Genomic DNA, 72,089 nt, shown 5'->3' on the forward strand with positions numbered 1-72,089 from the left:
TTATATTATGTTGTTACAAATTCGCAGCTACTCCATTCTTTCTGATAGGGAACTACATTTCCCAAGATGCCTCAGGTCCTCAAAGCGCTGAACGCAGTTTTGCAATTGACTCCAGCGAGGCCCGGTAGCCGCCGGCTGGGGTGGTTGTCAGGGCGCTGCGGAGCGGACGCGCTGTTTGTTACTGCTTCCAGCAATCAAGACGGACAAGGGAAGCGACTGAAACGGACGCTGGCCGCAGGAGAGCGAGGCTGCTGCCAGCCGTTTCACCTCGCGCAGCGAATTTGCACTGGGTCCCGGGGCTTCTGCCGGGCGGCAGAAGCCCGGGAAGCGAATGGAAGTTTTCTTCCCTACTGAAACAGAAGCCGCAGCAGGAGAGCGAGGCTGCTGCCGGCCGTTTCACCTCGCGCAGCAAATTTGCACTGGGTCCCGGGGCTTCTGCCGGGCGGCAGAAGCCCGGGAAGCGAATGGAAGTTTTCTTCCCTACTGAAACAGAAGCCGCAGCAGGAGAGCGAGGCTGCTGCCGGCCGTTTCACCTCGCACAGCGAATTTGTACTGGGTCCCGGGGCTTCTGCCGGGCGGCAGAAGCCCGGGAAGCGAATGGAAGTTTTCTTCCCTACTGAAACAGAAGCCGCAGCAGGAGAGCGAGGCTGCTGCCGGCCGTTTCACCTCGCGCAGCAAATTTGCACTGGGTCCCGGGGCTTCTGCCGGGCGGCAGAAGCCCGGGAAGCGAATGGAAGTTTTCTGCGCGACTGAAACAGAAGCCGCGGCAGGAGAGCGAGGCTGCTGCCGGCTGTTTCACCTTGCGCAGCGAATTTGCACTGGGTCCCGGGGCTTCTGCCGTGCGGCAGAAGCCCGGGAAGCGAATGGAAGTTTTCTTCCCTACTGAAACAGAAGCCGCAGCAGGAGAGCGAGGCTGCTGCCGGCCGTTTCACCTCGCGCAGCGAATTTGTACTGGGTCCCGGGGCTTCTGCCGGGCGGCAGAAGCCCGGGAAGCGAATGGAAGTTTTCTTCCCTACTGAAACAGAAGCCGCAGCAGGAGAGCGAGGCTGCTGCCGGCCGTTTCACCTCGCGCAGCGAATTTGCACTGGGTCCCGGGGCTTCTGCCGTGCGGCAGAAGCCCGGGAAGCGAATGGAAGTTTTCTTCCCTACTGAAACAGAAGCCGCAGCAGGAGAGCGAGGCTGCTGCCGGCCGTTTCACCTCGCGCAGCGAATTTGCACTGGGTCCCGGGGCTTCTGCCGTGCGGCAGAAGCCCGGGAAGCGAATGGAAGTTTTCTTCCCTACTGAAACAGAAGCCGCAGCAGGAGAGCGAGGCTGCTGCCGGCCGTTTCACCTCGCGCAGCGAATTTGCACTGGGTCCCGGGGCTTCTGCCGGGCGGCACAAGCCCAGGAAGCGAGTAGAAGTTATCTTGACGACTGTAACGGACTCCAAACGGACTCCACGGCAGGAGAGCGAGGGAGCAGCCGCCTGAGAACTTCCACTCGGTTCCAGAGCTTTGCTGCCCATGCCAGCGCAGCACAGGGACTGGCTATGAACTCCGCAAATGGGGAGAAGGAGGAGACGAGGGCTGTCTCCTCCCCCCAGCGCCTCCCGATTCCCACCGGTACCAAATCATAACATGAACATGATTTACTCACCAGTGAGTAAGCGCAGCTGCAACCCCAAAACAAAGACGAAATGAAATGGGAGACTCGCGCAGGCGTGCTCAGCTAAGGAGTCCAGCCAATCAGTGAGCTGGTTGGGATGGAAAATTTTCAGCACGTGGCGTGCTGAAAATTTTCCATCCCAGCCAGCTCACTGATTGGCTGGAGTCCAGGCCAATCCAATCAGTGAGCGGCAGGCTGGGCTGGCTTAAATTTGTAGTAGGTAAAAGGCTAAAAGCACGCTTTTTTTGGCGCTCGCCGCTCCCGCCCATCAGCTGCTAGCTTGCTGGGCTGGCTCATCTGGTAGGATAGAGAACAGAACGATGAGCCAGCCCAGCAAGCTAGCAGCTGATGGGCGGGAGCTGCGAGCGCCAAAAAAAGCGTGCTTTTTAAAAAAAGCGGGCGGGACGCGGGAAAATGCATTGGAAAGCGGGGGTGTCCCGCCAAAAGCGGGACGTCTGGTCACCTTAATCTTGGCTAATGTTGCAATCTATATACATTTAGCTAGGATTAAACACTTAATAGGTATTCCTTTTGAGCAAGCATGTACAATATAAACTTGATCTTTTTCACTACAACAATAAAATGAACAATTGATTATAATAGCATAGAATATTCTGTCCTTCCAATACAATAAAGTGGAAAAAACAGTCAGTCCACTAAACAGAAATGGCAAGGAAGTAAAAGGCAACAGAGAGAAAGCAAAGCTAATTATTTGCGTCAGTCTTCACGCAAGAAGAAACTATAATCCAGTGTACCAAAAAATATTGTAAAAAATAAACTAGAAATAAAAATAAAAATAAAAAATGGTAAGAGATCACCTGTCTAATCTTGATTAATATAAATCACTGAGACCTGATGAATTACATCCCAGAGTTCTAAAGGAACTGGCAGATGTCATCTCAGAACTACTGTACCATTCTTTCAAAAAGCACCAGGGAACTACCAGAGGACTGCATAAGATCTATATGAAGACTGTTTTATTTCATTTTCATTTTGTACAATCACTTATATACTGTGCAATTAAGAAAACAATAAACACAACTCATCTTCTATTCCACCATAGAAAACCAACATAACACTTCAATCCTCCATACACCCTTTCTTCTCCCCCTCCAACTTTCATTTCTCCCCTCCAGCATTCCCCTCTTCTAGCAATAGCAATAGCAGTAGACTTATATACCGCTTCATAGGCCTTTCAGGCCTCTCTAAGTGGTTTACAGAGAGTCAGCATATTGCCCCCAACAATCTGGGTCCTCATTTTACCCACCTCGGAAGGATGGAAGGCTGAGTCAACCCTGAGCCGGTGAGATTTGAACCGCTGACCTGCTGATCTAGCAGTAGCCTGCAGTGCTGCATTTAACCACTGCGCCACCTTGGCTACTTCCCCTCCCCCTCAGACATTCCTTTCTCCCCTTCCCTCCATCTCACCCTCCTTACATTCCCCTCTCACTCCCTCTCTACTCCTCCCTCTTCTTTCCCTCTGCTCCTCGCTTCGGTGTATTTCTACTATTCATTAATCTATTCGATTTGTATTTTATACTAAAATTGAAAGAAAAGAAAAGAAAAAGGAAAATAAAAGGAAAAGAGAAAAAAAGAAAAAAGAGCAGCAGTATACAAGTGCGTTCTTATTGTTTTGGAAATTGAAACTATATTTCCCCCCTCCCCCCTCCCCCCAGTAAACCCCCCTCCCTAGCCCCCTTCCGACTTCCCAGATCCCATACCCGGCATAGCTTTTTATCAAACACAGTCTAGAGTATATTAAAACCAAATAGATTAAAAATTAAAAGATAAAAGATAAAGGAAAAAAGAAAGAAATAAAAAAACAAAAAAAGGGAAAAATCAATAAACTCTCTACATTGAGCTCAGCTTCCCATCATTATTAAAACTTAAACAATGTACATCATTCCTAATCTCATTTAATTTATTACTTGCAGGATTTCAAACTATATTGAAACCAAATAAGTTAATCAAATAGAATTCTACTCTAGCTAGGGGCCTTATCTCTTTATCTAAATATCTGTCTATTTCCAAACCTTTAATTTGTCCCTTTTATACCTCCTTCTCTATAAACACATCTCAAATACTTCTCTCGGTTTCCTTTTCCAACTCTTCTCATCCTGCCTCTACCCGTGTCCATATATATATTTTATTTTCATCCGTACTCCTCTCATATTTGCTCCGCCTTCCTGCAAACTCCCTGGGTATATCCTTCCAAACATTATATTCAAATAACAGTTTATATAAAAATCAACTTACTTTCTGGCTCAAAATAAGCTCTAATTGAACCTTCACTACCCTCCCATCTACACCACACTTCCCAACTCCATTCAACCTAAACCACAATCCAGGAACATCACGATCTCCGCCCTCCTCACCCTAGAAAATAAATCATAAACAATTTATATAAAAGTTCAGAGTTATCCATCAAGTCTTTTTTAAGTCCCATACAATATATTTTCCGAGGAAATCAGCATCACTTCTTTCAGCCTTAATGTCTCTTCATCGGTATACAACTATACCATTTTATACAAGACAGAAGTCACAAAGTATTATTCAAGTTAAGAGTTAAGCAAATGTTTTGGGAGCATAACTAAATCCTTGTTCTCTGCTCTTCTGCCCTTCCAGAGGGGGAAAGCGATACCTCCCGCCTTGTAGTTGTGTGTTTTGTTGTTTCTCTTCTACTTCTCCTTGTCTTTCTCCAAGTCCAGGTAATTCAGAATGTCCCGCCTTTAGGATCTTATAATAAAAATCTCGGGCTTCCCAAACAGAGTTGAGGCGATGTTTTTGGTCATCAAATGTAACTATAATACCAAATGGCACATCCCATCTGTACTGTATCTGACGATTTCTGAGTTCTTTAGTTAGAAAAGCATAGTCTCTCCTGGCTCTTAACATTTGGGGTGGTATTTCTTTGAAAACGATCAAGTCCTGTCCATCAATTCGCAGCCTGTTATTATAAAGCTCTTGTAATATCGCATTTCTGGATTCTCTTGTAGCAAAATATATAATTATATCTCTCGGAAGCTGTCTCTGTTTTGCTGCCCACGAATTATGGCGGTAAATTTTTTGGATCTGCCAATCAAAGTTGAGTCCCGGACTTCCCACCCAACGACTGAAAGCCTCAGAAAAAGTCTGTTTCAAATTCTCCTGTTCATTTTCACGCAATCCCCTAACTCTTATTGCAAACGCGGTCTTTTTATAATTTGTCATAACAAGTTGTTTTTCTGCGTTTTTCAACTTCCTGTTGCAACACTTCAATTTTAGATGTCAGGTTAGAATTAGCTTCCTCCAAGAGCTCTAGTTTATCTTCCATTCCAGCAATATAATCTGTCATTACAGTTATGACCCCGATCATATCCTCCTTTGTTTGAGCAATCTTGGCATCAAGCTTGTCACATAAGTCCGAAATAAGTTGCTTCATTTCCTCTCTAAATTCTTTAAGAGTTTCAAAAAGAAATTCTTTCGTTAACAAATCTCCAGTAGAGGGCGTAGAAGGCAAGAGCTGCGGCTTTATAGCAATTGCTTGGGATGTATTGTTAAAAAAACGTCTAGACTGCTTTGATTTCGGAGCCATTATAAAAAGGAAACAAACAAAGTCTCTGCTCACCTTGATTTAAGATAAGATACTTTCAATAAACTTTTGGCAATTAATAAAAAGAAGTCTTCAAGGAAACAGGGCTAATTAATTTGTGAGAAGTTATTCCCTTGATTCTATGCCAGGAAGGTGGAAATATATCATATATCAAATGTGGAAGCTATAAAATCGCCATTTTGAAAAGCAATTAAACAAAGGAGTTTTTTATAAAATTGAAGCTGGTATTTTGAATAATAATAAAAAAAAGGGTTCTCAGGAATGGTCGCTGCTCGGATTGATTTTAAATAACTTAGTTTCAAAAATTTGTCCTGGGGGGGGGGTGACCTGCCTTGAGCTGAAAAAAAAACAGCTGAGAAGATCTGGTCGGAGTGAATGACTCAGCTTTTTGTTGAACCTCTTCTCCGTTCACAGCCAAAAAAAAAGCTGTGAACTACAAAGAGGATTCTAACGACTGAGTTCCTCCCTGCTTCTTTCTTGCCTGAAAGAAGAGATATCTATAGATCTTGTAGATATACGAACCAGAACTCTGAGGGCAGCTCCGTTGAGCCACCGGCGACGGCAGGCTCCTCCCCCCGGAAGTCCAGGACTGCATAAGATCTGATGAAGTTCCCATCTTCAAAAAACAAAAACAAAAACCAGACTCAGGAAACTACACACCAATGAGCCTAACATCAATACCCAGGAAGATATTGGAAAAGATAATAAAAACGCAGATTTCCAAACATCTGGAATCATATAAAGTAATAATTAGAAGTCAGAACAGATTTGTTAAAAACAGATAATGCCAAACCAATCTTATTTCATTCTTTGACAAAATGATTAAATTAGTAGACCAGCGAAGTGCTGTGGACATAGTATACTTAGACTATAGCAAAGCATTCAACAAAGTAGACCATAATCTACATTTTGGAAAGATAGAAAAAAGAGGGATAGATGAACCCCAGATGGTTTTCTAACTGGCTAACAAACCTTACTCAATGACTAGCCCTTAATGTTACTACATCTACATGGAGGAAATAGGCAGTGAGGTTCCACAAGGTTCTGTCTTAGGCCCAGTACTCTTCAATATCTTGATAAATGACTTAGATGAGGAAATAGAAAGGGAACTAATCAAATTTGCAGATGATACTAAGCTGGTGGGAATAGCCAACACCCTACATGACAGGCTTAAAATCCAGATGGATTTTGACAGACTTGAACACTGGACCTTATCTATGAAAATGAAATTCATCATAGAGAAAAGTAAAGTCATACACTTAGGCAAGAAAAACCAAAAGTACTACTGCTATTAAGCCTTGAGTGAAACAAGGCTTAATAGCAGTAACTGTGAGACGGATCTTGGAGTCTTAGTGGACAACCAGTTAAATATGAGCCAGCAGTGTGTGTGTGTGGGGGGGGGGGAACACAGCCAAAAAAGCCAATGCAATCCTAAATGCAATCAGAGTGATTCAATCAAGATCATGTGTGGTACTAATACCACTATAAAGCCTTAGTAAGACCACATCTAGAATACTACATTCAGTTTTGGATACCACACTATAAAAAAGATGTTGAGACTCTAGAAAGAGTGCAGAGAACAGCAACCAAGATTATTAGGGGTTATTGTTGTTGTTAGTTGGAAAGTCAAGTCCAACCCATCACGACCTCATTGACAATGTTCCTCCAGGCCTTCCTGTTCTCTATCATCCTCTGTAGCATATTAATGCTCATGCTTACTGCTTCAGGGACTCCATCCAGCCACCTCATTCTCTGTCATCCCCTTCTTCTTTTGCCCTCAATTTTTCCCAGCATTAGAATCTTCTCCAGTGAGTCCTTTCTTCTCATTAGGTGGCCAACGTACTTGAGTTTCATCTTCAGGATTTGGCCTTCTAAAGAGCAGTCAGGGTTGATCTCCTCTAGGACTGACCAGTTTGATTGCCTTGCAGTCCATGGGACTCGCAGGAGTCTCCTCCAGCACCATAGTTCAAAGCCTCAATTCTTTGGCTCTTAGCCTTTCTTATGGCCCAACTCATTTTTTTATTTTTTAAATACAAAGAATACAAACAGTAGATACAAAAAAAAAGAAAGAAAGAGGAAAAAGGAAAAAAAATATAGTATGGTGGAGACCTTTTTTAAAAACATTTAAGCCTTTATCTATAACAACTAAAAAATTTAGAATGTATTCCAATTGTGCCCTTATCCCCTCCAAAACAACATAGATTCTTGAGTAGGTTTATTCCCTTTGCCTTCCACTAACACTGATTTTATAAAATTCCCTCATATTTCATTATAATTATTTATCATTTATTGCCATTATACTACTCATTTCTTTGAATATCCAAATTTTGTCCCCAATATTTAGCCATAACTAACCTATTCAAGTTAAAGAAAATAAATTATGAAAATATTATAAATTATTGGGTAGCTAATCAATTAAAGGTGGTCCCAGATATTATAGTAATAACTAGAGATTTAATATGGAGGGATATAGAGTTGAAAGAGTTAAGGGAAATAGGTGATCCGATAGAAACATATTTGTTTAAAAAGGATATTAAAAATTGGGACTTCCAGTGGCACCGTAGGCATTGAAAGACGCTCCTGTTGGAACGCCAGCCCCGTGATCCCGTATAAGCTGCTAGAACAGCGTAAATCAGCTGTCTAGCAGCTTGAAAACTTTCCCCTTGGGAAAAGAGGGGGAGGTGAGCAGCCGGGCAAGGGTAGAGCTCCCCTAGACCCCCAGGAGCAATTCTGGGGCTCGAAGGATGAGAGCTCCCCAGCAGCCCGACAGAGCTCCGCATCTGGGACGTTTCTGCTGTAGCAGAACAAAACGCCGTGACCATCCCTGCAAACAATGCTTTAATCTACATCTGAATAAGAAGCAGGCAGAGCAAAGACAGGAGTGATTATAATTGCAAGTACAAACTTTAACTCTGATGCAGTATTACTCCCTTCTGTGAAGATTGAGGGGAACAAAAGGGAAATGAAGATGGTGCCTGAAAGTTAAAGAGTGTGGTGAAAGTGAAACTTATAAGGATAGTACTTGTTAAGTGCTTGTTAACGTTGTTAACCTTGTTCTAATTAATGGACTCGATTTTAAAAGAACAAAGAGCTCAAGATTAAAGAAAACAACATTGGTTTACTAACAAACTATAAGATTTAACAAATTTGGGGATAAAGTGGACTTTTTGGACTCAATAATTTGGCTGCTGGGAAGTGAGATTTGAATATTTGGAAATAGCTTCAAAGCAAATAAAAATAGGTGCTCCTAAGAGCGCTGGAAGTTCCCCAGCTCAACCATCTAAACTGCAGTCTTTCTTACCCCCAGCAGATACACAAACACTGACACTTGAAGCCTTAAAGGCACAAACCTCTGTTTTGCAAGAAAAAATTACAACTGCTTTTAAAGATGTGTCTGACGAAATGTCTGAAATTAAGGATTTAATCCAAACCCGCAATCAACAAATAAGAGAGGATATTATGGATGCATTTAAGGGCTTGCTTGGTTATGTAACATCGCTGGAGGATAGGGTGGAAGAAATTAATCAGTCTAATGTGAACCTGGAGAACAAAGTTGATGAGGCTCAAATCAAGATCGAAAAGACAGAGGCAGAAGTTACAATGACACAATACAGAGCGATGGAATTCGCTCTGAGAATAAGAAGCTTTAAAGAAAATAACCAAGAAAATTTGAAAGAGATTTTTGCAGGTGCTTTTGCTCAATTAATTGGTGAACCATGGCAGAATATGATTGGCAGATTGACAAAATCTATTGTGTTAATTCATGGATTGCTAGACAGAGACAACTACCAAGAGATATTGTAACCTATTTTGTCACCAGGAAAACAAGGAATGGAATATTACAAGCGACTTATAAAAACAAGCTACAGGTGGTAGGACAGGAGATGGCAGTACTGAAGGAAATTCCCCCTAAAATGTTGAGATCCAGAAAGGACTATGCATTCCTAGTTGATGAACTTAGAAATTGCCAGATACAGTATAGATGGGAGGTTCCAGCCGGATTGGTGGTGAATTATTTAGGAGAAAGGTATCATCTTAATTCAGTTTGGAAGGCAAGAGATTTTTACAGTAATGTATAAAGGCTGGATACCCACCATCTCCAGGAGCCAGAAGAAGGAAAGAAGCAGGGGAGGCTAGAAAGGGAACTACCCAGGTACAAGCCCAAAGAGGTACCTTGAGTAGACAAGAAGATTCAATGCAACTTTCTGGTGCTGTTCAAGCCTTGGAATTATTTGAGGAGATAAAAGGAGTTATGGAACAAAGACAAACTCAAGCGATAACTAAACGTAAAGAACAAGAATTAGAGACTTCCTGGGAGGAGCTTGCTGGTGGAGGCAGCAAAAAATCAGCTGCCTCCGAATTCCTGGCTATGTACCTGTTTAGAGGATCTTCCATCTGACGTCTTATCAGGTTTTCTTATCCTTCAGGCAAGAAGGAAAGAAGAAACTGTTTTGCTGGCAAATGCTCTTCGATTTTTGCAGCTTTTGTGCTTGCAAGGAAAGGGGGGCTAGCCCAAGGCAGAACGGCTGTCCGTGCTGGGAACTTCAAACTGCCTTGTGCAGGGACAAAGTAAGTCTCCCCCACTCTGCTCAAAGTTTTGTTTGATTTAATCTTATCACGAGCTGAATCCGTTTACTGCGTGGACAATAATTGTTTATCAACATTTTAGCTTCTTTTCTTTTTCTCCTCCGAAAAATTATTTACTTAGAGGCTTTTAAAATGGCGCCGAGCAGGCTGGTTTCTCCGGTAATAACGAACACTTTTTGCTAATCCTCACAAGAATTCAAAACAAAAGAGATTGCTTATCATAGGTTTTGGTTTCACAATAGAAGAATTTTACTCCTTCATTAACTTTGCTTATTTGGAAGTTAAATGGTGATGAATCTGCTGAACGGTTTTGATACAATGTTTACTCACTGAAAGTTTTGCCAAGCCTTAAACTTCAAAATAAAAGCCTCTTTACTTAAAGCTGCATATTCAGGCAATAGAGTTCTACTAACTGCAGGCAGATAAATTTTGAAATGGCCTCAAAACCAAATATTAACTTGAAGTCGTCACCCTCTACTTCCAGGGGCACATCTTCAGTGCCTGGCACAAAGCTGCAGCCTCCGCTTCCTACGCCCCCTGCTGGGGATGTGTTAACGAAAGAATTTTTCCTGAGTAATCTAAGCGAGGCTCTTAATGCACAGACAATTAAAATGGAAGACAATTCTGCACAGACAATTAAAATGAGATAATAGAGAGGAGAGAAAAGAGGAAATAAAAGAAATGAAAGAAGAAATTAAAAGTGAAATAAAAGGACTTAAACAGGAGCTGTATGAGAAATTTGACGCTAAGGTTGATAAAATTAGAGACGACATGCTGAGTCTTGTAACTGTATTAACAGAACATATTTCTGGAATGGAAGATACTCTAGAGGTTCTTAATGATGCCAATGCTAACTTGACATTGAAAACAGAGGTGGTGGAACAAAAAGTGGAAAATGCTGAAAAAGAAATTATTATGATACAGTACCGACAAATGGAGTTCGCATTAAGAGTAAGGGGGCTGTGTGAGGAGAAACAGGAGAACCTGAAACAGATCCTATCGGAAGCTTTTGATTGCCTGATGGGAAGACCAGGGACCAACCAAGACTGGCAAATTGACAAAGCTTACCGCGTTAACTCCTGGCTGGCAAAGCAGAAGCAGCTTCCTCGAGACATCGTTATATATTTTACTACAAGAGAGCTTAGAAATATGGTACTGCAAGCGTCTTATAACACTAAGCTTCAAATTGGCGGTCAAGACCTGGCTGTTTTGAAAGAGATACCACCTCAAATGTTAAGAGCCAGGAGAGACTACGCTTTTTTGGTCGAAGAACTCAGAAATCGTCAGATACAGTATAGATGGGATGCGCCATTTGGCATCATATTTACATTTGATAAGCAAAGGTACCGCCTCAACTCTGTATGGAAAGCCCGAGATTTTTATTATAATATATTGAAGGCCGGACACCCTGCACCATCTGGACCCAGAGAAAGACCACAAGAAGGACAGGATAGACAGCAAACTACACAACCACCAGACAAGATGGAGCATCTCTCTTCTCTAGAAGTGCAAGGTGCTATGGAACTAAGACCTAGCCGCATGACTACTAGACGTATGGAGAAACAAGCTAAAAAGCAACAGCATCAACAATCATCGGCCATCGATCAAGGAACTACAATAACAAATCTGGAAGCAGTGGGAGGAGCTAGACCTAAGGTTAAACAGGCCGTGCAGGAAGCTCTAAAAATGCTTCAACCAACCAAAGATGACAACTAAGATTTTAACATGGAATGTCAACGGACTGAATTCTCCACAGAAGAGGAAGAAAATATTTCATTATCTCAAACAGTTTAAGAACGATGTAATTTGTTTGCAAGAAACTCATATCAAGTCAACTGATCAAAAATATTTGATCAACTCAAAACTTGGTCAACATTTTGCAGCTTCTGCTATGGAAAAGAAGAATGGTATAGTTGTATACTTAAGAAAAGATATGAAAGCTGAATTAATAGAAGCAGATCCCTTCGGAAGATATATTGCTTTAGACTTAATCTTAGAAGGGAAAAAGACATTACTTTTGGGAATTTATGCTCCCAATCAACAGCAAGATAGATTCTATAGAAATCTTCATGCTAAATTAGTACAGTGGGACTATAGTTCCTGTATACTATTGGGTGACTGGAATGGAGTGATAGATACTAAGAGAGATAAGAAGATTTCCCGCCTAAATACCAAGATGCGAGCAAAGTTACCCAAATCTTTCTTTGACATTATGGATGATTTTGAATTGAGAGATATTTGGCGAGAAAGAAATGCAGAGGAATATGACTTTACTTTCTTCTCGGACAGGCATCAATCCCTTTCAAGGATTGATTTTATCCTAACCACTAATGATTTGCTTTCTAGGGTCAAGAAAACAAAGATTGCAGCTAGGGTCCTTTCGGACCACAACCCAGTTTGGATGGAGTTGGGAAGGGTAGTGCAGGCAAGAAGGTCTTGGAGATTGAATGAAAACTTATTTAGATATGAAAAGTATATTAATGATTGTAAAAAATTACTATCTGAATATTTTGTTTTGAATATGAATAAGGGTACATCTATGGAATTTGTATGGGACGCAAGCAAAGCGTATATGAGAGGAGTTTTGATGAATATAAATAAAACACATAGAAATAAGCAAGGGTTAAAACGAACAGAACTGGAAGAGGAAATTAAGAGAAAAGAGCTGGAGTTAACAATGAACCCAGACGATACAAAGGTTAAGGAAGCTATTAACATATTAAAATCTCAATTTGACATGTTGATCCCTGACCAGGTAGCTACTAATTTATTATATGCAAAACACAATACTTTTTGTAATGCAAACAAACCTGGCAGATGGTTAGCTTATCAGATTAGGAAAAAAAGGAAAACTCGAAATATATCTAAACTGATTTACAGAGGGAAGGAGGTGTTTCAACAGGAAGAGATTCAAAAGGCTTTCTGGGAATTTTTTACAGAACTGTATAAAGGGGATAAAATTAATGGTTTAGACATAGACAAATATTTAGACAAAGAGAAAATACCTTCAGTTAGAGAAGAACACAGGCAAAAATTGAATCAACCAATAACCTCGGGGGAAATCCTGCAGGTAATTAAGCAATTAAAGTCAGGGAAAGCACCAGGTACAGATGGCTTGACAGCGGTTTACTATAAAAACTTACAGTTAGAAATGGTAGAACCTCTTAGAGAATTATTTAATATGATTCAAACGGAAGGTAAAGTCCCTCCATCTTGGAAGACAGCGTTTATATCTTTGATACCCAAAGAAGATCAAGATACTACTCAACCCAAAAATTATAGACCTATTTCATTACTGAATGTAGATTATAAAATTTTTACTAAAATATTAGCAAATAGGTTAATGTTGGTCATTCAACAATTGATACATATGGACCAAACAGGTTTTATACAAGGGAGACAGATGAAAAGTAATGTTAGATTAATTATTAATGCATTAGAATATTTGGGAAAGAACAACCAGATCCCTGCTGCATTTATATTTTTGGATGCTGAGAAGGCCTTTGATCGAGTTAACTGGCAATTTCTGCTGAAGATACTGCAAAAAATGCAGATAGGAGATAATTTTTTACAGTCAATTAAAGCAATATACCAACAGCAAACAGCACAAATTATAGTCAATGGAAATTTAACAGACTCTTTTCAAATTGGAAAAGGTACAAGACAGGGCTGTCCTTTGTCCCCATTATTGTTTATTATAACTTTGGAAGTATTGTTGAATAAAATACGGGGCTTGGATGGTTTAAAAGGGATCAAGATTAGGCAGCAAGAATATAGAGTCCGCGCTTTTGCGGATGATTTGGTCATAATATTGGAACAACCGCAGGAATCCAGTATGGTTTTAATGAATACGATTAATCAATATGGTCAAGTGTCGGGTTTTAAAATAAACTTAGGAAAAACCAAAATATTAGCTATAAATATGAATATTAAACAAAAGGAAGAATTAGGAGTGATGCTAGGATGTGAGGTAGTTAAAAAAGTCAAATATCTTGGAGTTAACATTTTAACTTCAAATGGGAAATTATATAAGCATAATTATGAACCACTTTGGCATAGCATACAGACAGAGATGAAAAAATGGGAGAAATTGCACTTATCTTTGCTGGGTAGGATAGCGGCAGTGAAAATGAACATTTTACCAAAATTTTTATTTCTTTTCCAAATGTTACCTATACTTAAAAAAGATGCGAACCTTTTAGAATGGCAGAAGGGTATCAACAAATTTGTGTGGGCAGGAAAGAAGCCGAGGGTAAAGATGAAAATAATGCAAGATGTACGTGAGAGAGGAGGATTGAAACTACCTAATTTAAAACTATATTATGATGCAGTGGCATTATCTGTAATTAGTGATTGGACTCATTTAACCAATGATAGAATATTGAATATTGAGGGACACGATCTGGTATTTGGTTGGCATGCTTACCTGTTATTCAACAAAAAATTGGATAAGAATTTTAAAAGTCATATTTTAAGAAATGCTTTATTGCGGGTTTGGAAGAAATACCAATATAAATTAAATGACAAGATACCCATGTGGGCAATTCCTAGACACGCAATTGAAAATATGAATACAGCACAAAAACAGGACAGAATTACTTACAGACAGCTTCTTACCTCGGAAAGGGGGGTATTACAATTAAAATCTTTAGAGGTATTAAAAGAGGAGAAGGTAGTTCAAACATGGTTTCAGTATGGGCAATTACAGGCTAGGTGGAAAATAGATCAAAAAATTGGTTTTATCCAAGTTGAGGATAATCTGTTTAAACAAATAAGAGATCAAAGCTTAATGCATATAAAGAGGATATATAATGTATTAATACAGATGGATTCGGAAACAGAATTAGTTAAAGATTGTATGATAAAATGGGCTCAAAATATTGAGGAACCAATAATGTTGGATACATGGGAAAGAATCTGGGTAAGAAATGTGAAATTTACACAAGCTCAAAATCTGAGAGAAAATTTTTACAAGATGTTCTATAGATGGCATTTAGATCCTAAAAAGTTGGCTTCTATGTATCCGAATGTACAGCCTAAATGTTGGAGGTGTGGTTCTCTCGATGCTACATATTATCATATATGGTGGACCTGCCAAAAGGTTAAGGCATTTTGGATAAAAATATGGTGGGTCATGCAAAATGTTTTTAAAAGAAGGATAAAGTTTATTCCTCAGTTATTTTTACTAGGTATATGTACTGACTTTACAGTGGTAGAGACCAATTTGATTCTGCACCTGATAACTGCAGCAAGACTGTTGGTGGCGCAATATTGGAAGAAGGAAGACTTGCCTACAATCCAAGAATGGACATTGAAAGTAACAAACTTAGCCGAGATGGCTAAAATATCGGCATATCTCAAAGATCATTCAAATGAGATATATAAACGAGACTGGAAAAAATGGATTGACTATATACAAAATAAATACGGGACCAAGAAATTCCAGTTAGCCTATGCTTAAGATCAGAAATGATTTAAACTGTTAAAAGTCAGTTCAGTAAGAAGAAGCTAAGGTCAATCTAGAATGTCATTAATTTCTTTATTTCTTTTTTCTCAATAGATTTTAGACTGTGTTAGTTAAAAATCCATACCGTGTACGGGTTCTGGGAAGTCGGGGGGGGAAGGAGGAGGGGGGGTGGGGGGTGGAGGGAGGGAGGGGCACACACAACAAAAAAAAATTGTACTTCAATGTCTTAATGATTGACAAATGATGACATATTTGTGTTTTTTTTTAAAGAAAAATAAAAAAGTTCTGTTTTAAAAACAAAGAACAAGAATTAGAGATGCAACAAGCTCAGACAACAACCCAAGAAACTATAAATAGAAATACAGAAGCTGTGGGGGGAGCCAGACCAAAGAAGAAATTCCAGCAGGATTTCCAGGCGGCTCTTAAAAACCTTCAGGGGGCTAAAGATGACAATTAAATTTTTAACTTGGAACGTTAATGGCTTAAATTCACCACAAAAAAGGAAAAAATATTTCACTATTTGAAACAATTCAAAAATGATGTAATTTGTTTGCAAGCAACACATATTAGAACAAATGTATTAACTGTATCTTTCTGCCCCATGCCAGCTCAGTGTAGCAGCGGACGTGATGTGATGATGCCTGGAGGCTGTTAGGATCTGGATGGGGGTGAACAAACTTGTGCTCAATCCCGATAAGACTGAGTGGCTTTGGATGCTGCCCCCGAAGGACAGCTTAGACAGTCCATCCTTAACCCTGGGGGGTGAAAATTTATGCCCCTCAGAGAGGGCCCACAATTTGGGTTGTCGGCTGTGATTGGCTGTGACCAGGGGGGCCTTTGCCCAGGTTAGTCTGGTGCACCAATTGCGGCCCTTCAAATGGTTACTCACACCCTTGTCACCTCAAGGCTGGATTATTGCAATGCACTCTACATGGGGCTACCCTTGAAAAGTGTTCGGAGACTGCAGCAGAATGCGGCTGCGTGAGCGATATTGGGTGCACCGAGGTACAGCCATGTTACACCTGTCCTCCGCAAGCTGCATTGGCTACCAATTGGTCTCTGGACACAATTCAAGGTGTTGGTTATTACATTTAAAGCCCTACATGGCTTAGGGCCAGCGTACCTTTGAGACCGCCTACTGCCACATACAGTGGCCAGTAAAATCCCACAGATTGGGCCTCCTTCAGATGCCGTTAGCCAGATAGTGTCAGCTGGCGGGCCCCCGGAGGAGAGCCTTCTCTGTGGCTGCTCTGACTCTTTGGAATCAGAGATCCGGACCATATCCACTCTCATGGCCTTCAGGAAAGCTGTAAAACCCTGGATGTTCCAGCAGGCCTGGGGCTGTTGACCTCATTGTTGAGGTCCAACCTTGATTAGAATGAATGTATGTGGTTTTGTGATGTTAAACTGTCTTTTCTCTCTTTTTTTCCTCTTTTTTTTGTAAGCCGCCCAGAGTCCTTCAGGATTGGGCGGCATATAAATTTTAATAATAATAATAATAATAACAACAACAACAACAACAACAACTCCGCCGTTGCCGGTCCCAAGCCCGGATGAGAAAGGAGGAGGGTTGGGGTCAGGTTGGCATCTGGTCCTGTAAAAAAAAAACCTGCCAACCCATACAATATGGTGAAAAAAACAAATAAGAATTCCATACCGCATCGGTTGTCACGCGGGTTAAAAAGGCCGCGGCCGATGTTTTGGGTCCCTGGACATCCGTCGACAAGTGGGCTACAAGTGGACCAGCCAACAAAACGACAAAAATATAGTGCAGATGAAAACCGTGCCATAGTGGCCTGTTACTACAACTCAGAGTCAGAAAAAAGAGGCTATTTAAAGCGAATGTATGAATTATGGAAACAACAATATCCAGATTCAAATGTTAGTGAACAACGACTAGCAGATCAAAGGCAATTAATTATACGGAATAAAGTGTTTAGTGAAGTTGAACATGAGGAAATTCAGGCAAATTGCAAAACCCCAAAAACAATATCACAAGCGGAAATAACTGATATTCAAGACACAACTAAAGACATTATAGTAGAAATCCCAGAAGAAGCTCTCGGGGAGGAAATAACATCACGACCACTAGAACCAGTTATCACTGAACCAACTGATGAACTAACTCAAAAAGAAAAAGAATTGAAGGATAAGATCATGGAGCATTTTCTCCTTAATGAGGAAAGGCAACATTTACCAACACTAAAAACTGTGCCTAAGAAAATTTTGGCCCCTATCATGAAAATGATTAATGCAGTGTTTTCAACAATTGAACCGGGATCCATCTTGGAAACAAACCAGTTAATGTACAGCGCAGCTGTAATAGTCACTAATGAACTAGGCATTAAAATTAAAGTACCTAGTCACACAACAGAAAAAGCATCAAAGCCAAAGTGGAAAATCCGTTTAGAACAAAAAATCAAAAAATTAAGGGCAGATGCTAGTAACTTAAAGAACATGCATGAGCAACGGCTAAAAAACAACAAAATCATAGATCAGCTAATCAGAAAATATAGATTGGATACAAGAAACATCAATGAAGCTGTAGAGATTGTAAAACAGCAGATAACAGCAACAGCTAGAAAAATTGAAAGATATGAGGCACAAATCATCCAATATAAACAAAATCAGCAATTTCGATCAGACCAACGGCATTTTTATCAAAGTCTTAATGTGAATGGTGACATCAAAAGTGAAAAACCAGAAAAACAGGCCACAGTTGAATTCTGGAAAGAATTGTGGGAAAATGCAAAGGACTACAACAAGGAAGCAAAGTGGATACATGACTTTGAGAAAAGCATTGGCAACAAACAAATGCAAGTATTAGAAATAACAACTGAGATGGTCAAAAATCGAGTTAAAAAGTAAAGAATTGGACATCACCTGGAAAGGACCAATTACATGGTTTCTGGCTCAAATATCTGACCAGTTTACATGCAATATTGGCCAGGCAACTGAATGAAATTTTACAAAAGGGGCCAAATTGATGAATGGTTGACAACTGGAAAAACATACTTGATTCAGAAAGATGCAACTAAAGGAACAACACCTGAAAACTACAGACCAAGAACATGCTTGCCAACAACCTTCAAATTACTCACAGGCATTATTGCAGATAACTTGATGGATTATTTGGAAACAAACAACATCTTGCCAGTAGAGCAAAAAGGCAACAAAAGAAGGAGCAGGGGCACAAAAGATCAGCTCCTAATTGATAAAATGATATTAGAAAACTGTAAGAACAGAAAAACGAACTTGAATATGGTCAGGATTGATTACAAAAAGGCATTTGACTCACTGCCACATAGTTGGATCATAAAATGCTTAGAAACAACTGGCATTAGCAAAAATATTACATCCTTTACTGAAAAGGTGATGAAACAATGGAGAACTGAGTTAGCAGTAGGGAATGAGATCTACGGAATGGTTAATATCAAGCGAGGAATTTTCCAGGGTGATTCACTTTCACCTTTTCTCTTCATCATCGCAATGATCCCACTATCGGTAATCTTAAAAAAAATGAAATTAGGCTACCAAACAGCCAAAGAAGCTGAAAAAATTTCGCATTTACTATATATGGATGATTTGAAACTCTATGGAAAGCCAGAAATAGAAATCCAATCATTGACAAACACAGTCCGAGTATTCAGCACCGATATTTCAATGCAGTTTGGCATGGAAAAATGCACCACTATATCCATAAAAAGGGGCAAAATCACTGCATGTGAGGGAATTGAAATGCCCAATGGCCAATTAATTAAATGCAAAGAAAATGAAGCCTACAAATACTTAGGCATTCTGCAGTTGGATAACATCAAGCATGGAGAAGTAAAAACTATTGTCAGGCGAGAGTACACCAACAGAGTTAGGAAAATTTTGAAATCTAAATTGAATGGTGGAAATACAATCAAGGCCATAAATACCTGGGCAATACCAGTTATAAGATACACAGCTGGTATAGTTAACTGGACACAAGCTGATTTGGACCTTTTGGACCGAAAAACCAGGAAACTAATGACAATGCATTACAGTTTACATCCACGTGGTGATACTGATAGACTATATCTGCCTCGAAAATCAGGTGGCAGAGGATTATTACAAGTGAAGCAAACAGTTGAAGAAGAAAAACATGTACTGGCTGATTATTTAAAAGAAAGTCAAGAACATCTATTAATTGAAGTAAAGAACAAAAATCTACTGAAGGCCCAACAGACGAAACAAGAATACAGAAAAGATGTGATAAAATCAAGAATGGAGAGTTGGCAGAACAAAGCACTGCATGGCCAATTTCTGGAAAAAATAAAAGATAAAGTGGACAGTGAACAAACTTGGTTATGGTTAACAACAGGTACATTAAAGAAAGAAACAGAGTCACTAATCCTGGCTGCGCAAGAACAAGCTATCCGTACAAATGCCATTAAGGCCAAAATCGAAAAATCCTCTGGTGATGCCAAATGCAGACTTTGCAAAGAAGCTGATGAAACTGTTGATCACATACTCAGCTCCTGTAAAAAAATCCCGCAGACTGATTATAAATTGCGGCACAATTCAGTAGCACAAATGATCCATTGGAATTTGTGCAAAAATTATAATATTAAAACAGCAACAAACTGGTGGGAACATCAGCCTGAAAAAGTCACCGAAAATCAGATGGTCAAGATCTTGTGGGATTTCCGTATACAAACTGACAAAATACTGGCGCATAATACACCAGACATCACACTGGTTGAGAAAAATAAGGTCACAATCATAGACATCGCAATACCAGATGATAGCAGGGTCGCCGAGAAGGAACATGAAAAAATCGCAAGATACCAGGACTTAAAAATTGAAATTCAATGACTATGGCACAAACCAGCAGTGGTAATTCCAGTGGTAATTGGCACACTGGGTGCTATTCCAAAAGCACTGGAATTACATTTAAAACAGTTAAAAATTGACAAAATCACCATCAGTCAAATGCAAAAAGCTGCACTGCTTGGATTTGCACGCATATTACGAAAGTACGTTACGACGTCCTAGGCCAGTGATGGCGAACCTATGACACGCGTGTCAGTGCTGACACGCGTAGCCATTTCGGGTGACACGCACATGCTCCCCAAACTTGTTTCAGCGGCAGCTCTCAGCCTGGGCGGCAGCGTCACGCAGGCTGTGGAAGGAGGAGGAGGAGGAGGAGGAGGGAACCAACCAAAGAGAGGCTTTTACCGGGTCTGCGCCCCACAGCCAGGATCGTCCTTGCGCCTCAAGCCGCGTTTCTTCCTGCAAAGCCCTTCGGGCAACCCGAGAGTTCCGCTTGACGCCAGAAGGGCTTTGCAGGAAGAAACGCGGCTTGAGGCGCCAGGACGGTCCTGGCTGTGGGGTGCAGACTCGGTAAAAGCCTCTCTTTGGTTGGTTCCCTCCTCCTCCTCCTCCTCCCCCTCCTTCCACAGCCTGCGTGACGCTGCCGCCCAGGCTGAGAGCTGCCGCTGCCGCTGCTGCACAACTGAGGGAGGGAGAGGGAAAGCAGAGGTAGCCTCAAATTCCACCGTTGGGACAGGGGAAAGGGCTTGTCCCTCAAGAGTGGGGGGGGATAGAGGTGGGAAGAAGGGGCCCGGCCTGTCCCCAGCGCCCCCCACAGACGGATTACGGATCGAACGCTTCTCTCTCTGCAGCCTTTTTCTGCAAGTCCCAGCTACTCAGCGGGGCGTCATCATTTCCGGGGGGTTGCAGTTTTCCAGCTCAGATATCAGGATCCGCCGGGATTAAGTGGGAGAAAACGCCGCTGGCCGAGCGGAACAAACACATCCAAAGGTTAATCTTATTTTACGAAAACACAACTTCCAAAAGTCTATCGTGGCCTCCGTCAAGAAGCTCTTCCCCCACCCCCCACCCATTCTGGGGTCTTGGTGTCCCTCGGCTAAGATCCACCCCGGAAAGCAGAACGGGGGCAGCCCTCCTGTAATTCTGGCTGGGTTAAAGAGCAGGGATGGAGGAGCCCTATCACACCTTCATTCAAAGGGTGGGGAGGGGGAGGCCCGATAAAGTCCCTCCCTTGGGGTGTCTGAAGTCCCAGCTGAAGCAGCCGAAGGAAAAAGGATAAGCATCCGTCGCTGCCCAATGGCGCTTGGGGTAACCCCGCTGGGCAGAGCCAGTCGAGGCTCATCCTGCAAATGAGGGTTTCCTTTGGGGAGGGCCAGGTGGTTTCAAGCACCCCAAACAGCCAATCTCTCTCTCTCCGTCCCCCTTCCTTTGCTCCTGGGGCTGCAGAACTTTCCATGGGCTCAACAGTAATTGAGTAAAATTCTAAGCCACTGCAGTAGCTGCTTTTTGGTTTTATTTTTTTTAATATTTATCAGTCTCTCTTTTAGTTGAAGAGTTGAAGTCCACAAGGCTTAAAGCTGTCAGGTTTGAAGACCCCTGGGGTTTTTTTCCTAAAGGGTTAGGGGTGCAAGGTTCTTGTAACTTGACAGCTTTAAGACTTGCACGCTTCAATGCCAGAGTTTCTGAGCCAACATTTTGGTTGCTAAGCAGGACCGTTGGTAAGTGATACTGATAATAATATCAAGGGCAACATACGAAATCGACTGATGAACAAAGAAGTTACTAAGCAGCTATGTTAAATAATTTGTTTTTGGTTTATTAAATACAATTATATTGCAATTATATATTTTTGTAGTTTAAACTATAAATTGCGCAAAATTATGTTTTTGTCGAAGTGACACACAACGCGAGTTATGCTCGATTTTTTGCCGATTTTTGACACACCACGCCAAAAAGGTTGCCCATCACTGTCCTAGGCCCTTGGGTGGGGCCCGACTAGTAACCAATGCCAAATCCGGCGAAACAACTGGCCGCTGTGATGCAATTGTATTATTATTATTATTATTATTATTATTATTATTATTATTATTATTATTATTATTGACCAGAAATATTTGATAAATGCAAGATTGGGAGTATACTTTGTGGCATCTGCTCCGGAGAAGAAAAATGGCATAGTTAGATATTTAAGGAAAGACTTAAAGGTTAAAATAATTGAAGCAGATCCTCAAGGAAGATATATTGCAATTGAATTATTAATAGAAGGAAAGAAAATACTCTTACCTGGAGTATATGCTCCCAATCAACAACAAGAAAAATTTTACAAGTTGCTGCATACTAAATTAATACAATGGGATTATAGATCGTGTATATTATTGGGTGACTGGAATGGAGTATTGGATACTATGAAAGACAAGAAGGGACTTTTGCAAAATACTCAAACACGAGCAAGATTGCCTAATGTTTTTTTACATGATGGATGATATGGAACTGAGAGACATTTGGTGTGAACGGAATGTTAAAGAACAAGACTTTGCATTTTTTTTTCCGATAGGCACCAATTCTTTTCTAGAATTGATTTTATGTTAATTACGAATGATTTTCTTTCTAGGGTGAAGAAGACGAAGATATGCCCAAGAACTCTAAGAGATCATAATCCGGTGTGGATGGAACTGGAATATGGAGAGGGATCTAGGAGGTCTTGGAGGTTAAATGAAAATTTATTTAGATGGAGAAGAAGGCGGGGCTTAGCAGTGAGAAGATGGAGTTTCAGGCTATTCCTGAAATTCCTCTATTCCGAAGGATTTTTGGACGGGTCGTTTGACTCTAGCTGTCCCGTAGAAGACAGTGAAAGGTGAGGGGAGATCCAGTGACCTCAGAGACGAATGCAAAGTCTCTGGGGGGCGTGGAATTAACCCCTCCTGCCAATTCCTTTTTGGATTAGCTGCATGCTAACCGAAACTGCAGGTTGCCCCTAAGAACGGTCTGAGTGGATTCACCTGGTAAGCTGATTTTATTACCTAAAGAGAGATGGTCCGCACTAAAATCTAAGCTAATTGAAACCAAAGAACAGAAGAATCCAGCGGTGAATTGGCTTTTTTTTAATGGATTTATGACTGGTGGTTACCCTATTTCTTAAATGTTTTGAATGCTGTTTATGTGGATAAAGAAAAGTCTACTTTATTTAACACCCCCTCGGCTTCCCTTAAGTGGGCTGTAAACCAATTTACTATAATTTGGCTTCTTTGACACTTTTATTGCTTGGCTGTGTTGTTCTAAGATCAGATAAGATTGCATAGCTCTCAGCGTGTCTTCATCTGTGAATATCTTCTGCGTCACATCATGGCCTCTCTACTTGCTTCAAGTGATTCATTTCAAAAGATTTTTTCCGTTTTTCAAAGGTTGTTTGATATGTATGAGAAATCTGAAAAAGAATCTGGAAAAAAAATAGACTATTTATTGTTTTTAACACTAAAATATGAAGGAAAGAGTCAGAATGAATGTTTGAATGCTCCTGAAATTCAAATGAAGAATGTAAGAAAGGAAATTTTTCAACTTGCTGACAAGCCGGGCGTCTGGTTCACCTCGGAGGCAGAAAGAGGAGGGGGAGCCATACAGAAAATTTACTTCAAAAGACAGAGCGTAGAAGGAATGCGAAACATTAAAGAATCTGCATTTTATGAAACATTATCTGCAGAATTTCTGACACCACCCTTGAAAATTCAGGACAAATTGAATGGAATAAACGAAGGACAACATTATTACATCAGAGGCATCCTAAGCAAAAAGGTGTGAAGATATTTCTGTTTGGACTTGCCTATAAAAACATTTGGGGAACTTGATTTAAGAATGGTAAGAGGACTTTGCTATTGGAGAGACATAGGCTGACAGATTGAAGAATACAATTGAAAATTAGCTAAATCTAATTACTCTTATTTGTAATAGATATAGCTGAATAATAATTGTTATTGATAGTAATGTATATAATGTGGAGTTGATATGATAAATAATAATTGGATATGAGAAAGGAAGGTTGGAAGTATTTTTGGATTATATATAAAGGGTTTCAATTACAATAATTATTACTATTATAAAATAAAATATATACAGTTAAATGTTAACTAATATGGGGAAAATGTTATGATATATGATATAACTATATAAAGAAGGGAGAATGCTAATAAATTATACTGTATGGAAGATGGAATCTCTGGTATTAAATATTATGGATGTTTAGCTAAAATAGGATATGAGGATTTGATGTCAATAGAGGATTTTACAAACAAGTAATGAAATGTCAGCATGTGGCTATGGATTAATTCTTTGGCATAGTTAAGGAGGAAGGATGTTTAAACAACTATAGTCAACTAAAAGTGGAGGTATAATGATGTTAATATGGTAAACATTTGAGTTAAGATATTTGAATTAATATGAAATAATGGAAGAGATCCACCAAAACATGTTGTAACCAGCTGATATACTTTTTTTTGATAATGTATACCTGTGTTCGTTTTCTTTTCTTTTCTTTTCTTTTTTGTTTTTTATTCCCTGCCTTGTCTTTTGTTTTTTTTGTCTTTTTTGCTCTTTTTTTGTGTGCTTTTTTTTCTTTTTTTGATTTTTGATTTTTTCTTTTCCCACTGGTGTGGGTATGTATTGTTTAAGAATATTATTATTATTAATATCGTTAAATAGTAATCACAGTCAAATGAAAATGGATATATAATGATGGTGATATGTATGAATATCTGAGTTAAAATGCTTGAGTTATGTTTGTTGACTGTGGAGAAGATGTACCAAAGTTTATTTGTGACCGACTGATATACTTTTTATAGCATGTAAAGAAAGATGTTGTACCTGTTTCAAATTTAAAATTAAAAAAAAAATTATTATAAAAAAAAAAGAAAATTTATTTAGATATGCGGGAAATGTGATAGAATGTAAAAAACTATTGAAAGAATATTTTGTTTTTAACATGCATAAGGAAACACCAATGGAAATGGTTTGGGATGCAAGTAAAGCATATATGAGAGGTGTTCTAATAAATCTGAATAACCTACACAGACCTAGACAGCAGGGAAAATGGAGGAAAATAGAAGAGGAGATAAAAAAGAAAGAGCAGGCGCTAATATCTAACCCAGATGATAAGAAGACAAAAGAAGCAATTACTTTCCTGCGAGATCAATTTAACATGTTGATGTCAGACCAGGTTGCAACTAACTTGCTATATGCTAAACACAATACTTTTTGCAATGCAAATAAACCAGGTAGATGGTTAGTATATATGTTAAGGAAAAAACAAGTCTCGTACCATAGAGAAAATAGAGTATAAAGGTAAAGAAGTGTATCAACAGAATATGATTAAAAAGGCCTTTTTAGAATTTTATGCAAGACTGTATGCTGGTGATAAAATACAAGGTATAGATATAGATAGATATTTGGAGAAGGAGAATATTCCCATAGTTACAAATGAGCAAAGGGAAAGATTGAATCAACCGATAACTATGAAGGAAATTCTCCTGGTAATTAAACAGTTAAAAGTTGGTAAGGCCCCTGGTACAGATGGATTGACAGCGGTTTACTATTAAAATTTACAACTAGAAATGGTAGAATCTCTTAAGGAACTATTTAGTAAAATACAATTGGGAGGAAGGGTACCACCATCTTGGAGAACAGCCTTTATTTCCCTGATTCCGAAAGAAGATCAAGATCATAGTCAGCCAAAAAACTATAGGCCTATCTCACTACTTAATACAGATTATTAAATCTTTGCTAAAATACTAGCAAATAGGTTAATGTCAGTTATGCAACAAATGATTCACAATGATCAATTTGGTTTTATACATGGGAGACAAATGAAAAGTAATGTAAGACAAATTGTTAATATATTGGAGTATTTGGGGAAGAATAACCAAGTCCCTGCAGTTCTTATATTCTTGGATGTGGAGAAAGCATTTGATCGAGTGAATTGGCAATTTTTAATGAAAATAATATAAAAGATGCAGTTTGGAGAGTATTTTACACAATCTATCAAGGCAATATACCAGAAACAAACAGCACAAATTATAGTTAATGGTAGTTTAACAGAATCTTTTAAAATCAAAAAAGGAACAAGACAGGGGTGTCCCTTGTCTCCATTATTGTTTATTTTAACTTTGGAATTATTGTTGAACAGAATATGTGATTCAGCTGATGCACAGGGAATTAAGATTAGGCATTATGAATATAGAGTATGAGCATTTGCAGATGACTTGGTTGTAACTTTAACCCAACTGGAGAAATCAGCTATAGGTTTAATGAACATAATTAATCAATATGGTCAAGCATCTGGGTTTAAAATAAATCTAGGGAAAACAAAGATGATAGTTAAAAATATGACTACAAATCAAAAAGAAGAATTAGAAAGAGTAACAGGATGTGAGATAGTAAAAATGGTTAAATATTTAGGAGTTTATATCACAATTTCAAATGGGAAATTATATAAGTATAATTATGAACCATTATGGCACAAAATACAGACAGAGATGAATAAATGGAAAAAATTACAATTGTCTTTGCTGGGAAGGATAGTAGTAGTAAAAATGAATGTTTTGCCTAAGTTTTTAAGAGAAAGGAGGAGAGTTCTCCCCAAAACTTTTGAAGACATGAGGGAGGAATATTAATTAAAGGATGTGTGGCGTGAACTCCACCCACAGAAACAACAATTTACTTTCTTTTCACATAGACATCAATCCTGTTCTAGGATCGACATGGCCTGGTTGACACCAGAAATTGGGGACTTGATTAAGGAAGCAGCAATTGAGGTTAATACCTGGGCCGATCATAATCCACTCTTATTGGTGTGGAAAGGAGTAAGGCAGGGGAGGAAGAGAAGGTGGATGATGAATACAGAGATAGTGAAAGAACAAGAATTTCAGCAAATGTTTAAAAGGGAAATGAGGTTTTTTTTTTAAGAAAATAGGAAGGGAGTAACTCCACAAATACTTTGGGATACGGCCAAGGCTTATATGAGAGGCCTAGCTATTAAATATACAACAGGCACACAGAGGAAAAAATTAGAAGAGAAGGCAAAATGGGTAGCTAAATTGGAGGTGGTAGAAAAAGCCTTGCAACAGAACACACTAGATGATAGGAAAAAAGAAGAAATGGCTAGAATTAAGCACAGGATCTCTCTTCTAGTCCAGGAGGATGTTGCTCGGAAACTTAGGGGGATTAAGCAAAACTTTTTTGAGCATGCTAACAAACCAGGTCGTTGGCTCTCTTATAGACTTCGAAAAGAAAGAGAGAGCAGATGTATAGCTCAACTGCAGAATAGTAAAGGGGAATTAGTAGAAACCAAGGGGGAGAAACAGGAAATTATCCAAGGTTTTTTTCAGCAACTATATAGTAGGGAAGAAATTTCTGAGGACCAAATTAAGGAATTTTTAGATAATGCAAATCTACCCAAGATCTCAAATGAAGCAAAAGGGGTACTGAACCAAAAGATAACAATAAATGAATTAGAAAAGGCAGTCAAAAAAATGGAAAACAACAAAACTCCTGGCATGGATGGTTTGCCAGTTGAAATCTATAAATCTTCTTTGGAAATCTTAGGACAAGAGATGATAGTAATATTTAATGCTGTCTTGATGGATTCTATCGCACCGAAATCATGGGCTGAGGCCTATATAACCCTTTTGCCTAAAGCTGGAGCTGACCGTACCCAAATTAAAAACTATAGGCCCATTTCACTTTTGAATGTGGATTATAAAATCTTTGCAGCTATACTGGCAGATAGACTTAAATTCTTCCTTAATAAATTTATACACCCTGAACGGCTTTCTGCCGTCAAGGCATTTGAAAGACAATGTTAGAATTATTTTGGATGCCTTAGAATATTATGAAGCTCGGCCGGATAAACAAGTGGCCTTTATGTTTCTTGACGCACAAAAGGCTTTTGATCGGGTAAATTGGAAGTTTATGTTGTCACAATTAGAAAATATGAAGTTTGGAGAAAACTTCTTAAATGTAATTCGGGCAATTTATGTACGACAAACCACGACATTATTGGTAAATGGAGAAGAGGCGGGTGATATTGAGATTGGTAAAGGCACAAGACAAGGATGCCCGTTATCCCCCCTACTGTTTATCCTCACATTAGAACCCCTTCTTAGAATAGTGAGGAGTGACACACAAATTAAAGGGTTACGAGCTAAAGCTCCGGAATTTAAGGTCCAGGCTTTCGCCGATGACCTTGTTTTTATCCTGGAGGATCCTATGGCTTCTGGGATACAACTTTTACGTAAAATAGAGGAGTACGGTAGGATAGCGGGGCTACGTATAAACAAAGAGAAGACAAAACTGTTAATTAAGAATATGACTCTGAACCAGAAAAGGGAAGTACAAAGCCTGTTAGGGATTAACATGGCCCATAAAATACAATACTTGGGAATTTGGCTCACGGAGAGATGTTCCTCTATCAAGGTAGATAACTATATGAAATTGCTACAGCAGATATCTAAAGATATGACTAATTGGAGTGGTAAACAACTGTCTTTGATGGGCAGGATTGCGACAGTTAAGACATATGTATTACCGAAATTTTTGTTTCTGTTTCAAACGGCACCAACTAAATTGGACAATTTTTTTTTTAAATCTTTGGAGACAATAGTGGCTCGATTTATATGGCAAGGCAAGAAAGCATGAATTAAAGCCCAAATATTGCAAAAACGTAGAGAACTGGGAGGCTTCAGAGTACCCAACTGGGAAGCATATTATAATGCAGCAATTATGACATGGGTGAAGGATTGGGTGATGTTGAGTAGAAGGCACCTATTGGCTATAGAGGGACATGACCTCCCTCAGGGATGGCATGCCTCCCTCTGGCAAGAAAGGACACCCCCCATAGGTACTTCATGGGACATTATATTCAGAAGATTTTGATGGGGGTCTGGGAAAAGATGAGGAAAAAATACTATCTTAGGGTTCCATGCTGGTTGGCACCGTTAGAGGCCTTAACGCATCCCAGTGTATTTAATTGGACAAGAAACATAACATATAAAGACATCATGACAGAAGATGGCAACATGAAAACAAAGATGGAATTAGAGCAGCAGGGCAGGAATCTGCAATGGTGGGAATATTTACAGGTTAGAAACAGGTTCAAAAGCGATAAGGTACGGTTTGGGATCTACCCAAAACCTCAGGGGCTAGATAAAATTTTGTTTGGCGGAGACAAGAAAATGTTATCGAAGATTTAGCAATTTTTGACCTGCCAAGATGCTAATGAAGAGATGGATAAAAGCCTTCTAATAGCATGGGAGAGAAACTTTGGCTATGAGATTGAAATGGGCAAATGGTGAGATCTATGGAGTAAAACCATTAAACTTACAATATCTACAGCATTCAAAGAAAACATATACAAGATGGTTTATAGGTGGCACTTCCCCCCCCCCCCACGAGGTTAGCCAAAATGTTTCCTGGGTTATCTCCATTGTGTTGGAAATGTGGAAGAAAGGATGGCACATTCTACCATATTTGGTGGTCCTGTACTGAGGCCACGAAATACTGAAAAAGGATTAAAAAATGGCTAAAAGAGGTTACCGGGGCAAGCATGGAATGGAGACCCGAGAACCTTCTACTAAGCATTAAACCAGAAAACATGAGCAATTCAATATGGCATTTGAGCCTACATATAATTGTGGCCGCAAGAATAACTTATGCACAATTTTGGAAATCCACTACCATACCGTTGGAAGATGCTATAATTAAAAAGATCTATGAATGTGCAGAAATGGACAGAATGACGGGTTGGCTGAGGGACAAAGGAGAAACGGAACATTACCTTAGCTGGAACTTATGGTATATGTGGGCGACAAGGAGAACAGCAGGGACTTAAAACGGGGAAAGTTAAAAGTGAACATGGGTATTGTAATAGATCCCTGAATTTTGTAATGAGAAGATGTGGCTTAGAGACCTAACAATGAGGAAGGAAAAAAAAAGTTGGGCTGTGAATGACTGTCACCGCGGGAGGGGGAGGGGGGGTTGTATGTTTAAAATTGTATTTATATTTGTATGTTTTACTCTTAAAAAATGTATAACTAATAAAGATTACTTTAAAAAAAATATGACTACAAATCAAAAAGAAGAATTAGAAAGAGTAACAGGATGTGAGATAGTAAAAATGGTTAAATATATAGGAGTTTATATCACAACTTCAAATGGGAAATTATATAAGTATAATTATGAACCATTATGGCACAAAATACAGACAGAGATGAATAAATGGAAAAAATTACAATTGTCTTTGCTGGGAAGGATAGTAGTAGTAAAAATGAACGTTTTGCCTAAGTTTTTATTTCTTTTTCAAATAATACCAATACTCAAAAAAGATGCAAATTTGGAAGAATGGCAGAAAGGTATTAATAACTTCATTTGGGCAGGGAAGAGACCGAGAATAAAACTTAAAATAATGCAAGATATAGGTGAAAGAGGAGGTTTTGAAAATGCCCAACTTAAAATTATATTATGAAGCAGTAGTTTTATCAACAATTAGTAATTGGATTAACTTAACAGAGGACAGAATATTGAATATTGAGGGTTATGATTTGGTATATGGTTGGCATGCTTATTTACTATATGATAAGAAGGTGGATATGATTTTTAAAAGCCACATATTAAGGAATGCTCTATTGCGTGTCTGGAAAAAATATCAATATAAATTAAATGACAAGATATCTATGTGGGTAGTTCCCAGACATGCGATAGAGAATATAAGCATAGAACAAAAACAGAATGCAATTATATATAAGTAAGGTGACCAGATTTTCAGATTGGTAAAGAGGGACACCATTGACGGGGGGTGAAGGGGGGGCGGCTTTATTAAAAAATTTATATTTTGTCAAAAGGTCACACAAGGCGATTATATGACCCCAGGACACTGAAAGCATCATAAATATGAATCTGTTGCCAAACATCAAAATTTTGATCACATGACCATGAGGATGCTTCAACGGTCGCTAAGTGTGAAAAATGGTCATCAGTCACTTTTTTCAATGTCGTTGTAACTTTGGTCACTAAATGAACTGTTTGAAAGCTAAAGCTAGCTTGCATTATGCTAGCTTACATTTTCAAGAGAGAGAAGCTAAACTCCTTATTAGAATTTAAATAGAAATGAGTAGAGTAGAGTAGAGTAGAATAGTTTATTACCCAAGTGTGATTGGACACACAAGGAATTTGTCTTCGGTGTACATAAATAAAATAAAATACATTCATCAAGAATCATAAGTTACAACACTTAGTGATAGTCTCTCTCTCTCTCTCTCTCTCTCTCTCACACACACACACACACACACACACACACACACACACAAATACACACACACTCCTCCTCTGGATTCAATGGGGTTTAGGAAATCCCCCCACCTCACACACTCCCACTTTCTTTCTCTCTTCCCTCCTCTGGATTCAATGGGGTTTAGGAAATCCCCCCACCTCACACACTCCCTCTTTCTTTCTCTCTTCCCTCCTCTGGATTCAATGGGGTTTAGGAAATCCCCCACCTCACACACTCCCTCTTTCTTTCTCTCTTCCCTCCTCTGGATTCAATGGGGTTTAGGAAATCCCCACTCCTCACAAACTCCCTCTTTCTCTCTTTCTTCCCTCCTCTGGATTCAATGGGGTTTAGGAAATCCCCCATCCTCACACACTCCCTCTCTCTCTCTCTCTTCCCTCCTCTGGATTCAATGGGGTTTAGGAAATCCCCCCACCTCACACACTCCCTCTTTCTTTCTCTCTTCCCTCCTCTGGATTCAATGGGATTTTTAGAAAATCCCTACTCCTGTGCACACAGTCCCTCTTTCTCTCTCTCCCCTCTTCTGGATTCAATGGGACTTTTAGAAAATCCCCACTCCTGTGCTCTCTCTCTCTCTCTCTCTCTCTCTCTCTCTCTCTCTCTCTCTCTCTCTCTCTCTCTCTCTCTCTCTCCCCTTCTCTGGATTCAATGGGACTTTTAGAAAATCCCCACTCCTGTGCACACACTCCCTCTTTCTCTCTCTGTCTCTCCACTCCTCTGGATTCAATGGGACTTTTAGAAAATCCCCACTCCTGTGCACACACTCCCTCTTTCTCTCTCTGTCTCTCTCAGATTAATTATTAATGCATTAGAATATTTGGGAAAGAACAATCAGATCCCTGCTGCGTTTATATTCTTGGATGCTGAGAAGGCCTTTGATCAAGTTAACTGGCAATTTCTGTTGAAGATATTGCAAAAAATGCAGATAGGAGATAATATTTTACAGTCAATTAAAGCAATATACCAACAGCAAACAGCACACATCATAGTCAATGGAAGTTTAACAGACTCTTTTCAAATTGGAAAAGGTACAAGACAGGGCTGTCCTTTGTCCCCATTATTGTTTATTATAACTTTGGAAGTATTGTTGAATAAAATACGGGGCTTGGATGGTTTAAAAGGGATCAAGATTAGGCAGCAAGAATATAGAGTCCGTGCTTTTGCGGATGATTTGGTCATAATATTGGAACAACCGCAGGAATCCAGTATGGTCTTAATGAATATGATTATTCAATATGGTCAAGTGTCTGGTTTTAAAATAAATTTAGGAAAAACAAAAATATTAGCTATAAATATGAATGCTAAACAAAAGGAAGAATTAGGAGTGATGTTAGGATGTGAGGTAGTTAAAAAAGTCAAATATCTTGGAGTTAACATCTTAACTTCAAATGGGAATTTATATAAGCATAATTATGAACCACTTTGGCATAGTATACAGACAGAGATGAAAAAATCTGAGAAATTGCACTTATCCTTGTTGGGTAGGATAGCGGCAGTGAAAATGAACATCTTACCAAAATTTTTATTTCTTTTCCAAATGTTACCTATACTTAAAAAAAATGCGAATCTTTTAGAATGGCAGAAGGGTATTAACAAATTTGTATGGGCAGGAAAGAAGCTGAGGGTAAAGATGAAAATAATGCAAGATGTACGTGAGAGAGGAGGTTTGAAACTACCTAATTTAAAACTATATTATGATGCAGTGGCATTATCGGTAATTAGTGATTGGACTCATTTAACTAATGATAGAATATTGAATATTGAGGGACACGATCTGGTATATGGTTGGCATGCTTACTTGTTATTCAACAAAAAATTGGATAAGAATTTTAAAAGTCCTATTTTAAGAAATGCTTTACTGCGGGTCTGGAAAAAATACCAATATAAATTAAATGACAAGATACCCATGTGGGCAATTCCTAGACACGCAATTGAAAATATGAACATAGCACAAAAACAGGATAGAACTACCTATAGACAGCTTCTCATTTTGGAAAGGGGGGTACTACAACTAAAATCTTTAGAGGTATTAAAAGAGGAGAAGGTAGTTCAAACATGGTTCCAGTATGGGCAATTACAGGCCAGGTGGAAAATAGATCAAAAATTGGTTTTATCCAATTGAGGATAATTTGTTTAAACAAATAAGAGATCAAAGCTTAATGCATATAAAGAGGATATATAATGTATTATTACAGATGGATTCGGAATCAGAATTAGTTAAAGATTGTATGATAAAATGGGCTCAAAATATTGAAGAACCAATAATGTTGGATACATGGGAAAGAATCTGGGTAAGAAATGTGAAATTTACACAAGCTCAAAATCTGAGAGAAAATTTTTACAAGATGTTTTATAGATGGCATTTAGATCCTAAAAAGTTGGCTTCTATGTATCCGAATGTACAGCCTAAATGTTGGAGGTGTGGTTCTCTCGATGCTACGTATTATCATATATAGTGGACCTGCCAAAAGGTTAAGGCGTTCTGGATAAAAATATGGTGGATTATGCAAAATATCTTTTAAAAAAGGATAAAGTTTACTCCTCAGTTATTTTTACTAGGTATATGTACTGACTTTACAGTGGTAGAGACTAACTTGATTCTGCACCTAATAACGGCAGCAAGACTGTTGGTGGTGCAATACTGGAAGAAGGAAGATTTGCCTACAATTCAAGAATGGACATTGAAAGTCACAAACTTAGCCGAGATGGCTAAAATATCGGCATATCTTAAAGCACTCAAATGAGAGATATAAATGAGACTGGAAAAAAATGGATTGACTATATACAAAATAAATATGGGACCAAGAAATTCCAGTTAGCCTATGCTTAAAATCAGAAATGATTTAAATTGTTTAAAGTTAGTTCAGCAAGAAGAAGCTAAGGTCAATGTAGAATGTCATTAATTTCTTTATTTCTTTTTTCTCAATAGATTTTAGACTGTGTTTGTTAAAAATCCATACCGTGTACGGGTTCTGGGAAGTCGGGGGGGAAGGAGGAGGGGGTAGGGGGGTGGAGGGAGGGAGGGGCATACAAAAAAATTGTACTTCGATGTTTTAATGATTGAGGAATGATGAAATATTTGTGTGTTTTAAAAGAAATAAAACCTTTGAAACGAAAAAAAGAAAAAAAAGAAAAAGAAAATCCCCACTCCTGTGCACACACTCCCTCTTTCTCTCTCTGTCTCTCCCCTCCTCTGGATTCAATGGGACTTTTAGAAAATCCCCACTCCTGTGCACACACTCCCTCTTTCTCTCTCTGTCTCTCCCCTCCTCTGGATTCAATGGGACTTTTAGAAAATCCCCACTCCTGTGCACACACTCCCTCTCTCTCTCTCTGTCTCTCCCCTCCTCTGGATTCAATGGGACTTTTAGAAAATCCCCACTCCTGTGCACATACTCCCTCTTTCTCTCTCTCTCTCTCTCTCCCCTCCTCTGGATTCAATGGGACTGTCAGCCTCTGCTTTGTTATCGCTTCGGCTGCCATGAAACGGGGAGGGAGGGCATGGTATTTGGGAGGGGTTACTCATTGTGCTAGAGGAAGGTTCTGGAGTTCACCGGCTGATCGGACTACGCATGCGTGGGTGTTCCCGCCAGGACTAACGGCACCGACATTCCATCTTCGTGATGCCTTTTGAAGTTATCTCACACCTGACACTTGGAAGAATTATGATTGGACTGGAACTGTGATGCCAAGGGGTGGGGAATGGGCTATTCTATATATCAATCGCCTTCGTGCCTAAATAATCAGACTTCGCTTCGCTATACCTTTAATCATTCTTAATTAGTAAAAGTACACTTGATTTCCACACATGGAGTCTCGTAGTCTTTCTTTCCTAATTAATTAATGGAGAGGTGCTGACAGTAAGCGAAGTCTCATCAACACCCTACCAGGAGAATACAACCTTCCGTGGAGGGTGAAAACTACAAGAAGACGAAACAGAGAAAATGTCTTCGCACGCTAGCGATGAAGAAATTGAAAAAGAGACCACTGATCTATTATTACCCGAGAAGTTGGCTGAGCTGGAAATAACGGGCCCTGCGACACACACACACACACCCCATTGGTCCTTGTCGGTGGGACAAAGAGAAGATAGTGCAAGCTGGGATTCTGGCATTACCAGAAGGAAACATCAGGAGAGGCCGTTTGAAGCGGGGGCCGAACGAAGACCCCGGGAAAGAGGTCAGCCTGAAAACTTGGAACAGAGGTACTCTGAGCAAAAATTCGGGGAGGGAGAAGAGGCTGAGAGGGGGTGGGAGCAAGAAAACCCACGGGCAGCTTCACCCCCCCCCATCCAGGGGTGCTGCCAGGCCAGGGCCCCCACCCCCCAGAAGACGCAGAATGGCTAAAGTCCCCCCCTTAACTGTAAAGTATGATGGAAATCCTAAGAAGCTGGGGTTTTTCATTATGCAAGTTTATAACTTCATGGAAATTTATGGGCCCGATTTTGAGTCAGATGCCATGAGAGTGCGGATGATATTGTTGCTTTGGAAGACAAGGCCGCTGACTGGTGGATGGGTTTGCACCAGACCAACTCCCCCCTCCTGAGGAATTTTAATGCGTTTATGGATGCGTTCAAGAGACGATTTGATGACCCCCTAACTGAGAAATGGGGTAAACTGAAATTTATGACCCTCACACAGGGAGATAGGCCGGTGACTCAGTACATTCAGGAGTTTCAACACCTTTGTAATTATATGAGAGGATGGAGTGAGGAAGCCCTTTTGGATAAATTTGCTTTGGGCTTGGATGAAGACATTTATCAACAATGTGTTAATCGCCACCTTCCCAAGCGCCTTACAGTTTGGTATGAAAATGCAGCTGATATTGAACTTGATTTAATTAGACTCCGATGTGCAAAGGAAGAGAGGGAGAAGGAAAGAGAAAAAGCAGCGAGATCTTCCCCCCAACCCGCAAACCCCCTTTCAGAGTGATAAGCGAAGGGAGAGGAGGCCCCACAGGAAAAGCTAAACCTTTTACATGCTTTTGTTGTGGAAAGGGAGGCCATCGCGCACCAGAATGCCGCGCTAAGCTACCCACGACCGCCTCAACCCCTACCAAGAGGGAGGGGAGATCCAGCAAGGCCCCAGACAAGAAGAAAAAAGAAGCCGCGTTCGCTGTGGATTCCACACACCCCCCCCCCCATTTTGGACAGGCCCTGGAGGGAGAAGCTGACGTCTCCACCAGCTCCTCTGATGACTCCGATGACGACGCCTCGCCTCGCTGGATGAGTTCAAACAAAGGCCCCATGCTAATCCCAATAGAGTTAAGGATTCCGCCCAATGGGGTGTCAGAACGCCTTCCCACCCTCCTTGACTCAGGCTGTTCCCATTCAATGATCAATCCTGCTATGGTGGAGAAGCTGGGCCTCAAGTTAAAGACTTTGAAAACCCCTATTGTCTTTTGCCAGATAGATGGGTCCATAGCAGGGGGGGGCACCCATTTCTATACTGAACCCCTAGAGATGAAAATGGGCTCCCACACCGAACTAATCTCCTTTATTGTAGCTCCTGGGATGGACAGGCCCCTCATTTTAGGCCTCCCTTGGCTCCGGAAATGGAACCCTCGCATAAATTGTAGGGAGGGTTGGCTACGCATTCGCACGAAGACACCTCCGGAGGGGGAGGGCATTTCCTCAGAGCCTCTTAGCTGCAGTTCTGATTTGGCGGCCAGAGGGCAGGAGAGGATTGAAGGTGAGGAAAAAATTCCAAAAGTGTATTGGGACCTGAGAGGAGATTTTAGTGAACAATCTTCAGATAAACTTCCGCCCCACAGGCCTACTGATTGCTCAATCGACATTTTGCCCGGGGTGAAGCTCCCAAAACCCCAAATTTATTCCATGTCGCCTAGGGAGATGGAGGAAATGAGAAAATTCATCGATAAAAATTTGGAACGGGGTTTCATTGAGCCTGCGCGCCCAAAGGTAGCTGCTCCTGTATTATTCAGAGAGAAGAAAGATGGCTCCCTGAGATTGTGTGTTAATTTCAAGAATCTTAATGGGATCTCGGCCCAAAACCTCTACCCGCTGCCATTGATGAAGGACATGTTAGCCCAATTGGGAAAGGGCCGCATTTTCACTAAACTGGACCTCAGAGAAGCATATTATAGAGTCCGTATAAAGGAGGGGGATGAATGGAAAACTGTGTTTAACTGCCCTCTTGGTTGCTTCCAATTCCGGGTCATGCCTTTTGGCCTGCAGGGGGCGCCTGCAGTTTTCATGCAATTAATTAATGAGATCTTGCACGACCACCTTTACAAGGGCATTATCGTATATTTGGATGATATCCTTATCTATACTCAGACATATGACGAACACGTCGCCTTAGTATGCACTGTCTTGAAAAAACTCAAGGCCGCTGAACTGTATGCAAAATTGTCCAAGTGTGAATTTCACCAGGCGAAGATTGACTACCTAGGATATCGCATCTCTCCCGCCGGCATTGAGATGGACCCAGGGAAGGTGAAAGCGGTCACTGAGTGGGAGGCGCCCCGAACACGCAGACAATTGCAAAAAATTTTGGGTTTTGCTAATTTCTACCGTCAGTTCATTCCTTCTTTTGCCAAAATTGCGCTTCCTATCACGAATTTGTTAAAGTCCAAAGGTGGGCCTAAACCTAAGCCTAGCAAACCACTGGATTGGACCATGGAATGCCAAGCTGCCTTCGAGAAACTGAAACGCCTCTTTGCTGCGGAACCAGTCCTGAAGCATCCCGACATGGACAAGCCTTTCGTCGTCCAAGCTGATGCCAGTGACGTCGCTGTTGGGGCCGTCTTGCTGCAAGCCAACGACCAAGGTAATTTGCAACCTTGCGCTTACACCTCCCGCAAGCTCACGGACACTGAAAGACGTTGGGCCGTTTGGGAGAAGGAGGCATTTGCAGTCCGATGGGCTCTAACCACGTGGCGCCATTTTCTGGAAGGCGCTAAGCACCCGTTTGAGGTGTGGACTGACCACAAGAATTTGGAGGCTTTGAGGACCCCACGCCGTCTATCTCCAAACAGATGCGTTGGGCCCAACATTTCAACTGTTTCAATTTCACACTCAAATACATCCCTGGGGGAAAAAATTTCATGGCTGACGCTTTGTCCAGACTCCCTCAATACAACTGTTCTAAACTGAGTATTGTTCAGCCCGTTGTTCCCATTTCCAGCCTGGTGGCTCCCGTGGTCACTCGCCAGCAAGCACGCTCAAAAGTAGAGGTACCTCAGTATTTCCTCTCTGACCTCAAACACGCCCTTCCCCAGGATGACTGGTTCCAAAAGCATCAGGATGAGTGCATGATGAGGGACGATTTACCGTGGATTGGCACCAAGCTTTATGTCCCCGCCTCTCTTTGTCTCGTCGTCCTCCAACGAGGTCACGATTCCAAATTGGCGGGTCACTTTGGGTTCGTAAAGACTTTGCATCTAGTGAAGAGACAATTTTGGTGGCCCTCTTTGAAGAAAGACATTGAACTTTATGTTTCCAGTTGTCCGGTTTGTGCTGCCACTAAAAGGGCACCTGGAAAACCACAAGGCCTGCTTCAATCTGTAGCCCGACCTGTCACCCCTTGGAAGGAAATTTCGATGGACTTCATTGTCGAGCTTCCCGAGAGCCAGGGGCACACTGTCATTTGGGTTGTTACGGACTTATTTTCCAAACAAGTTCATTTTATCCCGTGCCACAAAATTCCTTCTGCTAAGGCACTGGCTAAACTCTTCATTTCCCACGTTTACCGTTTGCACGGAGTGCCTGATCGCATTGTTTCCGATAGAGGTGTCCAATTCACCACAACTTCCTGGAAGGAGTTTCTTAAACGCATTGGCTCCGCCCAGGGCCTTAGCTCCGCCCACCATCCTCAGATTAACGGGGCTTGTGAGAGGACTAATTCAGTTTTGGAACAATATTTACGTTGTTTCATCAATTATCAGCAAGATGATTGGGTTGACTTGCTACCGCACACTGAGGTAGCCTACAATAATTCTGTGCATACCAGCACTGGGTTCACCCCTTTTCGAGTTGTCTTTGGTCAAGATTTTGTTCCTATTCCTGAGTTGCCTCGTGACCAGCCGCAAGTTTCTTCCGTCGCTGAGTGGAGCGAACGTCTGAGCCATATTTGGCCTTTGACTCTTGCTACTTTAGATGCTGCACATCGTGCTCATAAAAAACAGGCTGATAAGAAGCGTGCGCAACCTTATCAGTACCGGGAGGGTGACCTGGTTTACTTGTCCACGAAATTCCTTCAGACCACACAAAAGTCCAAAAAATTAGGACCTAAGTATGTTGGTCCATTTCCCATCATCAAGATCATCAATCCTGTTTCTGTTCGATTGCAGCTGCCTAAGCATCTCAACCGTGTTCATCCCGTGTTCCACGTTAACCTCATTAAACCTGTTCGTGTTTCTTCTTTGCGTCCGCCTGACGACCTTCCTCCCGCTCCCTTGTTGATTGATGGTGAACGACACTTTGAAGTTCATGAAATACTGGACTCCCGCAGGCGGCGTAATTGCATCCAATACTTAGTGGCTTGGAAGCATTTTCCTCCCTCTCATACGGAATGGGTTGACAAGTCCCATGTTCTTGCCCCCCGGCTGCTTCAACAGTTTTATTCTGCTTATCCTGACAAACCTTGATTTTTCTTTCCCCCCCCCTTTTTTTCTCTCTTTTATGTTTTGTTGTTCATCTGTTTGTTTGTGTTTTCTCGTTTTCCAGGCCTGACCGCCTTTTTCCGGGGGACGGCCGGATGTCAGCCTCTGCTTTGCTGTTGCTTCGGCTGCCATGAAACGGGGAGGGAGGGCATGGTATTTGGGAGGGGTTACTCATTGTGCTAGAGGAAGGTCCTGGAGTTCACCGGCTGATCGGACTACGCATGCGTGGGTGTTCCCGCCAGGACTAACAGCACCGACATTCCATCTTCGTGATGCCTTTTGAAGTTGTCTCACACCTGACACTTGGAAGAATTATGATTGGACTGGAACTGTGATGCCAAGGGGTGGGGAATGGGCTATTCTATATATCAATCGCTTTCGCGCCTAAATAATCAGACTTCACTTCGCTATGCCTTTAATCATTCTTAATTAGTAAAAGTACACTTGATTTCCACACATGGAGTCTTGTGGTCTTTCTTTCCTAATTAATTAATGGAGAGGTGCTGACAGGGACTTTTAGAAAATCCCCCCTCTTGTGCACACACTCCCTCTTTCTCTCTCTCTCTCTGTCTCTCCCTCCCTCCCTCCCTCTCCCTCTCCCTCTCTATTTCCTTATATTCTGAAGCCTGAAGAGGGAAGAGGCTGAAAATAGTAAAGATCCTCAAGGATAAATTCTTCTGCTTTTGATTTGCATTAGTACTACAGCACATTTCTACTAAGCTCCTGTAAATCTATGCTTTTGATACACATACTGCTGCATAGCATTCACTAAAGGATTCCATGTGTTATCATTTTTCCTAGCTGGGTCTTTGGTCCAATAAGTAAAAGAATTTGCAAGCATGTAGGTATGACATATGGCGAGCTCATGTAACTTGAGGCTGCCACTTGTTCCTCTGAAGCCACAGCCATTTCTTCCTCTGAAATTTCTTCTCTTCAAATCAAAGTCCTTTAAACATTATGCCAAGCAAATTGAAGTTCTACAATTCAGATCCTGTTTCAACCATGATAATTGGCAATAAAAATTTTACTACAACATGCTCTGCATATTTCATTATCTGGAACGTCATTGGAGGGATCAGGATGGGTCTTCAGCATTTTAAAAACAGGGATGCTGGAGCTAAAAACCTCAGTGTAAAATACTTAGAGCAAGAAAGAATTGGAGAGATCCGTGCTCTTTGCAAGCTTGGAAAGCAGGGGATTACGCCGTCTTTTTCCCTCTCCCTCTTTCTCTCTCTTTTCCCCCACAAAAAGCAGGATGCAATAGAGCTGTTTCGAGTCCTGACCATTCGGAATCCATTCAGAATCCTCTCACCACCAAACTCTTAAAGCTTTATCAACTCTACAACAAGCCCCCTTTTCTCCCCTCTTCTTCCCTCCTTCGCTCGGTCACTCCCCCGAAGTTGAAACCTGAGCGGGGCAGCGATTCCCCTACATGCTTCAGACACGTTGGAGAGAAGTGGAGTTCACCTCTCGCTTTCTCCCCGCAACTTTAAAGGAGCGCGCGCGCGCGCCGTGGGGAAAACGCCTCCAAGCGGCCCCGCAGAAACAACCGTGGGAGAGAAAAAGACATTTTCTTCTTTTTTTTCCCTTTCTTTTCCTTTCTTTCCTTTTCCTTTCTTTTCTTTTCTTTCTCCCGCAGACACACGCCCCAAATTTTTGCCGATTCTTAACCGCCATTGGGGGGAGTGGAGAAAGAGGAAAAGGCAATATTCTATCCTATCTGGAATAACACGGGGGATTCTCAGTCATCCTGGAGCTCCCTGGACATCGCAGCAGCCCCAAGTGCGCGGGATCTCGGCGTTTTTAGCATCGGGGCGTGCTACAAGAAGAGGGAGTGAGCTTAACATCTCAGCTTTGCTGCCCAGCACTGACAGAGGGGGCGGCTCCTCCTCTGCTCGGAGCACCTGAGCTGGGCACTGCGTTACCCCTGCCCTGCCTACTCAGACCAGCTGAGCCTCCCTGGACATCGCAGCAGTCCAAGTGCGCGGGATCTCAGCGTTTTTCACACCAGGGCGTGCTGCAAGAAGAGGGAGTGAGCTTAACATCTCAGCTTTGCTGCCCAGCGCTGGCAGAGGGGAATCCCATCTCAGCCTCGGGTGGCTGTGGCAGAAGCAGCAAGCTTTCCCCGCTGCATAGGGATGTGGGGAAAGGGCTTGGGTGCGTGGGAGGGGGGAAACGGGCATCTGTCAAAACCCCGAATCCCATCTCAGCCTCGGGTGGCTGCGGCAGAAGCAGCGAGCGCGGGGGCGACGCTTCACTGGGAGCGACCGCTCTTTCCCCGCTGCATAGGGATGTGGGGAAAGGGCTCGGGTGCCCAGTTTTCTCCCCCCCCTTCTTTCCTTCTCTCTCTCTGCTCTGGGAAAGGAGCAGCATTCTGGCGAGCCCCGAGAGATTCCCCCGTTCTCTCTCTCTCTCTCTCTCTCTCTCTCTCCCGGCCCTTCCAAGCTGATGCAGCGGGGGCGGGAAGAGGAGTCCGAGGGGGAGGGAGGGAGGAAGGGGAGGCGGCTGTGGCGGACGATGGCCAGCAGCGGCCAAAGCGGGGGAAGGGAGAGTGAGATTTTGGTGGGGCAGCCATTGGAGGGACCAAGGGAGGAGGAGAGGACGGGGCTGCTTGGGAACGGAGAGGACCAGGGCGCGGAGGGAAAGAGCAGCGCACGCCCAGCCGCCGCCGCCTCCACTTCGGAAGGTTCCTCCGGCGGATTGTCTTCTCTGCGCCGCCCTCGCTCCGGGAAAGGAGCAGTGCTCCGGCGAGCCCCGAGAGATTCCCCCGTTCTCTCTCTCTCTCGCTCACTCTCCCGGCTCTTCCAAGCCGAGGCAGCGGGAGCAGGAAGAGGAGTCCAAGGGGGAGGGAGGGAGGAAGGGGAGGTGGTGGCTGGGTGATGGCGGGATGGTGGGAAGCGAGGTGCCGCCAGTGGTGGGAAGTGACCACGAGTCGAAAGAAGGGAAGCAACCACGAGGGAAAGGCGGCGGCGGGGGGACCCACAGCTCAGTGGGTGTCTCCTCATGGGACAGAACCCTCGCTCGCTCACTCTCGCTCGCTTGCCGCTGCCCCATCCTGTGGCTGCCACCATGGACGGGGAGGAGGAGGAGGTGGAGGAAGAAGAAGAGGAGGAAGCAGGACGAATCCTTTTGAGAGGGGATGGGCGTGACCTGGGAGACACAGGGAAACTCCGCAAAGGGGGACAAGGAGAGGAGGGCCGTCTCCTCCCCCCAGCGCCTCCCGATTCCCACCGGTAACGTTACTCACCAGTTAAGCAGCAAGCAAAAGACGAAATGAAATGGAGCGTGCTAAGATAAGCGGACTCCAGCCAATCAGTGAGCTGGCTGGGATGGAAAATTTTAAGCACACGGCGTGCTTAAAGTTTTCCATCCCAGCCAGCTCACTGATTGGCTGGAGTCCAGGCCAATCAGTGAGCGGCAGGCTGGGCTGGCTTAGCTTTTTAGTGTAGAACAGAACAAGCGAGCGAGCTAGCAGATGATGGGCGGGGGAGCGAGCCAGCTGCGAGCGCCAAAATAAAGCGGGTTTTTTCGAGAACGGCCCGGGACACGGGAAAAATTATGAAAACGCGTGCCTGTCCCACCAGATGCGGGACGTCTGGTCACCCTAATATAAGGAACTTCTTAACATAGAAACTACAGTTAAAGCTTTTGAATGTATTAAGAGGGGAAAGGGTAATTCAAACCTGGTTTCAGTATGGACAGTTACAGGCTAGATGGAAAAAAGACCAGAAAATTAGCATCATACAAAATGAAGAAAATTTGGTAAAACAAATTAGGGACCAGAGTCAAATACATATAAAAAGGTTGTATAATACATTGATAGAAATAGATTCTGAAACAGAGTTAGTTAAAGATTGTATAATAAAATGGGCACAAAACTTTGAAGAGCCAATAATGATGGAAACATGGGGAAAAATTTGGATAAGAAATGTAAACTTTACGCAAGCTCAAAACTTGAGAGAGAATTTTTATAAGATGCTTTATAGATGGCATCTAGATCCCAAAACGTTAGCTTGTATGAATCCAAATTTACAACCCAAATGTTGGAGATGTGTTTGTGTTGATGCTACATATTATCATGTATGGTGGACCTGTAAAAAAGTTTAAGCATTTTGGATAAAAATATGGTGGATAATTCAAAATATTCTTAAAAAGAGGATAAAGTTTACTCCTCAGTTGTTCTTGCTAGGTATAATCACAGACTGTACAGTTATAGAGACTAATTTGATTCTGAACTTAACAGCAGCAAGATTGTTGGTGGCGCAGTAATGGAAGAAGGAAGAATTGCCTACTATTCATGAATGGACGTTAAAAGTAGTAAATTTAGCAGAGATGGCCAAAATCTCAGCATATTTGAAGGACCATTCAGATGAGAAATATAAGTTGGAATGGAGAAGATGGATTGATTACATTCAAAATAAAAATCAGACTAAGGAATTTCAATTAGGGTATGTTATAATTTATAATTTATCTAAATTTAATTTAATAAAAGGGGAGTTAAAGTACAAGAGGTAGGTAGGATGCTATAGTTAGTTAGCTTATGTTAGTGTATGATTGTTAAATGCTAACTTCTTCTCTGGGAAGTTGGGGGGAGCGAGGGTTAGAGGGGGGAGGGTTGGGGTGGGGGGAGGGAAGGGAAGGGAAGGGGAAATATTTGTAAAATTTATTAAAACTTCTAAAAAAAAAAAGAATTGTTCTGAATGCAAAAGCTTGCAATCGGTTATAGCTGTTTTTTCCCCTCATGTCCTGAACCATTTGTGTCAATTTATCCTAAAGTAATAAAGACAGTTTAACCAGGAAAAAAAATTGTTAGGAGGATTCAAAATCCTTTTTTTTAAAAAAATGTGGAATTATGGAATGAATGGAGATACCAGCTAATGCCAGGAATTTCTCCTTTAACACCAGTGATGGAAATGGAGAAAATCCCTAAGATTGAATTGAAAGAATGGATTAATAAACTAAAAGAAAATCAGATATATAAATGGTAAGACTGGAAGAACAAGGCAAGGAATATAACACAATGAAAGAACATTTTAGCAGATATTAAATTAAACTGGTTGAATTTAATACAGAGAAATGTATAAAAGTGAAAGAAAGATTCAAGGAGAAAGACAGATAACAAAATTTGAAATGATTATAAAAGAATGTGAGATGATGCCTAATTTTTTTTTCAAAACCTAACTTCTCTATTAATATCTTCAATGTAGGCCATTCCACACAATCAAAAACCTTAAATACATATAATGCTAATACACCTCCCTTTAATATTTGATTCTTTATATAATAATCTATGTTTAATTCCCTTCTTACTATATCTGACATTTGTAAGCCTCTTATAAATCCACACTGGTCATTTTTAATATAATTCTCTATAAATATATTCAATCTATTTGCCAATATTGCTGTAAAAAAAAGCGTCCTGATTAATAAGTAATATTGACCTATATGATCCTGGATTTGTATGATCTTTACTTGCTTTTGCTATCAGTATTATCAAGGATTGCTTCCAGGAAGGTGGAATATCTTCCCCTTCCATTATTTTATTAAACATTATCTTTATTTTTGGCACCAATAGTCCTTTGAAATTTTTATAATATTCTACACCTAATCCATCTAACCCTGGTGCCTTACCCATTTTCAATTTATTAATAACTTCCACTATTTCCTTTTCTTCTATTTGTGATTCCATTATTTCTTTATCATATTCTTGAATTTTTATAAAACTGGTCAGATGAAACTGACTGGTTTGATCACCTTGAAGTCCAAGGGACTCGAAGGAGTCTTCTTCAGTACCATAGTTCAAAGGCCTCAATTCTTTAGTGCTCAGCCTTTCTTATGGTCCAACTTTCACTGCCATACATTACAACTGGGAAAACCATAGCCTTGACTATACGCACTTTTGTTGGCAGAGTGATGTCTCTGCTTTTTAGTATGCTGTCTAGATTTGCCATAGCTTTTCTCCCCAGGAGCAAGCATCTTTTAATTTCTTGGTTGCAGTCCCCATCTGTGATGATTTGGGAGCCCAGGAAAATAAAATCTGTCACTACCTCCATTTCTGCCCCAACTATTTGCCAGGAATTGAGAGGGCCGAATGCCATGGTCTTGGTTTTCTTGATGCTGAGTTTCAAGCCAACTTTTGCACTCTCCTTCACCCACATCAAGAGGCTCTTTAGTTCCTCTTCACTTTCTGCCATTAGAGTGTATCATCTGCATATTTGAGGTTGTTGATATTTCTCCCAGCAATCTTAATTCCAACTTTTGATTCATCTAGCCCCACTTTATATGCAGGCTGACAATATACAGCTTTGTTGGACTCCTTTCCCAATTTTGAACCAATCAGTGGTTCCATATCCAGTTCTGACTGTTGCTTCTTGACCCACATAAAGGTTTCTCAAGAGACAAATAAGATGGTCTGGTACTCCCATCTCTTTAAGAACTTGCCACAATTTGTTGTGATCCACACAATCAAAGGCTTTAACATAGTCAATGAAGCAAAAGTAGATGTTTTTCTGGAACTCCCTAGCTTTCTCCATGATCCAGCATATGTTGGCAATTTGATCTCTAGTTCCTCTGCCTCTTCAGAATCCTGCCTGTACTTCTGGTAATTCTTGATCCACATACTACTGGAGCCTAGCTTGTAGGATTTTGAGCATAACTTTACTAGCATGTGAAATGGGTGCAATGGTGTGGTAGTTTGAACATTCTTTGGCATTGCCCTTCTTTGAAATTGGAATGTAGACTGACCTTTTCCAATCTTGTTCAAGGGACTGATTAGGGGATTGGTGATTTGGGGACTGGAGGCTAGAACATATGAAAAATGGTTGCAGGAACTGAACTTGCTAGTCTAGTGAAGAGAAGGACCAGGGGTGACATGATAGCAATGTTCTAATATTTGAGGGGCTATCGCAGAGAGGAAAGGAGGGGGTCAACCTATTTTCCAGAGCAACTGAAGGTCAGACAAGGAATAATGGATGGACACTGATCAAGGAGAGATTCAACCTAGAAATAAGAAGAAAATTTCTGACTGAAAACAATCAAACAATGGATCAACTTGCCTTCAGAAGTTGTAGGTGCTTCATCACTGGAAGCTTTCAAGAATAAACTGGACAGCCATCTGTCAGAAATGGTATAAGGTCTCCTGCTTGAACAGGGTATTGGATAATGACTACAAGGTCTTTGTTATTCTAAACTCTGTTATTCTAAATCTATTCTTTAAAAAAACCTGAGCTATAAACTAAGATTTTCCCAGTTCATCTCTTCCAAATATGGGCTGCAAAACACTTAATATCAGCAAAGAAACAGCATTTTCTGGGGGCCCTGCAGAAATTCATTAAATGCTCTTCACTTTCTCTCAACTTCAAGCTCCATTTGAATTATGGGATACTAATACTCACTTATTATCAATCTTATAAAAATGGTTACACAGTAATGTATCTGAATTATTTTTAATAATCTAAAATATAAATGCTAGTAGATGATGCTCATCATTATAATTATTACCACCAGTATCATCTAGATCTCTTTGGTCCAAGAATGAAATCACATCTTGTCTAACTGGAGAAAAAAGAAACCTAATTATTCCAGTCCATTTACTGGATGTACAATGAACTTAAATTGGCTTTAGAAGCTAAACGTAGTAAGATAGTACTATTGCAATTATATAAGTTAGTACAACCTTTAGAGTAAAGCTGTTGGAGTTCCAAGAGTCCAAATTTTTCAGTAAAGGAAAATATGCCCTCTTCTTGATTGGTACATAGACAATTGTGTGTGTGTGTGTTTTTTTTTTTTAAAAGGACACAAGGACAATGTCTTCCTTGTTTTCTATTCCATTTCTTAAAAACAATTCTACAATATCCACACTAAGGATAAAATGTATTTCCCCCTTTGCTCAAACCCCTGTAGTAATCATGTTAATAGAAGACCTTTATTACTGGTTAATGGAATTATTTTAAAATCAGACAAAGTTCAAAGTAAACTATTTTTCATTGATCGCATGAGGTATAAAGCTCAACCAGTCTATTTATGTTGTAAGCAAATTAAAAGCCTTAAGCCTATATAGCAAGACCGCATAATCTCAAGCAGAAAAATCAATTTCTTGCTAGCCTCGTGGGATATAGATATTTCCTTCCCTTTTATTTTGATAAAGGAACACTTTCAATCTATTTTACAAAGAAGTTAATTAATAATAGAGTTTGGACTTGCTTTTTAAATCATATTTTGACTGCAACTATGCCTAGTTTAATGTACAGTGAAAAACCCAACACTTTTTATAACAGAATTCTATTCTTCCAGACTGCACTTCTACATCCAGTAAGATGCTATCTTTTATGGATATAATTATCTCAGCACTCAAAAATGAAGGACTGGATCAGAATTTTTTCCTCTTTGGAACATTTCAATATCCCTGAAGGTATTTTGTCAGATAGGATTCTGCAGCAATATGCAAAATGTTAAAAAAACAGTGATCATTTCAAATTCGCAACAATCTATTTTAAAGACAAAACCATTATTTTAATTTTCAAAATGGCCTATTTTTGTCAGTTTGGACATTTTCTGAGTTTGGAGTGCTGCACAGATCCTTACTTTCTTCTTGGCTCCTCACCCTTATTGTGGTTCGCTTGTTCCTTCTTAAGAGCAGAAAAGATGACATTGTTCTATTCCCACTACTGGGCCATCTGAAATATGCTCCATCTTTAATTCAAAACAACTATTTTACAACTTGAGCTGTCTTAGATCTTTCAGAGCAGATGATGTCCAGCACTTCATTCCATTCTGGTAACAGATCCAGTTCTGATTGGCTGCAGTACTCACATGTCCTCTTCCCTCCAGCCATTTTGTTCTGGGATGCTGGGTTCCTATGCTCCCTGCTGTTTGGCTGTTCATGTTGTTTTAACAATCATGTAGTTGGTCCAATAATAGTTCATTAAGTTAATGAATTGTGTTCAACCATAGACAGTCAGGTTCCATTCAACCTGTACATCTCCCAACACATACTCTTTGGTTTTTATCCAGGCTGCATTTCTACTCGTTCCTCCTTCTTTTATTTTTTTTAAAATATATTTACATTGCAATGCAGGTACTTTTGATGCAGGAGGGGGTGCACAGGTAAACCCACCAGTGGCTGGCCAGGTTAAGTGATCCTAATATGCTGAATACTATAAATTCATATTAGCTTGGCTTTTCATTCTAGTGCCCTGGAGTTCCAATGTTGACTTTTAGCTTGAGTGAATTTTCTCTCCAACTTCCTCATAAGTATTAAAAATAGGGCTGAACAGTGTGGCAAGGAGGGGCACAGGAAGCCAGGTGTGGGTGTCAGATAGAACAGAGGTAGGCACCAAGAATATAGATTACGTGCATTTGTGGATGACTTGGTTATAACTTTAACCCAACCAGGGAAATCTACCAAGGTTTTAATGAATATGATTAATCAATGTGGCCAAGTATCTAGGTTTAAAATAAACCTGGGAAAAACAAAGATGCTAGTTAAAAATATGAACACTAATCAAAGGGAAGACTTAGAAAAAATAACAGGATGTGAAATAGTTTAAAAGGTTAAATATCTAGGAGTTTATATCTCAACTTCAAATGGGAAACTATATAAGTATAATTATGAGCCACTATGGCATAGCATACAGGCAGAGATGAAAAATTGGGAAAAATTACAATTATCTTTGTTGGGAAGAAAAGCAGCAGTGAAAATGAATGTCTTGCCTAAGTTTCTATTTCTTTTTCAAATGATACCAATACTTTAAAATACAAAATTTGCTTGAATGGCAGAAGAGTATTAACAAATTTGTTTGGGCAGGGAAAAAACTGAGAATAAACCTTAAAATAATACAAGATGTACGTGAGAGAGCAGGCTTGAAAATGCCAAATTTAAAACTATACAATGAAGCAGTAGTTTTAGCAATAATTAGTGACTGGATTAATTCAACAGAGGATAGGTTATTGAATATCGAAGGGCATGACTTGATATACGGTTGGCATGCTTATTTGATATATGACAAGAGGTGGATAAGACATTCAAAAATGCTTTATTGTGTGTCTGGAAAAAATATCAATATAAATTAAATGATAAGATACCTATCTGGGCAATTCCCAGACATGCAATAGAGAACGTAAGTGTAGTACAAAAACATGATGTAACTACATATAGACAGAGGTGTGTTTCAGTTAAAACCCTTGAATATATTAAAAGAGGAGAAGGTAATTCAAACATGGTTTCAGTATGGACAGTTGCAGGCCAGATGGAAAAAAGATCAGAAAATTGGTATCATGCAAAATGAGGACAATCTACTAAAACAAATCAGGGATCAAAGTCAAATGCACATAAAAAGGTTATATAATGTTCTAATAGAAATGGATTCTGAAACAGAATTAGTTAAAGACTGTATGATAAAGTGAGCACAAAATTTTGAAGAGCCAATAATGTTGGACACTTCGGAAAAGATATGGGTAAGAAATGTAAAATTTACACAAGCCCAAAACCTGAGAGAGAACTTCTATAAGATGTTTTATAGATGGCACTTAGATCCTAAAAAATTGGCTTGCATGTGTCCGAATTTACAACCTAAATGCTGGAGATGTGATTGTACTGATGCTACATATTACCATATATGATGGACTTGCAAAAAGGTTAAAGCATTTTGGATAAAAATATGGTGGATTATGCAAAATATTTTTAAAAAGAGGATAAACTTTACCCCTCAGTTATTCTTGTTAGGTATAACTACTGATTGTACTGTTATAGAGACTAATCTGATTTTGAACCTAACAACAGCAGTGAGACTGTTGGTGGCGCAATACTGGAAGAAGGAATATTTGCCTACTATTCAAGAATGGACACTAAAAGTAACAAACTTAGCAGAGATGACTAAAATATCAGCATATCGTAAGGATCATTCAGATGAGAAATATAATCTGGAATGGAGAGGATGGATTGACTATATTCAAAATAAATACGGGACTAAAAAATTCCAGATAGCTTATGATTGAAAAAGCAAGGAATGATTTAATTTGTTTATAGTTAACTTAACAAAAGAGGAGTTAAAGCACAAATGAAAGATGTAGCCAAGTTACTTTTAGTTTATTTTAGAATATGATTGTTAAAGATTTTTACCCTGTATTTACTCTGGGAAGTCAGAGGGGAGGTTGAGGGGGAGATGGGCTCAGGTGGGGAGGGTGGGGGAGGGAGGTAAATATTTGTAAAACCTTTTTTAAAATTTTCAATTAAAAAAAAAGAAGATAGAGCCTGAGGATGAGATTGTACTTATGAAAGCTTGGTTAGGCCCAAAGTCTAAACTAATAATTACAGGAATCTACCACACTTACCTGAAGGATCCAGTCAAAGCCTGCAAACAAGCGTGGAAGGTACTCGATCGACAGTTTGGCACATCCATACTCATGAAGTCCTCACTCTTGAAACAGGTCATTGACAGTGACGTGCGGTGAGGTTGATACCTGGTGAGGCTCAGGAGGGCAGCGGTTGGCCTTGGGGGGGGGAATTTGCATCGTGGGAGCAACCAAGCGCCCGGGTCTACAGCAAAGGCGCTTGGTGGCTCCCGCGATGCAAAGTGCCCCACTGCCCCCCCCACTATTCCGGCCTGCATCCGCTGCTTCTCCAAGCTCCGCCACTAGAAGTCCCGGATCGCCTCTGGGGGAAGGCTGAGTGAAAAACGGAGCAAAGCTTCTCCACGGCCTCCCGGCACTACACAGAGGCTCTCACAGGAGCACGTGCCAGCGGCCGGTGGCCCGGAGCAGCCCCGGCTGTGAGACAAGGGAGCGCTTAAAGTAGCTGCTGCCGCTGCCGCCACCACCACCACCCCGCTGGGCGAAGTGAATTGGGATCGCTGAGTGAATTGGGATCGCTGAGTGAATTGGGATCGCCTGCGGCCGCGAGGAATCCATTCGTGCAGAAATTGCCCGTCCCGGCTGAGTGAATTGGGATCGCCGCGGCAGGAGGAGAGGGAGGAGGAGGGGGCAGCCACCCACAGACAACTTCCACCCGGCAGAAGCCCTGCCTGAACCGCGTGGAAGTTCGTGCAGAAATTGCCCGCCCCGGCTGAGTGAATTGGGATCGCCGCGGCAGGAGAGGGAGGGGGCAGCCTTTGGACACTTGGCAACTGGCTCATATTTATGATGGTTGCAATGTCCCAGGGTCATATGCTCACCTTTTGCAACCTTCTAACATACAAATTCAATAGGGAAGCCAAATTCACTTTACAGCAGTGATTCACTTAACAACTATAGCAAGGAAGGTCATAAAATGGGGCAAAACCAATGTGACCACTGTCTGTGATTCCTTTGTTCCATCCAACTATATACCAATTATCCCATATCCAATAAAATTCTGATTCTTCTTTTCCCTGTATTTCTTTTGTTAATATATCCATTTCGGCACAGTCCATAATTTTTCTTATTATTTCTTCTTCATTTAGGTTTAGTTTATTTTTCCACTTCTGGGCGAAAGTGATCCTTGCTGCTGTAAGTATATGTAGTATTAGATATTGTATTTCTTTTTTGTATTTCATCGGTATAATTCCTAATAGAAAGAGTTCAGGTTTCCAATCTAACTTAACCTTTGTTATTTCTTCCAACCAATTATTGATCCTTTTCCAGAATTTTTTTGCCTCTTCACAAGTCCACCATAAATGATAATATGTGCCATGATGTATTGAATCACATTTCCAGAAATTTAGCGAGGTATTTGTTGAAATTTTGGCCAACCTTGACGGTGCCAGATGCCATCTATAATAAAGCATTTTGTACTGGTTTTCCTTGTATGGGATTGATAGTGTCATTCTTAAATTTATTCCCCAAAATTTTTCCCATTTGTCTAGTTCAATGTTATAGCCAAAGTTCTGTGCCCATTTTATCATTGGTTCTTTTACAATTTCCTCTTCCATTTGATACTTCAAGAGGAATTTGTATATTTTCCCTATCATCTTTCTGTCCAGACTTTGAATAATTTTATCCAATTCGTGTGGTTCTGTTTCAATACCATATATTTTAGTGTCTTTATTGTATTTAGTTTTAATTTGGAGGTAGGTTAGCCAATCACCTTTCATATTCTGATCTGCCAATTCTTCAATTGTTTTTAAATTTCCCTGTCTGTCAATTAGATCTCTGTATCTTAGAATTTTGTTCCAATCTGTAAAATTTGGGTGTGTCATTCTTTCTGTTGGTGATAGCCAATTTGGGGTTTTCACATAGTGTTTTTTTTTTATTTTGAGCCATTGTTGCACTAAATTAAATGATTTTGAAAGTATTTGTGCGTTTTATGTTTGTCATTCCATAAGAAATTATGCCAGCCTGCCTGCAGGTCATGGCCTTCTAAGATCAGAATTCTTTTATTCTTTAACTCAATCCAATCCTTCATCATTGTCATTGTTACTGCAGTTGCGTATATAGGCTCCCTGTGTGCTTCCATCCATCGCTACGAAGATCTGCTGACTCTGCCTGCCTGCTGGTAAGTGAGCCGGGTTTTTTCTTTTATTTTTTTAATGTATTTTAAAATAATATTTTATTTATTGTGCATATGATTTTTTAAAATAGTGTTATTCTGTGTTGATTCTTTTTTAAATTGTCTTAGACTATTTAAAAAAAGATTCTATCCAAAATAAATTGAAACAAGCCATTTTTAAAATTTCTATGCACAATACTTTGAAATGGACTCAGGAGTCATGATTGACACTGAGTGAATTTGCACTTTTAATAATCAGGAAGATACAATGGCATTGAAAAAAGTGACTGATGACCATTTTTGACACTTAGCGACCATTTTCACACTTAGCGACCGTTGTGGCATCCTCATGGTTTAAAATGATTTTACTTCAATTTATTCTGTGTGGAATAGCTTGAAATGGTGACAGTATAAATTATTGCTGGTGTAATACTTAACAATGGTTTTTAAGGATTTCTTTTATTTATAGAATACCTTTTTATTATTTTGGGGGGATTTTTATTTTTAAATTGTTTATAAAATGTATTTACTACAAGAAATGTTCCTTTTTACAAATGTGATCTTTGCAAATCTTTGTGATGCAATATGTTCAGACCAGGTTTATGTGTCTCAAAGTGGCTGCTATTCTATGGGCAGGCCAGGTTGGTGCAAGGCAGCTTTGCCAGATTTGGTGTGTTTCACCCTCATTGAATTTTATATCGTATAAAATCATATAATTTTAATTTTTTTTAGATTATTAACATAATGAGTAAGAAAAGAGGATGCAAATTCAACGATGATCTAAGAAGTGAATTTCCTTTTCTTAAAAAAACAAAAAGCGATCACATAGTAAGATGTGAGAAATGTAATGGTGAATTTTCTATTGCGCACGGTGGGAGGCATGATATTACAAAGCACTTGGAGACGCAGAAACATAAGAGATATGTAGATGCTGCTGCATCTTCCTCCAGAATGCAGGACTATTTTCATAAACCAACGTATGCAGACGAAGACAAGAAATTAGCATTAGCAGAAGAACTTATGTCTTTTCATGCTATTAATCACAATCATTCCTTCAGATCTATGGACTGTACATCACAAGTTGTCAAAAAGTTATTCAACAAAAAATTTACCTGTGCTAGAACAAAATCCGAGGCAATTGTGCGTAATGTGCTTTCCCCATATGCATTTTCAGAATTAAGCAAAAATCTAGAGAAAATTAATTTTGTATCCATATACTCTGATGCATCTAATCATAAGGATATCAAATTATTTCCAACCCTTATTAGATTTTTTGAATGGAATAAAAATTAGAATGTTAGATTTTGTTTCTTTGCCTGGCGAAACTTCGGAAATAATTTTCAGTTCCATTGTTAATATTTTGGAACAAAACAATTTAAAACACAAAATAATTGCATATTGTGGAGACAATACGAATGCAAATTTTGGAGGAAAAGCGAGAAGGGGTACAAATAATATTTTTTATAAATTAAACCAAAACCTTAATCAAAACATTATTGGTGTTGGTTGTGCAGCGCACATAATACATAATGCCATTCAAACAGCTGCTGACTTGTTGCCCATAGATGTGGAAAATATTATTGTTAAAATATATTGTTATTTTTATATATACACTGTGCGCGTTGAAAGTCTTAAAGAATTTTGTGAAGATGCGGAAGTCGAATATCGCAAAATGCTTGGATATAGTAAAACGCGCTGGTTAGCTCTTTTGCCAGCTCTCGAAAGAATTTTGAAACTATACGATCCTTTGAAGTCCTACTTTCTATCACAGGATAAATGTCCTAGAATTTTAAAAGAGCTTTTTGAAAAAGAATCTTCAAAAATTTGGCTAGAGTTTGTACACAATCAAGCAGCTCTTTTTCAAAATAGTATAAAACTTATTGAAGGTGACAAAATTTCGGCAATCGAAGTAGCAAATGAACTTAATAATTTAAAATTTCAGTGTCAACAGCGGTTAGAACAAATTTTTATTCCCATAACTATCCGTAATATTATAAGGCAGCTAGAAGAAGAAGGTGCAATAAATCGTGCAGACACCATGAATCATGTTAAAAACTTCTATAGTAACTGCGTAGATTATTTAGAAGAGTGGACGGTACATTTTAACAATATTGAACATTTTAATTGGGTTGAATTAAAAAAAGAACTTGATTGGCATGATGTGCAAAAATCATTCGAGCATATTAATCAAAATTTCCCAAATAGTGATATTTCTGAAACTAATCTTTTTACTGAGGTATCACATTTAAAACTATATATGAATAAGGAAAAGGTTGAATCTTGGGCATCAGCAAAAATGACAATAGAGAATAAATGGCTAGAAATATTTAATCATTTTCAAAGAAACCATATTTCATACAATAATGTATTAAAAATTGTGGAATACGCGCTGTCCTTACCAGGAACTAATGCTGCGACTGAACGTGTTTTTTCTACGGTAAATCAAGTGTGGACATCAGAAAAATCACAATTAAGTGTTGAGACTTTGAAAGCCATTTTATGTGTCAAATATAATTTAACGAATTCGTGTGAAAAATTTCATGACCATTTAGCAATCTACTAAAAAAAATTCACTCAAGTGAGAAATATGCCAAAGAGTAAAATTATTCTGTACATAATTTTTGTCAATATATTTAATAAATATAAATGTAAATAAACGTATTATATTTGTACTGTACATAATTTTTGTCAATATATTTAATAAATATAAATGTAAATAAACGTATTATATTTGTAAATTGTAGTTATGTTGAAATAAAAAAAATATTGCAATACTATTTTTGTGATGTATGAAAATTTTTGTTGCTCCGTATAAAATTTTTAATCAAGCCCCCCCACCCGGCAGAATCCCCGGACCGAGTGGAGGTGAAACGGCCGGCAGCCGCCTCTCCCATGAAGATGAAAGAATGGAAGGAGGAAGGAAGAGAAAAAAGGAGGAAGGGAGTGAGTGAGGAAAGAAGAGGATGGAAGGAGGGAGGAAGGAAGGAAGAGAGGGAAAGAGCAGAAGACAGATAAGGTGAAGGTAGATAAGCAAGAGGAATGAAGGAAGAAGTGAGGAGTCTCGAGGAGGGGGAAAACATTTAGTGACCAAAGTTACAATGGCATTGAAAAAAGTGACTGATGACCATTTTTCACAGTTAGCGACCGTTGCAACCATTTTTCACACTTAGCGACTGTTGCAGCATCCTCATGGTCACGTGATCAAAATTTTGTTTGGCAACAGATTCATATTTATGCTGGTTTCAGTGTCCTGGGGTGACCTTTTGACAAAAAAAATTTTTTTTTAATCAAGCCCCCCCCCCCCCCCGGTCAAGGCCATCCCTCTTTTCCAATCTGAAAATCTGGTCACCTTACTCTATACCCAAACTCCGAGATAATACATCGTCCAACAGCCCACACCCCTCCACGCAAGCAGGCTCCATACAATGCCGAAGTGCACTCAGAAACTAACACAGAGATAAGCGTCAGATGCACCTCAATATGTGGTGACTCTCCATCACCTCACACATGCCACCAAATCTGCCTAGCCAAAATCTATCCTGCTGCGCACCCAGAAGAAGCTGTGAAGATGTATGTAATCCTAGACACACAAAGCAATAAATCGCTAGCAAGGTCAGCATTCTTCGATCTCTTTGACATCCAAAGCAAACAGACAGAATTCACTATATCAACATGCACCGGATCCCAGTGCACGGTGGGGAGGAAAGTCGATGGACTCTGCATAGAAGCATTAGATGGGAGTGGGCAATTCTCACTACCAGCAATCACAGAGTGGGATGATCTACCAGATGATCACAGTCAGATTGCAACACCAGAGTTAGCAAACGCCATACCCCACCTTAGACATATGGCTAATCACTTTCCTGCCCTAGACCCTGAAACCAAAAACCTGATCTTGTTGGGAATGGATGCCCCTGACGCTTTCGCTTGCCATGGAGGCCCAAAAGGCTCCCCACTCGCCCTCAAGACAGAACTCGGATGGGTCATCGCAGGAGCAGTTTGTGCTGATCAGCTGCAGGTCTCAACCCAGGTGAATGTCTTCACAACTTCCACTCTCAGTAATGAGAGAACATCACACTTGAAACCATACCAAGAACATTTCACAACCTCATCAATTAAGCCAGTTTTAGGAGCAACAGTGTTCCAGACCAGCAAAGAAGACAATGACTTAGCCTTGTCAATAGAGGACAAAGAATTTCTGGGGCTCATGGACAAGGAGTTTCAACAGGACGCCACCAAGAATTGGATGGCTCCAATATCCTCTTGCATACCAAGACAATGGTTTCCAAATAACTATGAGCAACCTTTCCCTCGCCTCTTCAATCTGAGACAAATCATATACATGAAAGCTCATTTTGTGGAGCTCCTAGACCAAATAGTCCAGAACGGACATGCAGAACTTACCCCACCTCTTACCCCCCATCCTTTAGAAACTGCCAGCCACAAGAGCCAGACCAGATTCAAGCACTTTTCAATACCAGCGTGAAATCCCAAGGCCTCTCTTTAAACAAAGTGCTCTTCAAAAGTCCCGACCTCACCAACAGTCTACTCAGCATGCTCATTCACCCCAGAAAGGAAGCCATAGCCATCATGGACAGCATCCAGCAGATGTTCTACTTATTCCTTGCCAGAGAAAACCATCAAAGCTATCTATGTTTCATGTGGTCCAGCAACGAACAGCACAACCAACAGAAGCAAGAACGGCCAATATGGCAAGAATCCCTGAGTTGTCTCCAAGGCGTTCCTGTCCAACGCAAGTACATTCCCATCTTGCCTATCACCACAATGAAGGCAGTAACAGCCATAGGATATATCAAGATCTACGGTAGGGAGAACAACATTCACATCATCTACGGCGGGGAGAACAACGTTCACATCGTCTACGGTGGGGAGAACAAAGTTCACATCAGTCTCATCATGGGAATGGTGAAACTAGCACCACAACTACCCATCAACCAGTCCCAAGAACCAATTCGCTTCAAAGAACTCTCCAGATGAAAGCTTCTCATGTTGGGCTTAGCAGTAATCATCTTCACCACCCTCATGGTAGAGGGGGCAGCCATCATCAACTCTCAAGCCTTGGTTCCAGAGTGTTTGGATCCTGAAATACCAACTGTCCTTACCCCAGCCACCTTACTGACCCAGAAAATAGGTGACTGGCCAGAACCAGCAGGGAACTTTGTTCCCAAAGACATGTATTGGAATTTGTGGCCTAAGGGACTTGTGTCCACTGGAACTCACGGCCTATGGCACTTCTGCACCAAGACCCACCCAGTAATGATGAACTGGTTCGTCAGATGGAGGCTCAGGTCGCAAAGCAGATTTCCATCAAGAAACTCTACACCTGACCAATCAGAGACCCAGAACTGTTGCCACGAAAGACTGAACTAGAAGATTGAACCTCAAGCTTTGCATGCTTTGTGTTTACATGATTGTTTGCACTGTTTGATGCTATGCCTTGTGTAACCCAGTTAATCAGTTAGTTAAGTTTGCATGCTCAGTTAATTAGTCAGTTAGTTACATGTTTGATGTTATGCCTTTGTTTATCTTAGTTAATTAGATAGTCATACTATGCCTTGTGTAACCCAGTTAATCAGTTAGTTAAATTTGCATGCTCAGTTAATTAGTCAATTAGTTACATGTTTGATGTTATGCCTTTGTTTATCTTAGTTAATTAGATAGTCAAGTTTGCATTTTTATGCCATGCCTTTGTTTGCCTTTAGTTAAAGGTTAGTTGATAGTGGAATTTATAATTCCAGGTGGGGAGTGTGCTGCCCCAGCAGTATATAGCTAGTGTAGGAATTAAGAACTGTCTCCTCTAAGAAACTACCTCATGGGAAATGTAGTTCCATAACATGTGACCACATATGTGCTCCCTGATTGGGCAGCGGGGTACTCTGCCCAGGAAAATTGATTTATTACTGAGCACTCACTGAATTGCCTTTGGTTCTACCAGAAGCAGCTTTGCACCAGCAGCATGGGTTAGAGGAATTAATGTCTTTTTACACTACGTGATGGGACAGATCATGGAAAGTCAGAAGAATCTTAACACTGAACTGTAAGTTTTGCTATTAAGGATGCCTGATAATAAACGTGATCTGAAAGACATTCCTAAGTGTGGAGTTAACTGGCTGCCAAAGCAGAACCTCATTGCCCGGGGCAGAACAGTTCTAAATATTTCCCGTGGTTTCAGTATAATTAAAGAATAGATAATTCCCTCCCTCATGGTTACTGATTATATTGTCCAATTAGCTGTTCTGGCATCTCCTTGGCAACTACCCTCAGTTGCCAGCACCTGTTGAGATTACCTTGGTTTCCACAGGATGATCTGTTAACATTCCAAACTCTTACTGCAATCCCCTCTTTGTGTTTTCGCACCCCTGCTTCAGAGAGTCCATTCTCTCATTTAATGACACAGATGAGGGAGGCTCACTGGGAAGTTTGGTCATGGGAACAAATTCCATGCTGCTGGTGACCTGAAAGGGGGTCAGACCAGTGCTATTATTAGCAGCAGAATTGTTGCAGAAAATGACAGGCTTAGACTTCTCAGGATACAGGAGGAGTTTATTGGCAGCCAGGTTCAGAAAGCTAGCCCGTGGCTAGTATTGCAAGTTCTGAAAAACTTTCATTATCGAAGCACACATTCTTATACATTGTCAAAGGCAGCACAACATGAAAACACTTAACTCATTTCTTATTGGTTACCTTGAGGAAAAAGCCTTGTAAGGAGATGGGGTCTTACTTCTCCTTTTGTCTTGGGACACAGGTATGGATTACATGTCTTTATGCGAACTTTAATTGAACCTTGTGGTTTTGGACTTTTGACACAGGGACGTTTGCTGGAACAAGCTGTGGTTGAAGGCTGATGACATTTCCCTGTCCCTTTAAGCAAGCTTCTAGCTGTCTCTTTTGCCACGTCTCTGTTTTTATATTTTTAATCCATATTTTATTCTACTTTATCTCCCCCCTTCTAGACTCTATTAATAACCACAATTGAGTCTAGCCTATTTCAGGGTTCCTCTTTTTGATTAACAATATAAGCATGCAGAATACATAACAGCAAGGAAACAAGCAATACACATCTTAGGGCTTATCTTCCAAAAGTACTTTCTCCACTCCTAAGAGTGCAATTTGAACATACAAGCTAGTATTGAAATTTCATCTTTCTCATCGGGATGTGGGATATGGTTAATAAGGTTTTCCATCAGCATTAACTCCTTTTCAACCAATATTCCCTTTACGAACCTCATAACGAGTTGCTTAAGTAGGGGTATTATGCAAAGGAGAAAGGCTAAGCTTGCAATCCCACATAACAAAAGAAACAGTTTGTTTAATCCAACCTGTTCCCGGTAGCCAAGAGAACCATTCATCTGTCCCTTGCATTCTTTAACCAATTGAGGAAGCTCCGTCTCATAGTTCTTTAACCACCTCCCAGACTGCCACTGATCTATTCATATAAAAACAGCAATCTTCTCCCAGGAATACACATAGCCCACCCTTTTCAGCAGTTAAGAGGTCTATGGCATGCCGGTTTTGTAAAACCACTGCTGCCAAGGAATCTATTTGATCTTGGACCTCAACCAGGGTGCCAGCAATTTGGTTTAGACTTTCTTGGAATTCTTCCAACAGTTGCCTAAACTGTGTGATGGAGTGAGTCATTCCACCCACACTTGTTCCAACTGCTCTCCCTTTTCCCAGGATCGCTAATAGTGGGATTAGGAGCGGCATTGTTTTCTGGACATGTCCCATGAGGGGAACAGGGATAGACTGTTCCACACTTACCATTCATTTTAGGGAGGAGGTGTATTAGAGTGCAAGTGCCAGTCCAATTAGTGGGTAAACATAGATATGCATTTCTCCCACTTAGAAAGAAAACTCAATTTTCTCCTACACATACGCCAATGTTCATGGAGAAGGCATGGGCTCGGAGGTTCCTTTCATTAGTCCAGACTTGTAAGGTTCCTGCTAGGAACATACCAGTCAGGGGCTGTAATGGAACTTCTTGATTAGGGTCCATTAGCTTATTCCTGAGGACTGGACCTTCAAAGAGATATTGGGAACTGGCGTTTGCAGGGGGGAAGTAAACACAAAATCCCATAGTGGATTGTATTGAAAGCCAAATTCCTGGAAGTTGGGGTGGCTGGAATGGCCTTGGGCATCTTCCAATAGTCAGATTCTCCTCCCAATGGTTAAAAATGTGTGGAGGAGGGAGCAAGAAAGTGACTTTATGTTGGAAGAACTTGTGAGCAGAGGGAGACATGCTGCGAGTTAATTTCACGCCCACGAGTGTCTTCCTAGGGGCAAGGTACATTTCAGATGGGCATTGTTCCTCTGACAGTGACCCCACAGGAATGCCAGGTTCCTGATATCATTTGATGCACAAAGAGGGTGTGATTTCTACACCAATGGCTATGGGGCCCACAATGGGGAGATGGCTCATCCCCAGTCTTTTGAGTGCATCATACAGATCACCATGCAGCTGGGCTTCTGCCATTTTGGTTCCCCATCTACCTCCCTTGTCAAAGACTATTGTAGCTTTGTTTTTTCCCCCAAAGATCTGGCTCAACTGGAACAGCATGATAAGATGAAGGTCCAGCAGACAAACACAACCAGCATTTTTGACCCAGGGCAGGGTCAGACTGATTGATTAAACTTTGACCTAACTCCAGCACTCTTAACATATAGTTCTCTTTTCTCAATTGTTGCAGGGGCCTGTTTTCCCTATGCTCTATCCATTTTCTTACAGGGTTTGTCAAATAATTGACTTTAGGTGTTGGGACTGGCTTACGGTTCCGTCCCCAAGCATAAATGATGCACCGTTGGCAGGAACAGACCTGTTCCACATCCTGTAACTTGATTCCACCCTGTTCCCCGGGATTTTTAACATCTTTGGATCTTTCTTCAAGAGCAAGGGGGGGTGGGGTTGCTCGGGTATTTTTGCAACATTGGGAACTATTATTCAGGATGTTATCATTTAACAAGCCCTTTGCCAATAACAGCCAGAGCCACAAAAAAGCTCATAATTGTCCCACACGCAAAACTTTTCCTAACACAATTCTTTTACCCTACTGAATCACCGTGTCAGGGAGAAGGCAGGAGTTATATATAGTTTGAGGAAGGGCAATATCAGCTTTGGAAAATCCACAAAATCTTATTTGCTAAACATATCACCCACAATCCGAAAACTCCTATTATACTGCAAAGAATCCATTCCCACAGTTCCTCAAATATAAGTATCATCAGATGGTTCATTTTCCTCTTGATCACAATTAATGATCTTAGCTTCAGCATATGTCTTTTTTTGGGAGGGAGCAATTCCCGAAGAATGAATACCCAATACAACTAATCAAAATAAGGGTAAGCACACTTACTAAAACAAGAGATAGTGCAGCAATGGCCATACCCTGACAGGTGCTCAGACTTTCTAATACATTTTATATCTAATAAATGGAACGTTGTCTTCCTCCTCCAAATCTTCAGCTGTACCTAAAGACATCAGCTTCCAAGGGTGACGCCAGTAAGGCCTCTTCTGCCTCATTTGTAGTCTGCCCGTTGCCAGTAGGACAGTTTTAGGGGCATTTCTTTAAGCATATCACTAGAGGACGGGCTTCATCCCGATCAACTTCCCAGTACTCCTCAGCAGCTGGCTTAACACAGGTCCAATGAATTGGATTCTAAAACTTTTACTGCAAGCAGAGAACACATGACTACATCCTTCCATCTAGGTTTTAAGTACTCCCCTTTCCAGTGTTTCATCCACACTCTGTCCCCCACCTGAATATTATGACTAGAAGTTGTTAGAAATGGTGGGGTGAGGGAAACACAATACTGTTGGATTTCATGTATTTACTTATTCAATTCTCCCACCATTTGATTCACCCATGAGGACCTCAGCTGTCCTAGGTCCCCTATATGATTTTTCAAATTATGGCTTATAACCGTTGGCCGTCCAAACATCATTTCAAAAGGAGATAATTTAAGTCCTTTACGTGGAGTACATCTCACAGACCAGAGAGTTAAGGGTAAGGTGTCTACCCATTTAAGGTGGGTTTCAAAACACACCTTATCTTTTCCTTAACAGTACGATTCACGCATTTGCTTAATTTCTTTCCTGAAGCCGTTAAAAGACATATTTCCCTATAATCGGCAGTATTGATATACAAAGTAAGGAAGGCATGCAGAGTCAGTTCAGATGTTCACCCTTTCATTCTTTGTCCTTTCTAGTGCTCGGATCAAAGCCCATAATTCTGCTGTTTCTAAGATTCCTTGAATTGCATGGCTGGTATAGATAGTGGTAGGCTGTCCAAGGATTAATTTATTAGCTTCCTCCATCAAGAGAGCCGTAGCAGCCAGCCTTTTGCATCACCTGTTTGGATAGATAAGCCACAAGTTGTTGCCAACTTTCCTTTTCTTGTGTCAGGACTCCCAGAGCCATATTGCCTTTTGAGTCCACAAAGAGATTAAAAGATTTTTGTTCCAGATTGGGGAGTCCCATTATCAGAGCCTGAGATAATTCTGACTTTAGGGCTTTGAATGCCCATTTCTGCTTTAAACCCCAAACAAAGGGTTCTTTTTCAACCCCCTTTTAGATATGTAAGGAGGTTTGGCTAGAAGCACAAAAGTTTGAATTTGTATCCTGCAATATCCTTCCATGACCCAAAGTCCCCATAACTTTTTCTTAGCTGTTGGTTCTGCAATTTGGCACACAGCTTCTTTTCACTCATGTCCTATTGCCCTCTATCCTTGACTTATGGTGTACCTTAAGTATTTAACTTGGGGCTTTTCCAGCTGAGCTTTTTGCCTTGGGGCGCGATATCCCTTGTCCATTAACAGATGAAGCAGTTGATTGGTATTTTTTTTCAACAAGTCTCCTTTGTCTGTCTGGTTACTGAGATATTATCTACATATTGGCGTAGCACATCTCCATCTTCGCAAGGCTGGAGATTTTTCAGGTCTGAGGCCAAGGCTTAGCCAAAAAGGTAGGTGAATTTTTAAATCCTTGGGGAAACCTAGTCCAAGCAAACTGCCTCTTTTGACCTGTTACTGGGTCTTCCCACTCAAAAGCAAACAGTTTTTGGCTGTCTCTATGTATTTGAGATGGTGAAGAAGGTGTAGGCGGACAGGCACGGCTAAAGGCTTTACTTGTATAATTATTGGTGCATGATGATATGAATGGCCTGGTGGATTATTTTCTGCCCACAACTGGGCTACCTCGAACTCCTGCCAGGTATTGAGGATCTGGCTTTCTTGAATTACCATTACTCACCATGTCTCATCTGGGGGGTGCCTCATCATTAGGGCCATTTTATCTTCCTTAAAGGATAGTGTATCTCCCATTTTGCATAGGACATCATGACCCAAAAGACGAACTGGGCATTCAGGCATGTAGAGGATCTGGTGTTATATATCTCTTCCATTTAGGGAACATTTCAGGGGCTTTAATACAGGACAATGATTTACTAGACCATCAACCCCTTGGATATTTAATACATTATTGGGAAAGTGAGCCAAGGGTTTTGTAATCATGGATCTAGATGCTTCTGTGTCTACCAAAAAGGTTACATTATTGCCCCCTATCTTCATTTAGACCAAGGGTTCGGGAGGGGCTTGACTAAACCCTGATCCCCTTCAGTCTTCAGACCGCTCATCTTCTTTTTTTCTTCTACTTTTCACAAAGACCTTTTATGCATTTTCCATTAATTGGCTTATATTCATTCCTAAGGCCCCTTCTTGCCTCTGGAGCTTCCGTTTAATGTCAGGGGTGCTCTGAGATATGAAAGCCATGGCTAGCATGCAGGCATTTTCCGGATCCAGGGGATTGATTGGAGTGTAGGTATTATATGCTTCAACCAGCCTGTGGAAGAAGGCTTCGGGACTTTCATCTGGTTTTTGATTTACAAGAGAAGGCTTGGACTTTTTCACTGGAGGTTTTACAGCCTGCTCTAAGCCCTTAAAAATTAGTGCCTGACAGTCCCGGGGGGAGGGGGGGTCATGTCTCCATAGGGATCCCATTGTGGATCTTACCTTGGAATCTGTAAATTTAGTACAGCCTGAAGGCTTCCTCTGTCCACAGGCTTTAGGATTTTTCCAGTGGCACTACTTAATCTTTCTCTCTCTTCTCCATTAAGAAGAGTAGTAATTAACTGTTCCAATCCTGCCAGGTTGGATTATGGGTTTTAATAATAACCCTGTTGTTTCCAATTTGTAGTGGTGAATGGGACGTATTGAAATAGAGGCTGAATTTCTGCCTGTCCCTGTCTATGTATAACTCTTTGATTCACTTGGTGAAGTGGGGCTAGGAACTGACTTCTGGTTTGGGCAGCAATGGGAGAAGTCTGTTGGGTTGCAGGAGAGAGGGGTCTGCTAAAAGGACTTTCCACTTTTTTTGCTTTTCCCTCTGGTCACTTTGTCCTACTGCCCTTTGATTATTTCTACTGCTAGTATTCTGTAGCTGCCTTGTATGATAAGTAGGAGCATATAAAGGGGGACCTTCCTCTTCATAGGGTGTGGTCTTTAGGAGAGGCTTTTTTTCGGGGTGACTTTTTTGACCTCACATTTGCCTTTCCTTTTATTTGAGCCACATAAACCTTCATGGCTTCCTTTTTGCTAACTGGAGGGCTCTTTTTCTGACTGGGTGTGGGATTCTAACTACTGGCCCCTCCTCGACAATTCTTAAAGCAGTTCCCCTGGCCTCCGGCTTTTCCTGTCTAAGGACCTTGGCGAGAAAAATTACATTTCTTCTTGCCCTTTGTAGTTCCTTCTTCTCTGAGATTTTGAGGCCACTTAATATACATTTTGTATGCTCATTCACAAGTTCACAGATGCCTTTCCTGGCCTCCCTTTTTATCTTCTGTAGTTTTTTTTTACCCTAATGTCATCTGCAGAGTGACCAATGAAGATCATATTGACCATTCTCTTATTTTCTTCAACCTCAGGATGTAATGTGGTATATTGCCTAAAGGTTTGATAAATGCATTCTAGGAAATCCCCTGGATTTTCATCCTGTTTCTATTGAATTTAATAGACCTTCCCTAAATTCTTAACTTTTGTTTGGATCCTAACACAACTAAGGTCCAATAGTTTTGCAGCTGAATGGACTAGGTTCCCAATCTGGTTCCTTCAATAACCACGTCTAGTCTGGATTTTTTTGCATGATCCTTCTGCAAAGGCTTATTCATGTTTACCTTCACCAGCCTTCTTTTCTCTGGGGTTAATAAAATTTCCATCAGGCTTTGTATGTCAGCCCAAGTAGACTGGTGAGTTCAGAAAAATTGATGCAAAAAGGACATGCATCTCATCTGAATTTTCTCTATAAGCAGGAATTTGATTTTTCCAATTATATAAATCAGCCATTGAGAATGGAGCATATATCCACACCATATGTAGCTCCCCCTCAGCTTCTGGCCATTTGAGTTTTTATCTCAACTGCTCTCTTGGACCAGGTTTGTGGTCCACTTGATCTGTCCCTTCGATAACGTTTTTGTTTTCTTCCTCCTGGCCCCACCTAATGGGACTGTTTGTTCTTTCTAACCAATATCTGATTCAACCTTTCGTCTCCCTGGGTCTTCTACTTCTTCAGTGTCAACTATTTCATGTACACAGATACACAGGTGGAGGGCACTTTTTCTTTTATTTCCTTCTTGAAGCTTGTACAATGGGGGTGAGGATAATTTCTCTGCCAGAGACTTTACTAAAACTTTCTTAAAGTTTCTCAACATGCATTGGAGGAGCATTGGAGGGGCATATGAGGAACGTTCCCTTCCCCTCCCAAGTTCTATTTCTAGCACCCTTTCCACTGACCTGCAGTCCTGGAGATTCACGGTCACCAACAGGAACTGCAGTGGCTTAACCTCTCACGCAAACCTTGAGCCTCATTAGGATATACCGGTTCCGTTTGGAAGGGATGTTATCCTGGGTTCAGGGGAGTGATCATGCCCCTCTTCCACTCTTAATCGAGTGTGTCTACAATTCCCACAATACTTGCCTGCAGGCATCTTCTTTCTCAGCCGGCGTAATTTTATTGACTTGTCCTGATCCTGGCCAGATTCTTGGATCGGCATGGTCCACCAGATGCCCAAGGGAGGTCATCAGCCCCCTTCCAGAGAAAGGTCTCCATTGGCACCTGAAGACAGGCGAGATGGCCTCAATGGGGCACCATTCCATCCTCAGCGAAATATCACTGTCCTGCCACGGTCACCAGAATTGTTGCAGAAAAAGACAGGCTTAGACTTCACAGGATACAGGAGGAGTTTATTGGCAGCCAGGTTCAGAAAGCTAGCCCATGTCTAGTATTGCAAGTTCTTTTTTTTTTCTTATACATTCTCAAAGACAGCATAACACTGAAACACTTAACTCATTTCTTATTGGTTACTTTGAAGAAAAAGCCTTATAAGGAGATGGGGTCTTCTCCTTTTGTCTTGGGACACAGGTACGAACTACATGTCTTTATGTGAACTTTAATTGAACCTTGTGGTTTTGGACTTTTGACATAGGGACGTTTGCGGGAACAAGCTGTGGCTGAAGGCTGATGACATTTCCCTGTCCCTTTAAGCAAGCTTCTAGCTGCCCTGTCAGTGCTGCTTCATTATTAACAAAGAAAGAAATCACTCAACTCCATTTTGCAGAATTAAGAGTACTTTTATTGATTATAAGTAAATAGAAGCTAAGCAAAGCTGGATCTGAGCAAAAGCGCGCGAAAGCATTAGATGTCAATACATGACCCATTCCCCTCCCCTTGGTAACCCCAATCCATAGTCCAATCCAATATCTCCACAGCTGTCAGGTGGGATACATCTTCAAAAATCATCATCAGGTTGGTATGCTGGACAGTTGGCCTTGGCGGGAAACTCCCCTCCTTGCTACATGCACAGAAGATGGTGAGAACAACTCCCAATTAACAGTCCTCCTGTACAGATTATTTCCCTCACCCAAATACCATGCCCTCCCTCCCCATTTCAATGGCAGCTCAAAAGCAAGCAGCAAAACAAAGGCTGACATGTCCCTTTTGCCACGTCTCTGTTTTTATATTTTTAATCCATATTTTATTCTACTTTATTATTATATGCTACCTCAGCAAATGGCAGCAGCTCTGCCCAATTATACTGCTGATAGTTGCCATAGCACCTCAAGTACTGCTCTACCATCATGTTCATTCATTCTGATACCCCATTCGTTCTTGGATAAAAAGCCAAGCTAAGCCCCTGTGAGGACCCAATGGACTTGGCAAACTCATTCCAAAACAGCCTTGAATTGGACCCTTCTATCAGAAATAATCTTATAGAGAACCACACACAATCTGTAATCTGCTTCACAAATAGCTTGGTTTTTTTTTTTTTTGGTTTTTTTTTTTTTTGCTGACGGGAGCCCTTCACATGCAATGAAGTGGGCTTGCTTCAAGAACAAGTCTATCATGGCCCAAATTATTGTATTTCCCCCCCCCCCACTGTCAGGGAGTTCCGCAATAAAGTTCATAGCAATCTCCTCCCACGATCTGCCATTTGCTGTAGTAGTCCTGTGGGCTATCCTGTACTTTTCTTCATGGCTGCACATGTGGCACAGCTCTTGCTGTAGTCCTCAACATCTCTTCATTTTCAGCCACCAAGTCTGCCTTCAGGCCAAGTGCAGGGTCTTCAAGTAGCCAAAGTGCCCAACTTTCTTGGAATCGTGACATTGCTGCAGGACTTGGAGCCACAGGCTTGTGGGGACTTACAACTTCCTAGCTTTTCCACCCCTAATGGTCTGCACCCCCTTGTTGTCATTGTATCACTTTTTGTATTTGCATTTGTTTAAACCATCCTATATCAATCCCTTGTTCTTCTAATTCTTTATTTTGTTTTAGTTCTCCCTGTGCTGTTTTTATATCTTTATAATAACCTTTTTCGTACTACTAATATTCAGATATGTCAAAGCTTCCGTCGTTGAAAGCCACATTGATACTTCTAAAAAGTGCTTTTCTTTTACTTTTTCCATACTGCGTATAAACCATTTCTTACATAGTGTCTCTGAAAATAACCATGTATTCTATTTCTCCCATATCACAAAAATGTGTGCCAACCCAGTTGCATATCGTGTCCCTCCAAGGACAATAATCTTGCATTTCTTAATAATATCCATTCTTTTATCCACCTTAAAGCTGCTGCTTGATAGTATAATTCCCAACTCGGTATACCAAATCCACCTCTAATCCTTGAATCTTGTAACATTCTTATATTAATTCTCGCTTTCTTTCCTTGCCAAATATATTTTCCCACTATTTTATTTAGTTTTTCAAAGTACTTTTTTCCCAGTTTTATCAGTATTGTTTGGAATAAAAATAATATTCTTGGTAATATATTCATCTTAATTACCACTATTCTTCCCATTAGTATAGCTGTAGGTTTTTCCATTTCTCTATATCCATTTCAATTTGATTTCTTAACTTATAGTTTATTATAATTTATTATCTTCCTTTATAGTTACTCATCTCGAAGTCAACTATATTGCCAAATATTTCACTCTTTTTACTATTTGTATATCTAATTTCTCCATTATTTCTCTTTTCTGTTTTTCTGTTATGTTTTTCAGTAAATTTTTGTTTTATCTTTATTAATTTTCAATCCTGCAATTCCTCCATACTCTTTTATTTGTTCTAGTAGTTTTGGATCTATTTCTATTGGATCTTCAATAATGAATACCAAGTCATCTGCAAACCCTTGCAATTTATATTCTTCTTTTTTAACTTTCATTCCTTTTGTATCTTTATCTTGCCTTATCTTTCTGTTCAAGACTTCTGGTGTCAATATAAATAATAGTGGAGATAGCAGACACCCTTGCCTAGTCCCTTTTCTAATTGGCACTTTTTCTGTCATATCTCCATTTACTATCACTTTAGCCTGCTGATCTTTATAGATAGTTTAACCATATTTATGAATCCCTCCCCCAAATCCATCATTTGCAATTGCATTATCATAAATTGCCAATTTACATTATCAAACGCTTTCTGTGCATCCAAAAATAACAATGCCATTTGTTTCCCGGGATGTGCTTCATAATATTCTAATGCATTCAATATAATTTGCATATTATCCCTAATTTGTTTCTTGAGTAAAAAAAAACATTTTGATTTGAGTGTATAAATTCACTTAACAGTCTTTTAAGTCTTTCTGCCATTATCGATGCAAAGATTTTATAATCCATGTTTAATAAAGAAATTGGTCTATAGTTTTTTATTTGTTGCAAGTCTGTTTCTTCTTTTGGGATAATAGTTATATAAGCCTCTGACCAAGAATCCAGTATTTTTGCTTTCAATAACAACTCATTGAATACTTCTATTACTGTTGCTCAGTACTTCTTGTAGTGTTTTGTAGTATTCCTCCTTTTTATTGCTTCTATTACTTCTATCATTATCTATCATTATTATTCTCTCTTCTAGTGCCTTTTTAATTTTTTCTGGAATCTTAGGTATTTCCACCTTCTCTAAATACTATTTATCTTTTCCTCTACCGCTGTGTCTTGCTGGTATAATTCCTTGTAATATTTTTCTACTATTTTTTCATTTTCCTCCTTTTGATAACAAATATTCCTTTCTCGATCTGCTAATTGATTTATGATGTTTTTCTTTCTCTTTTTTCATTTTGTATGAAAACCATCATCCTGGTTTATTTGTATTTTCAAAGAAATTTTGTCTTGTGGCTTTTACTTTATTTGCCACTTCTTTGTTTTCCATTAAATTCAATTTGTGTTTTACTAGGCCCATCAAATTTTTAATTTTAGTATTTTGTGGGTTTCTTTGTAGTTCTATTTCCAGTCTCATGTGTTCCTCCTTTATTTCTTTTGTATTTGTCTATTTTGTTTGTTTCTTTTTCCTAGATAAGTCATTACTAGTCCTCTAGTATATGCCTTGCTGGTATCCCACACATTCTGTAAGGATGTGTCCTCCTTCTTATTCTCTTTTTTTAAAACTTCAATTCTTTTTCATTTAATAGATCTTGATTTGATGTCCATCTCATTTTTTCCTCTGACCTTTCTATGTCATTATTATTGGATTGTGGTCTGCCCATACACTTATTTCTACATCAATCTTTTGTGTTTTAGCAATTAGATTTGTTGTTGCCCAAAACATATCTATTCTTGACCATGACCTGTGTCTGTTTGAGTAAAATGTATATCGTTTTTCTCTCAAGTGTCTTCTTCTCCATACATCTTGTAGACTTAATTCCTCCATCATTGTAAAGAATGTTTTAGCAGTGTTCTCCTTAACTTCTTATTCAACTTTTCAGTTTTATAATCCAACTCATTATTTACTATCGCATTAAAATCCCCTAATATACATATTTCTTTATATTCATATTCTATTATCTTTTTGTGAAGTTTCCATATAATTCTTCTTGATTGTCATTTGATGCATATATCACCACCATCAATATATTTTTATTATTCATCATTATTTCCACTATCAATATTCTTCCTTCTTCATCTTCAAATATTTGTTTTGATTGTATTGATTATTTAATATACAATGCCACACCTTTTTTGCTTTGATCTGCAAGTGTCTTATACAGCTTCCCCAATTTCTGGTAATCCAAATGTTTTTGTGTTGTTTTT

The sequence above is a fragment of the Thamnophis elegans genome, chromosome Z, assembly GCF_009769535.1.
Source record: "Thamnophis elegans isolate rThaEle1 chromosome Z, rThaEle1.pri, whole genome shotgun sequence".
NCBI lineage: Eukaryota > Metazoa > Chordata > Lepidosauria > Squamata > Colubridae > Thamnophis > Thamnophis elegans.